This window comes from Heloderma suspectum, chromosome 4 (assembly GCF_057233095.1).
Source record: "Heloderma suspectum isolate Gila_16-S chromosome 4, 16-S_ref, whole genome shotgun sequence".
NCBI lineage: Eukaryota > Metazoa > Chordata > Lepidosauria > Squamata > Helodermatidae > Heloderma > Heloderma suspectum.
In genome coordinates, this window is record NC_139461.1 from 231,536,707 (window position 1) to 231,592,762 (window position 56,056).

Sequence of the window (56,056 nt, forward strand, 5' to 3'; positions counted from 1 at the left end):
TTGAGATTGTACCCCAGTACTGCTTTTCCCACCCTTTTGTTGACTATGAGTGCTACTCCATTTCTTCTAAGGGATTCTTGCCCACAGTAGTAGATATGATGGTCACCTGAATTAAATTCGCCCATGCCTGTCCATGTGAGTTCGCTGATTCCCAAGATGTCGATGTTCAATCTTGCCATCTCATGTTTGACCACCTCCAGCTTACCTTGATTCATTGATCTTACATTCCAGGTTCCTAAACAATATTGTTCTTTACAGCTTCAGACTTTTTTTTCACCACCAGACACATCCATAGCTGAGTGTCCTTTCGGCTTTGGCCCAGCCACTTCACTCTTTCTGCCGCTACTTGGGAATTCCCTCTGCTCTTCCCCAGTAGTATATTGGACACCTTCCAACCTGAGGGGCTCATCTTCCGGCGACATATCTTTTAGCCTTGTGATACGTTCCATGGAGTTTTCTTGGCAAGAATCCTGGAGTGGGTTGCCATTTCCTTCTCCAGTGGACCACATTTTGTCAGAACTCTCTGCCATGACCTGTCTGTCTTGGGTGGCCCTGCACGGCATAGCTTATGGCTTCACTGAGTTATGCAAGCCCCTTCGCCACAACAAGGCAGTGATCCATGAAAGGGCAAAGTGCTGGTATTGACATTCAAAAGCCCTTAGCGGCTTGAGGCCAAGTTAACTGAAGGATCGCCTCCTCCCATATGTGCCTGCCCGGACCTAAGATCATCCTCAGCAGTCCTTCTCTGGGAGCCCCTGCCAAAGGAAGTGAGGTGGGTGGCTATCAGGAGGAGGGCCTTTTCTGCTGTGGCACCTTGGCTGTGGAATGAGCTCACTAGAGAGGTTCTCCTGGCACCTACATTGTACTCCTTCCGGTGCCAGGTGAAGACCTTTCTATTCTCCCAGTATTTTAGCATTTTACCTTCCTAGTCTTTTAGCTTTGCTGTTTTAAATCTGTGTTTTAAATCTCTGCATTGCTGCTAGGTTTTATTCTGGTTGTGGTATTATATTGTGGTTTTAATGCTTTCATATTTTATATTGTTTTATCCTGCGCTTTTTGGTTTTAATTTTTGTGAACTGCCCAGAGAGCTTTGGCTATTGGGTGGTATAGAAAATAAATAAATAAATAAATAAATAAACAAACGAGTAAATAAATAACTAAAATGCCTCTCCTAAAACTTAATTACTGGAAGTAAGATCTTTAAGCTAAAATATGCTGGGGCTTTGGGTATCTTTGGCCCTCCCACTTTGCCTTTGGTCCCACCCACCACTGGAAGGCAGCCCCAGAGAGCTTCTTCAAAATGGAATTTAGCCCTTGGGCTAAAAGAGGTTCATCACCTCTGATCTAGAGAAGAAATTACATCTCTTTATCCAAGATAAAGCTCTTACCTTAAGATTATATTAAATCTATGTAGACTAATGAAATAGCTAATCAGGGATCAAGCTGAACAGTTACGATGTAAGTAAACATCAAGATCCAAACAAAGCATAAAACCTACTGCTATATCGAATATGTTTTCATAGAGTAGGAGGAAACAGAGCAATAAATCACCATCAGTTGTCAAATAGAGAAGCAATTCCAAGTTATTTGTAGGGCAAAACTGAAAAATAAAATCCCTAGCACAGCATGATAAAAATGAGGAATCCCCTGTTACCTACAAGCCAGTCTATTAGTAAATTCATAACACAGTAATGAATAACACAGTTTGTTTCATACCCAAACACAGTAATAGCAAATACCTATTAGAAATCTACTTTATTAGAATCACAGCACCAGAGGGGGCTTTGTATGGCATCCCATCCAGCCCCCTGCTTGTTGCAAGAAATTCAGAGCTATAATTGTGAACTGCCCAGAAAGCCTCTGCTATTGGGCAGTATAAAAATGTAATAATAAATAAAAATAAACAAACATCCCCAACAGATCTCTTTCCAGCCTCTACTTGAAGTTAAAATGGTAGTAGAGTCTTTAAGACAGGGGTGGGGAACCTCTTTCAGCGCAAGGGCTGAAGCCCTTGGGGGCTACGTTCCAGTGATGGGTGGGGCCAAGGCAAAAGAGGTGTGGCCAAATTACCAAACATTACCAGCATATTTTAGCTTCAAGTTCTCACTGCCAGTAATTGAGCTTTAGGAGAGGCATTTCAGCATTTCAGAATGGGAGAAGAAACTGCACAAAAACCAGGAAATCACCAAATAAATGGTGATTAGGGAAGGGGGCGGGCCCAAGGAAAGGGGGTGTGGCCATCTGGGGAACCCCAGAGGCTGGATTGGGACCCCCAGAATAGTCAGATTTGGCCTCTGCACTTGAGTTTCCCCACTCCTGTGTTAAAAGATAGTAAATAAATTGCCCAACCGGCATTGACCGCACCCAGAAAAAGTAAGCTGGAGTTCTTGGATTTAAGTCACATTAGTTCCACTAACTCCAGGTAGTTCAAATTCATCTCCTTAACTGTATTGGTTTGGGTTGCTGACTAAAGCAATGAAAATATTTAGGCTGCAATCTTATACACCCTTATTTGGGAGTAAGTGAACTCAAATTACTTCTGAGTAGACATGTACAGGATTGCATTGTAGGTCTGAGATGGGTAAGATATATATTGAAATTTAGAAAAAAATATATGCAAATGTATTTATGCATTTAAATCACAAATACACCTCACTACATTTTCAGCTCAACAATACACTTTTTAAATGTAATGAAGGCTTTGCAGCTGGGAAATCATGTGCTTTTTTACTTCCCATGTAGCTAATAAATGCAAAATGCTGGTCCTCAGGGATCAATCATATAGATGAAGTTGAGCAAACAGTTGAAATCACTTGGAAGAACAGCCTGACACTGCTCATGAGTACTGGCACAGAAGGTGTAGAAATCACCATACTTTAACATCCACAGCACATTTTTAAGGCATCACAGTTCTAAGGACTTCTAGTCTAGCCACTGGGATGCCTTGCAGGTGCTTCTTCCCATCCCTTTAATGTTGTGCCAGACTCCTCTGTCCAAGACATTTATCACAGCATGTTCTGCTCTGAGATAATCTGCCAAGCTGATCAGTAACAACCTAGCACAGACAGCAGGGACCAAATGCTGCTGCTGCTCACCAGGGCCAGAATTCATCTCTAACCCACATCGCTAACAGTCCTGGGGGGATAGTTCAATGGCAGAGCATATATTTTGCATGCAGAAGGTCTGAGGCTCAATCCCATCTCCAGTTAAAAGGATCCGGTCGGGTCTCCTGGGTGGATGGTCGGGTCTCCTGGGTGGATGGTGATGTAAAAGACCCCTCTGCCTGAAACCCCCAAGAGATGCTGACAGTCAGAGTTGACTGGGGTGGCCAAGTGTCCTGTTTTACAGAGGTCTGTCCTCTATTTGAAGGGCTGTCAGAGGACAGTCCTATTTGAAGGTGTCCTCTAGTTGAAGAGCTGCCCAGCCCAAGTCTGGTTTCAAAGATAAGAAACCATAAAAAGGGAGAGCCTTGAAGTTGCTGATCAGCAGTTAGCACCTGGACAGTGGGCTGAGCAGGCACCCAGGTCACCTGGTCACAGACTTCCCCACTATGGTGAGAGTATTGTATTTCTATTTAAATGATAGTAATTCTTTCTAAATTTGTATCTATTACAACGTTATGCACATCGGTGTCTTCTTTTGTCCTCTCCTTTTTTCTGATTTTCTCTTTTATGTTGATGCAGAAGTGGCCTCCCTAAAGTAGTCATAAATAGACAATAGTGTGTTAAATGGATCAGTATAAAACATCTTCCTCTGTTCCTCCTTGAACACCATTCTGTGAACTTTCTGGCTTATAGGAGGCACGGAGGCCTCTGCCTTGGCTTCTTGGGAGCAACTGCCATTGTTACTCCTCATTTTCAGATGGGGTGCGTGTGAAGATGAAAGAGGTTGCCCAGGGGATCCACAGTTCAGTGGGGCTTTGAAGAGAGTACTCAGTGGGTACTCTCAGCTCCAAGACAAAATACATTATCTAGTGGTCCACTTTTGCCTTCCAAAGTCATCATGCCAATGCCTAATAGCCTTGGAATGAGCTTTTATCTTTCTAAGCAAACATTTAAAGGGAGAGAGCACCCTGGTTTGCACAAGTACAGGGTGGCTGTGTGCCAGCCTGGTTTGCAAAATTACCCTCGCTGGTGCGGCTTCTCGTGTCACCTGAACTCGGCGAGGATGGCTTGTTGGGGTGGGTAGCGAACCACCCCACAACTCTGCAACAGCCCATGGGTTATGCAAATGTGGCCAGGATGTGACCGGCACATGCGGGGTGATTAACAAGCCACAGTGGCTTGTTAACCACCCTGCAGTCATGAGAACCGGCCCAGAGTGTGTGGTGGCACTGTAACAGATTGATTGTGGCATAAGCTTTCGTGGACCACATCCCACATCAGATATCTCTGAAAAAGCAGGCTGTTGTCCATAAAACGTCATGAAAAATCGTCTAGTAGTGCAAGATTCCTTTTGCATTTGCTGCAGCAGAACAACACAGTTTACAGCTTTGGCATCTCCTTAAGCAATGTTTATTCTTTCCCCTAGGGGGCAGCAGTATGCATGCACAACAACTCAGCTGTTGTGGTACATCACATCACATGATACATGTATGAACAGCACAAATGAAGGTTGGTGTGCACTCGACTATGATGAGCAATTTTCCCCTTGCGCCCTTTGTAGATGCGTTCTCATGGCAAATGAGCCTGTTTTGCTGTGAGCAGAAGCTGAAATGTTCCGAGACGAGTTAACTTCTTCTCACTCTGTCTGACTAGGTTGTTTCCCAGACTTGAACAGGTGTATCTGAGATTCACCAGATCAAGAGAGAATTCAATGGCTTTAAGGACAGACTCCATTCAGTGATAGATTTGCAAATGTCCACCAAGTGTTTAGGGCTTCAAGAATTAATGTATGGGTAGTGGTCCTTGAAACCTCCCTCAAGCCAGACAACAAAATATGGTATTAAATAATATATATATATTTATTGCTCAAACAATCTAAGAGAATAAGGGAGCAATCCTATGGCTGTTAGTCAGTGGCTAGACGGCCATAGGATATGTGGTTTTCCGGGAACCAAACTCGGAGGCCGTGCTCGGAGGTCAGTTCCCAGAGAACTGACCTTCCCTCCCTTCCGCGCCGCCTCGTAGGCAGCGTGGAACAGCCCTGTGCTTCGCGCTTGGAAGAGGAGCACGGAGCAGCCCAAATGGGGCATTCTGGGGGGGGGTGTTGTGGGGGGGGAAGGCGGGAATGCTGGTACAACACATCCTATGTGTTGTCCGGCAGCCTCCTTCCCCGCTCCGCCTTCTCATGGCTAGGCAGCCAAAATTGGCTGTCTAGCCGCAAATGCAGGGTGGCTGAAGTGTGGAGAGGATGATCCCCTCCGCGCTTCTCCTGCCCTGCATTGGATAGGCAGTCACCTCGAGTTTGGAGGCAGCCGCCTATCCCCATATGATTGTGCCCTAACAAGCTTTAGCTAAGATGAGGCAGATTGCAAAGATTCCTAAATACATACCAGTTGTAATCACTGAGTATAGTGAAAATAATAGCAAGCATATTTTCAACATAGTAAAGCCTAGGTCCCTCTCAATCTAATAGTCAATATCAAAGTTTCATATTTACCTAAATGGAAGGCATGGTGGGCAAAGCCAGCCTAAACATGTATGGATTGGCAGGTTTCTCGTTCTCCCAGGATATCTCTCCCAAACAAATCAAACCCTGGTCTTTTATGACCCCCATGAAGTCGATGATCTCATCCTTAGTTTCAGACCCGGTCTTACCACCAGCACTGACACCAGCAACACCTAGTCAAAGGTATCCCTGCTGAACTAGCGGTGTGCTGCTTCCAGTACCTGAGTGACCCACTTGTGGCAGAATTCCTTCAATTCCAAGAATACATTCTATTACTCATAGTTATCTCATCACACACACACATGGGACTAGTCACGTCTGATCAGTTCCACGCAGTGCAATGCATATTCCACTACAGTTTGATGGCCCTGCATATCTCAGCTGATTTGAACCAGGGGTAGGTGTAGCTGGGTACGTTTCCACCTGGAGAAGGAAAGATTAAGGGAAGACATGATAGCAGACTTCAAACATCTGAAAAGCTGTCATGAGGATGATGGAGCAGAGTTGTTCTCTGTTGCTCCAGAGGACAGAGCTAGAACCAATGGGTGGAAGTTGCAGGGAAGCAGAGTTCAGGTAAACAGTGAAGGCTGGTGGCTCTGATGTCAGTGCGGTGGTGAATCCACTCCAGGTTTCAGTCAGAACTCTAAAGGAGCTGTCCAAGGTGCTGAACCTATTTTGGGGGTAGGGTTAAGGACCTTGGATAGCACCTTTGGAGTTGTGACTGGTTCTGACTGAAACCAAGAATGGATTCACAGCCTCACTGACATCAGAGCCACCAGCCTCCGCTGCCCATGCTAGAGCATTATTCCTGCAGCGAGGTGGTGGGTCTGCTTCCTTAGTATGTGCTATGGGCATAATATGAGAACGTTAGGAAGAACGTCAGTATGATCTAGTTCATGACATCGGCAAGCAGCAGGATTCACATCATTCACAAGACCTAAGCCACCATCAGAACAAAATGCATGTGATGCAGGGGATCCATGATTGGGTCTCTTGATTTTTTTTAATTGACCAAAGCAGGGGAGGGGGGAGGGGGATGCTGATTTTGACCAGACCAGCAGCTGTGTTGGACTGGGAGCCCAGAGATCCGGGTTCTAGTCCCCACTCGGCCATGGAAGCTCACTGGGTGACTTTGGGCCAGTCACAGACTCGCAGCCCAACCTACCTCACAGGGTTGTTGTGAGGATAAAAGGGAGAGGAGGAGGAGAATGTAAGCCACCTTGGGTTCCTTGCAAGAGGAAAAAAGGCGGGATATAAATGCAATAAAATAAATAAATAAATAAGACTGAACTCCTTCCCCCAGTGCTGTTTCCCTAATCTAAATCCCCATTCAAACTCCTGTTAGACTTGTAGCAAAACAAAGGTACCTGACAGAGCAATCCTATACATGTCTACCCCAAAGTAAACCCCACTGAGTTCCCAGGTAAGTGTGTGTAGGGTGACAATGTCAGTCATCTATTGTGCTGGTAATTTCTTTGCCTAGTGGGGCCAGTAGCAGTTGGGGTGTAGTGGCAATTTAGGACTTTTCTAGGTGAGGCTTTTAGCCTGCCACAGTACTGTGGATTCTGCTTCCGGGTTCTTTGTGGGATTAAGATCAGATACACATTTTTCCAGGTTTTTTCCTTTTCTGCCTTTCTATATGTTCTACTTCTACATAACTTCTAGGTGGTGCTGTGGTATAGCAGAATTGCACAACAACAATAGCATTTCATTCTGCCATTCCCCCAAATACCAGGCCTTCCCTGATCACCCCCCTTCCCCGGCTGTGAAAATGCTTGGAAAGCACAGGAGAGGCCCTGGAGGATGACAACATCATGTAAAGCACCCGTAAACTACCGTGAGTGAGGAATCACAAGCGCACAATAAATGCCTCATGTAGAAAAAGTCTTAGACAGGGGAAACATATAACCTCTGCCTGAGTGCCATGCTACGTTGATAGAAACCAGAACCCCTTGCTGCTCCTTTAAAGTGCGTGTATGTTTAGGTCAGGCGATCTGATCACAAATCTCTGGTGCCTTGTGTGTTTCAGTCCTGGCAGACAGTGGGGTCATCAGGGCAGGACCTAGGGGCAGAGGTCAAGGGCCCACTTGGAAGATTGAGCAAAAGGCTCCCCAAATATAGCTGGGCTGGCTTATGACATTTTGAAGCAACACACATTGTCATCTACAGAGGCCTTCCTCCATAAGACCATTACGTCCAGAGTCTAAAATTACCTAAATGCACTACTGCTGATAAAACCATGTTTCCTGGCTACAAAATGCTGTGGTTTCAGTGGTAGAAACAAGTGATGCCTCAGCAGCAGAAGTGTTACCTGGAGAAAAAATATCTGGATCCTTTGAAACAAATGAGTAATGACAGATCATTTATTTCATAATTAACTGGGAGGGCTCTCAAAGGCAGGAGCACCATTTCAGAGAGTTAAAAGATTCTCAGCAAGGTTTAAAGGTCCATGTTTGGATATAGTCAAGAGTAGGGCTGTGCATGGACCCCCTGATCTGACTCGGAGGCCGCTTTGGGGCTTCTGAGGTGGGGCCGATTTGGCTTGGTGGGGCCGATTTGATTCAGCCCCCCACCAACTCTCCTTGGCCTACAAAGCCAAAGCAGGATTCGGATATCCAAATCCTGCTTTGCCCCCCTTGAACACTCCACCCAGCCCCCAGATCCTTACTTGGGCCCTTGTTCCATGGGGGTTGGGGCACTACCACTGGGGAACCACTGCTAGAGGAGCCGCTGCCGGGGGGGGGGGGAGAGCTGCCACTGGCACTGCCAGGGGACCTGCCTCTGGAGCTACGGGGGGGGGGGGAGCCGCCTCTGCTGCTGCCACCAGCTCCGATACCTTCTGGACACCAGAAATAAAGTGAGTTGCCATTTTAAAAATGGCTCCCCCCTCCAGAACAACAAGATGGCTGCCGGTGTGTGTCCAGAGGGCCCAGCTGGGGGCTGGGCTTCAGGATCACTCTGAAGCACACTGAAGAGCTTCAGAGTGACCCCCTTCACTTTGGGCCACTTCATGCCCCAACACATCTGCTTTGCCTTGGAGGTGGCCTGAAGCAGCCCGAAGCACCCCGCTTCAACTCAGAGCTCAGCTTGGGCTTCGGTCTGAAGCAGTGCACAGCTCTAGAAGGTAGGTAGCAACACCAGCCAACCCACCCATCTGGTGGGCATGTTCTTTACTATTATGCCAGTTATTATGAATGATGTGAAGAGATTATGCCCTGTTTGGAGATCCCAGAAAAGGAAAGCAAGGCTCCTATTTAGGCAGGATTGATTCTTCCTTCAGCTCCCTGCTTCAGCCTCCTTCAGCCTCCCATGCTGCTCCTAAAGGTTCCCTAGCCCTCCAGAGCACCTTTCAGGAGGCACAGCAGGCTGCAGGAGAAGGAGAAATCATGAAGGCCACCTCCCCTGCCCCAGTTTAGCTTGAGTGGAACTCCATTCAACTCACTTACTTTAAGGTAGCCATGCATAGGATTGCACTGTTAGCCATTCTGGAGGAATAATCATGTGTGGTCTGAAATACTGAGGGCTTCTTTACACCAGGCTTTTATCCTGCACCTTTACTGGGGCTTCAGCTTCCGAATTCTTTGCGGGTTTAAGATCAGAACCTTTACATGTGGTTACGTGTGCTTTTGGGGGAGAATTTCCTTTCTCTGAAAATTCTGTTTTGTTATACAGCTACTAGATGGTGCTGTGATACAGTGAGATTCCAGAAATTCACCAGCTATTGCAGCACTTCAAAGCATGATTAGAATTTATTGCCTCATTTTCCCCATTAACAAAAAAGCTGAGCTAAAGGTTATAAAGCAAGGGAGATGCCCTGGAGGTTGACACATCAAGTAAAGGACCTGCAAACTTCCGTGAGTGACCAATCACAAGTGCATGATAAAAGACTCAAGTAGAGGAGCCCAGATGTATAGAAAAGCTCCTTTTAAATGGTGTATCTGGGAGACAAAATCGACATTACTTTAAATCCATATCCAGTAGCTGCACCTTTCCCACCTAATTTCTACTTTAGAGTAGACTTTTAAAAGCCTACTCTAAAAGCCAGATCTTAAAAGGCACCCCCCCCATATTAGGGTCCTGATCTGGATCAGGCCCTTTGCACCTACTCTAGAGTGAAAATGGGAAAAAGACATTGCTGCTAGATATGGATTTAAAGTTAAGTATGCTTTGACCCTGATTAAAGGCTCAGTGACTAAAGTGAATAAGGTTCCACAGCTACTTGAGGCATTCTGGTTTTTCGTCCAGCTGCTCTCATAGTTAGGGAAGTTTTCCTAATGTTTAACTGAAATCTATCTTCCTTTACCTTAAACTTCACTAGCTGATCGCCTCCTGTCCCAAGCAGAGAACGTCCCTCTCTTCTTTCCGGCAGCCTTTTAAATATTTGAAGATGGTTATCAAATCTCTCTCTTTGGGCTCCTTAACATGGAACTTTTATCCTGCAATTGAGATTGCTCCTTCACGGAAGTTTGCGGGCTCTTTACATGACGCCGTCACCCTGCTGTGACCCTCCAAGGCATCTCCTGCACTAAATGCCCTTTGTTCCGTTTTTAAATAGATTGCAGATAATGAGCTATCAAATCAGCCTGTTGTGTTCCGCTTCAGTTCCCTCTGTGAAAAGAGTAAAAGCGGCAAGAAGAGGAGCGAGATCAATGAAAGATAATGGAAGGCCCAGATACCGGGAGAAAAGGGAGCGCGTGCAAAGGAAGTCAGTGGCGATCCTGCATTTAAAATGGAAGCAGAAAGCCCCGTTTTAAATGCAGGATTTTAGGCTGGTGTAGAGATGCCCTAACTCTGCCCCAAATGCCCCAAAGTAGACCAAGGGGAAGGTGAAAAAGATATTTTCTTGGCAATTGTGAAAAAAACAAAAAATGCCTGTCTGCTGTTTGGAGTGATGGAATGGAGGGGACTTATAGTACAATCCTATGCATGTTTACTCAGAAGTAAGTCCCCCTATTTCCAGTGGGGCTTGCCTTGCTGCAGTCAAACCAAGCATCTTCACTCTGGCAAATAAGACAAGACTCAAACCTTGTCAGAGCCAACCTTTTACCTGGCCCCTTACTAGGAGGGAAAGCCATGTGCAAAGTTTTCCTCCTTACTTAGAGGTAGCCTCACTCCTGGAACACCAGTCACCATGGCCATCCAGTGGTGGCACTGTGCAGCAATGGAGGAATCTTGCACCTAGTCTTCACTGATTCGATGATGGAGTGCTGACCTGCAGGGCACTGGACCCTGGGAGGATATTTTGTAATGGACAAGGGCTGGGATTCAAATCCCCACTCAGCTATGAAGCTCACTAGGTGACCTTGGGCCAGTCATCAACTCTCAGCCTGACCTACTTCACAGGGCTGTTGTGAGAAAAAAAATGGAGGGGAACCATGTACCTTGCCTTGATCTCCTTGGAGGAAAGGTGGGTATAAATATAATAAATATAATACATAAATAAATAAATATCCCCCATCCCTGGTCCTGGAAATGTCTAATATTTTGCATTTGTCATCGGATTTTTAATGCATTATAGTCCAGGTCTCAGGGTTGTTGCTTTTTTAGTTCACTGTATGTCCAATTTCAATCTTCAAACATTTTTCCAATGCCTTCTAGTTTTATGTCATCTTCAAATTTGATTCCACGTTCACTATACCCAGACCAAATTAATTAACACATGTTGAACAGGATTTCTCCAGAGCATTTTCCAGTTTTCCACGGAGGAGTATAACATGCTAGCATGACTCCTACCCTCAAGATTCAAGGGGAATCCCTCTGCCTCCCCCCAACTTTTGGAGTAAGCTTTCTGTGTTCTTCTGTCTGCATTTAGCAATAAATGTACTTGAAAAAATCTGTTGGACAGCCGTTGAAGGCGTTGTGTTTCAAGTCTCAATCGTGAGATCTTTCATTGCCTTCTTTAGAGATTTATTTGGTTTTGTCTTTCTTCCTTACTTATGTATTGAGTACAGAAGCCATTGTGTTAGTACTTAGTTTCAGCCTCTTCTTGCCAATAAATAACAATCTTTTCTTTTCTTTTCTTTTCTTTTCTTGGATTCTTTCCAAACCATCAAGGAGGTGCCAGAAGGTCAAATTGCAGTTCTGTGATCTGCACAACAACATAGCGCATGGGCACAGAGGAAACGGGTAAAATAATTGTGTCCCTTCTCAGATTGTGCTGGAAGTGCTTGATTTGCATAGCTGCTTCTGACTGGCAACCTTCCAATTAATGAGTTTGATAATCTACCAGGTTTATTACCTAGGAGGCAGGCATGGTCAAATACACCTTGAGTCCTCAGATTTCACCTTTTGCCTTCCTGCTTTCTTTGGAGAAGGAGCAAATCCACCCTGCTGCTTACAGCAAAGAATTCAGGGTGGTGATCAGCAGAGCCACATCCTTGCACCATTAACATGAATGCTCTTCTGGCTGCTACCTTTTGCCTCTTGGTTACTTTTGGACCTGTGAACTGCCAAAGAGGTAATACATTTTATTTGTCTACTTTGGGTGATTGTTGATTTTACCCTTCTATTAGGATATGTGTGCCAGTTGATTTTTACCTGATTTGTTTTAGTAAATACCATTTATTTTGCTTATGCAGTCTACACCTAAATACCATCTTTCCTGGTTTATGTCCTATATCTGTTTGTTTGTTTTTAAATGCAAAAATTATGACTTTACAAAGCTAAAATTCCCAAGTTTCCTTAATGATAGGGGAAGGGGATGGGTTTCCAGACAAGGCTTTTATTGCACGATTGCCCTGCCTCATTCATGGAACTTTATGAAGGGTGGATACAGGTGTCATCAACCTTCACTCATAACCCTTCTGTGTTTTCCCACCACTTTCCCCATCTTTTTTCTTAATGCAGAAAATCTGTTAAGGAAGAAAAGATGGAATTGCAGCACAACGCCTTCTGATTGGTAGCATTAGGAACCCTCTGTCTGAAAGCACCACTGGATAAGCTCCTTTCACCGGCCAACGTTGTTCCCTTTTCCAAACAAATTTTAAAATCAAAATAAAAAAATCCCATTCAATGGGCTTCCCATTCAATGTTATTCACTAATATTAACCTCTTCTCATCTCTTACACATTCACCCTACCTTGTTTGCACCCATGCCCTTTTTATGACTTCTCCACCCACCCACCCACTTGGAGAGAAAGAGAATGTGCAGTGCAAAGTTATTTTCCCTTCCTTTCCCACTAAATCATTACAGCCCAACTTTACTCAATTGGGATCTGGAAAAGTTATTAGGACACCACCCCTAACTTCCAGGCTGGCATGAGCTTAGGTTCCTCTGCCTGGCTGTGGTTTCCCTGTTGCCTTGTCCTGCTGTGAACTAAGGAAATAACCCCAGAGCAGTCAGACAGCATATGTCCCAGACTCCCAGGACATGGTCTGAGGGCATGTGGTGTAGCCACCTGCTGAAGCTAAACAAGTTTGGGTCTGTTCTGTGCCTGGATGGGAGACACCATCCTAGGTACCCAATGTATGCCTCCTTGAGTTCCATGAAGGAAAGAAGAAAGGTGCAGTATAAATGCAGTATATAAAATAAACATATGAGCACCACCTTCTAATCCATGGTTGAGTCAGCTGTGAGCAAAGGAGCACCAATACAATGTCATATATGCAAAACAGGAACAATTAAAAAAAACAACACAGTAGAAAATGAGATGTTGCAATATAATGCTGCATGACGACTTTCTGAAAACATCATGTCCCTATCCATGTGATAATGATGGGGATTTCCAAATGACACTGATACTTCTAAAGAACAATTAAGCAACTAGAAATAAATCATGTGCCAAAAAGCTGCCAGTGCACTGAGCCAGGCTGAAGTCCCTGTGGAGGATGTGTCCAGAACAGACAGCAGGTTCCCATGCTGGTTGTGTGATTCAGCACAAAACTGGAAATGCAGGAAGCTTTACTGAAACCAGGAGTTACAAGACTGCACAGGTTTTTGCTCAATAACACTTCCACCATCTATTATTGGACAGAACAATGCCATCCATGCTGGCCCCGGCAGGGCCCGCTGTCTTCTTTGACTAGGAAGGTTCAGCAGAGCTTCTGGCTGGCTTGGAGCACTAAATCAAAACCATGACATCTGACCTTGCTCCCCTTTGCCTTGTAAATCCTGTTTTGATGGAGAACTAGGGTTACTGTCTGGGTGCACTAATCAAGAGAAAAACCGACGAGCGCAGTTTCTCCCTGTCTATTTCTCCCCTGGTCCTTTTGTTTCCTCTGTCTAAAGTAGCTGAGCAAACACTGCAGGCATAGGGAATGGGAGGACAAAGGGAATGAGGGACGAATGAGTGCCTTTAAGCCAGTTTAAGCCCTCCAGATGTGTTGGACTGTACCTTCTATCCTCCCCAGCCCACATGACTTATGGAGATGGAATGAGGGGTAAGTCTTGCCTGCTGAGTTTTGGGCTGTTGCACAGCTGCTAAAGGCATAGGAGCCATTCCAGAAAAGGAAAGGAAAAAGAAAAATGTCATAATGGTAGCTGGATCACCACAATTGGGCAGCGCAGTTCGGGTGGCTATGTCGTGACCCAGAAACCTGTCCTGGCATTTGAACAGCCCTGCAGGTGCCAAACAGGATGCAAGACTGTGTGACAAATGCAACAGGGGAAGCTGTGTCCATATTCTTCTTTGTATCTCTGGTGCTGTTAACAGGCCAGGGCACCCAATTCTCTGGGTCATGAGCCAGCGCTGGTCTCACGGTGAAGCAATGCGAAATAAGTGTGTTATGCAGCATATTCCAATGCAATTGCTGTTTTCCAACGTAATTGTTTCCCACTCCTCCCCCTTCTCTCTCTCTAAAAGAGGAGAAAGGGTGTAAGGTTGGGTTGGCAACTTTTTTTCCTGGCAGGTCTCCCTTATCTCTAACACTGGAGGAAATTGAACAGGTGAAGCTTTTCCTATGACTTCATCATTATGTTGGGTAGAGTAGAGCTTCACCCACCATGTTTCATCCCATCATGCAGCTGCTAAAGGCAGCTTTTGAGAACCTGCCCCTGTAGCTGGATCTCAGAAGAACCAGCATCCTTTTAAGAACAGCCTTCTCCAGCCTGGCTGTGCTAGCTGAGGATTATGGAAGTTGGAGTCCAACACATCTGGAGGGCAGCAGGTTGGGGAAGGCTGGATGTGTTTCAATTACAGTTGATAGCATCTAGCTCCATGCCATCAAAAGCTTTACCTGTTGAGTTTCTGTGTATCAGTCTTCTGATAAAGGGAGAGGGACAGGAAAAGGGCAGACTTGCTTTTGTATGTGGGAGGGACTGAGGTGGGCTGGTTGTCAATCCTAATAAAGGTCCTGCCAGGAAAAAAAATGTTAATGATCTTTGCGGAGAATGTCATTTTGAGTTCAGGTACAAAAATGTCTAAAGCAAATGCTGTTGTGAGCTGGTAAGGCTAAGCAAATTCTTTTTGGTTTTGCTAAAAGGAGAGGCACAAAAAGATCTCTCTCTGTCTCCTGGGATAAACTAATCATCTTATAGTTAGTATAATATAGTTCTTATATAATCTAGTACAGTTTTCCACAACCTGGTGCCCTCCAAATGTTTTGGACTACAGCTCCCAGCATTCTTGACCATTGGCCATAGCTGGGGCTGATGGGAGTTGAAATCTGAAACATCTGGAGAACACCAGATTAAGGAAAGCTGATGTAGTGGAAAAAGAGAACTTGCCTTAGAGTAAAAGAGAGGAGTTCCAGAAAGTTCCCTGCTCTTTATTCTGGCTGGGTCATCATGAGCCAATTGTCAGCTGCTCAAAAGCATTCTTAAAATGTCTCTTCACCCTCCACAAAGATTTTTAATCTGGATCAGCAGCAAACCCTACGATTTCAGCAGTTGGTCTGCTCTCGTTGTTTAAGCCTGCCTTGTACATAATACCTCATTTGTTTTTTATTTGGCACAGGCCCAGTAAAGTGTATGCAAGGCCCATTCCCTTGGCTGGATCATCATTCCTCTGATAAACTTCAGTGGGGTACCTAGGAGTACGGGCTAGTCTGCCAACATGCTGTGGAGCTGATTCTGTGGAGCTGTGAGACCTGAAAAGCAGTTTTAACCGAAGTGAATAAATGACATCCTTATGGCCATTTATATTTTAAACCTAGGATAGTCAGATGCAAAATTAAACAGGGATTCTGTGCCTTTAACAGTAGTGTAGAAGAGAGAATTTCAACAGGTGTTGCTTGTATTCTGTCTTCCACACAACTATTAAAGGTGCAGAAGCCCTGTCCTCTTGTGCACCAGACCACTATATATAAACAGATTTGGAAGTGGTGAAGACAATGCCCATAAGAAGCTCTATATAATACATGCATACATGAGGGCATCACATGAAGCTAGTGCTCAGTGAGTGGGTGTCATGGGCAAGTTGCTTACCGTATAATTGGCACCAGTACAGTATCTGATACATCTGGCTTGCAACAGCCACTAAAATTAACATGAGTTGTGGCCATTTATTAAAAGAGATGGGAGCGTATGCTCACATTTTGAGAACCTGCAAGGTTTTATTTACAATTCTGAGTTTTCGTTAAAACAAATCTAGTCCTCATGGTTGTGAAAATAAACTTAAAAACCAGTGGCATAGTTCATAAACTAACATTTAGAAAGCTAAAGCTTAATTTTAAGCCATTTGGGAAAGAGGAGGAAAAAGTGATCTAACCCTTGCAGTGTAATTCTATGTACAATTACTCAGAAGTACATCCCTAATAAGTGTATTCCTAATAAGTGTTTAGGACTGCAGCCTTACAGCCCAATCCTATGCATGCCAACATAAAAGAAAATCCTATGGAGTTCAATGGGGCCTACTCCCAGGAAGCTGGTTATAGGATTGCAGCCAAAGTTTATCACATGAAGCCCAGTCCTGTACATGCTTATTTGTTCCTGTAGTATTGGACTAAATTCCAGAAGTCAATATCAGAATATCAGAAGTCAGTTGCAAAATGGTCATCAGCTGTGGTTTGGTATCTGTCATATTCATTTCCCACAAATCAAGTATAAATATTGCAGCAACATATTTATTTTCCTTTTATTGGAATTTTCCTTTTGGTTTAGAGCCGCTGGTGTGATATTTATGCTACTACTTGTAGGAACCTATTTTTGTATATGGTATAATAGTCCTTCTGGCTTGAAATACAGTTATGTGAAATTCTACACGTTCACTTCCTACTCTACTCCCTTCTCCCACTGTCATCAAGAACTTGTTCCTAAAAATATGTTATTTCCTTAACCTTCTTTATGGGTGCATTCACTCTTAAATCTATGTGTTAATGTATAACTCTTTAAGCTTGGGATGAATGTAACCGGTAACTAGGGACAGTGGAAAAATCTGGCTTCATGTGGTTGTTTGAAGAAGAGTTTGGACTCCTTCTATTGAAATGCTTCCAAACAGCACAAACCTATACATGTCTACTCAGAATTGCATTCAGTGAGACTTATCCCCAAATAAATGGGTACAGGATCGCAGTCATAGTAGTTACATGGTCCTACTGTTTGAAGTGTTATAAAAAAAATCTGGTGCAATCTAGGATGGCCAACTTTTAAATCTTGGCCATACTAACCCTGATCCAGTGTCTTATACAGCATCTCGACTCAGAGAAATTTAGTAAGTAAATTTCAGGAACAGTGGTCCACATTATTCTAGAAACTGTAACCAATCCATTTCTAATGGGGGGTGGGAAATCACTTATGGTATATCTTTTTGCATCTGGCCACTTTGGCTCCCAGATGGTGGGAGGCAGATGCTGGGAGGTGGGAGCAAGGTGCTGGAGAAGAGAGCTGTGAGCCAAGCATCCTGCCCTGTGCCCCATCAGCTAGCCTGCTGCCTTCAGGTGTGGTGGAAGATGCTGTCCTATCACCACGGGCGAAGTAAGGTTCCACTGCCAGTCCAATCAGCTTTGTGCATGGAATGGGAAGGGGGCGCCATCTTGTTCTTTGCTTCTGGCCACAAAATGACAGGCCGAATAGCAACTTGTGGGAGGGGGAGATTTGGGCAGGATTGTGGTGCAGAAGGAAAGGGTTAACCTCCTCCCCAAGTGCTTTGCTATTGATAAATGCATTCATGCATTTTCTGTTGTGTCTCTTTTGACACTTATGTGCCACTTCAGGGTTTCTTATTTAACCGAGTGAACATAAACTCAGCATTAGAGCTTCGTGGGTTTATTTCAAGTTGTCGGCTATTATTAAGGCACGGCTCCTGTTCCACTAACACTAACAGTGGCATGATAAGGGGAAAAGCTGTACATAAGAAGAGTCCTGCTGGATCAGACCAAGGGTCCATCTAGTCCAGCATTCTGTTCACCCAGTGGCCAACCAGCTATTGATGGGAAACCCACAACAGGACATGAGTGCAACAGCACCCTCTTGCCCATGTTCCCCAGCAGCTGGTGTACATAGGCTTACTGCCTCTGACACTGGAGGCAGCATAGAGCCATCAGGACTAGTAGCCTTGTAGCAGCTGAAGCTTTTCCTGTAGTCTTGCTGGGGAAAGCTTCACTCTTCTGCTGGTCATGCAGCTGTGAGAGGTATAGGAGGAGTCCTGCCAAAAGTTGGCAGCCCTACCTCTGCTTCACTTTGGATGCATTTTTTCAAAACATGTTCCTTGTACTCCAAGCACCTCTGGCACGGTACACACTTTCCTTTCCTGTTCTCTACTTGTTGCACTTTATCTGGATGTTAATGGATAATCTATTGGAATTGCTTGATTTGAGAGGCTCTGAATTCACATGGGGTGGTAGGGGATGAGCCAGATAGTCTTTGCGTTCATTCCAACCCTGTAATTCAATCAGAGCTGGCTCTATGATTTTTGGGAGGGCCTTGGGCATGGCACCCTCAGTGGGGGGCCCAACCTGGAAGACAATGAAAACTGAGAATTCTCTTAGATTGCACCTGATCTTTTTGAGTACTTTGTGCAGAATGCAAATGGTAGCACCATTACAGGAATGAGCCCTCTGCTGGTCTTGGGGCCCTGGCAAGTGCCCGACCTTGCCACCCTCTGGAGCCAGCCAGAATTCTACAAAGGATTAACAAATGCCAAGGAAACAGAGCTCCTGAACCATTAATAGTTGTGCACAAGAAGGACTTTTGAGAGCCACAGGGATGAGAACCCCCCCTTGCACCTGTTGAAAGCCCATCTGCACAATTACTGAAGATAAACAATTATTGAAGTTACTGACTTCCTTTGCTTCTGGGCATTCTTGGCTTCTAGTTCGTGGCTTTTCTGAATTGGATCATGCCTGCTCTCCTTTGACTAGACTAGGGGTGGGAGACATGTAGCCCTCAGATGCTGGTGGAGTACAACTCCCATCATCTCTTGTTAGCATAGCCAGTAGTGAAGGATGATGGGAGCTGCAGTCTGCCAACATCTGGAGGGCCACATGTTCCCCATCCCTGCACTAGGCTAACGCTTGGACAAGCATTTGCATCCTTTTTGTAGTGCATGACCTGGTTGACACAACATGACAAGCCAGAGGACAGGCTGAATATGGACTGAGTGTGGGTTGTCACTGAGCTGTAGGTTGTTGTTGAATCATGGGCTGTTGTGTTGTGTGAACCCAGCCATGCTAAGAAACCATGGTTTGTTAACCACGAACAACCCACAATTTACAACCCAACAACAAATCACAGGTTCTCTTTATGGGTTCTTCATGGTTAACAAACACAACAATCCACAAGTCAAAAACAACCCACACTCAACCTGTACTCAGGCTTATCATGTTGTGTGAATTCAGCCACTGTGTGTGCATCAGAGGGCAGAAGAATGTTCTTCTAATTTCTAAAGGAAGGCAGGATGCAAAATGGCAGGAGAGAACTTTGGACTGGCTTGCATCAGTTGCTCTAGTCCAGCATTAACTGAGACAAAACAACTGCCTTCACGTTGCCCTTTTTAGAGCTTTGAACCTCTTTACATCTAGAATTCCACAGATGTTTCTGGACAACTGAGAAACCTGGGAGGGGTGTGTGGGTTGGTTGGAAGAAGCTCAGTTACCAGCCTGTATTTTCCTTCAGAATCATGAGACAACTTAAGCCCCTTCCCACATAATCAGCAAATGTGTATTGTGGGAAATTAGAGCCATGAGTGTTGTCGCTGCTCCAGATCTTAATACCCTCAGCCAAAGTACTGAAAAGAGCCCCTGCTGCCTTCTGCAGTGTTTCTCTGATTGCACAAATAACACGTCCATGCATAAAGCTTATGCATAGGTAAGATCTATGCATCAGACCATCAAATGACTGTGTGGCAGTCAGGAGTGGAGACAGTCGGTACATTGCCAATGTTCTGTGCACATTCATCAGACATGTGAAATGGACTTTGAAAAGCATGTTGGACAATTTAGGAGATAAAGGGGATGTTTTTCTTTGTTGTGTTTGTTGTGTTTACAATAAATTATTGGGTAGAAAAAACTAAACAGGTGCAGCAAACAAGAGAGAAAGAGTTACGGATATTCCTGCCCTATTAACAGAGATAGAAAATGGAGGCACGCAGAGGTAAAAAAAAAATTTAGACTTACAAGTGATTGTTGACATCGGGTTTATTTATTTTATTTATTGCATTTATATCCTGCCTTTTTTCCTCTTGCAAGGAACCCAAGGCGGCTTACATTATCCTTCTCTCCATTTTATCCCCACAACAACAACCCTGTGAGGTAGATTGGGCTGAGAGTCTGTGACTGGCCCAAAGTCACTCAGTGATCTTCCATGGCCAAGTGGGGACTGGAACCCAGATCTCCTGATTCTCAGTCCAACACTCTCACCACTACACCACACTGGCTCCAGACATCCTGATTACTTACCTGTGAATAAGTGTAATTGAACTTGCATAGGATTGCATTGTTAGTTGAATTTGGATCCCATTGAAATCAAACTTAATGCACAATCCTATGCATGTTTAGACAGAAACAGCATTAAAAGGTTTCTTTTTCCTATTCTCTGTAGTAGTCTTGAACATTTCAATTTTATTTTATTTTAGATTTCTATCCTACTTCACTTCCCAGATTTTTTTTTAATATAAATTTTGAAAAGGGTAAGAGGGTGATGAGCAATTAAATAGTAGCATTCAAGGACATTTACTTGGATGAACAATCAAAATTCAATAATTCCGAAGTTGGGATGCTCCTGAAATGATTAAAAAAAATAGTTTGCTAAGTTTTGTTTCTGTCAAGCAGTTAAGGCTGAGAACATAGCTCAGGTCTGTTGTGCTAAGTCACCATAATCCTCTTCAGAACATCCTAACAATTAGCAACCAATTGCAGCATCAGGTGAACACAGACTTATTTTCTTTCCCAGTGAGGAAAAGAACACTGGGTGTTTTCTGTTCCAGGAAAGAGGCATAGAGAGGGGCAGCATAACATGGCTGGTTGGGGGCAGTTAGCCATAAACTTGTGAAGGGACCAACCACCCTTCTAGAGAAGAAACTCTGTGTCAGAGCTGGCATGGCTGTGCCTACTATAGCATCTAAGGCAAAGCATTTGCTTTGGAAGCAAATTCAAGAGGAGGCGTCACTTTCTTGCCTCCAATCTCTCAATTTGTTCAGGTGAAAATATTTCCACAGCTGGCATTGAAGGTCGGCCTCTGTGGAGAAACACATGTTGCCATGCTCCAGACATCGAACAGGGTTAGTTTTTTTCTTTTCTTTTTTTACTACTCCTTTCCCTTTAACATTAAAAGGAGTCTGTCTCACACTGCCTAGTTAGCATAATTACCCTCGCTGGGCATGGATTGTTGTGACATGTGAACCTGGCAAGAGTGGGTGGCTGGGGTGGTTTACAAACCACCCAGCAACCCTAGAACAAGTCATGGGTGTCAGGGTGGTTTGTAAACCACCTCAGCCACCCACCGTTGCTGGGTTTGGGTGTCATGAGAACCCACACATGTAATTAAGCTAATTATGTGGCTCGCGACTGGCACGTGCAGGGAGGGAAAATAAGCCACTGTGGCTTATTTTCCCTCTGTGATCATGCAAACCCAGTCTTTGACTGTTTTCTGAGAGTTCTCTGCAAGTTTATAATGGTGGCTTATGCATGCTGATGTGCCATGTTAATTTACCTTATCACATTGCCCCTGGGAATGGCATGTCCATGTAGTAAAGCCTTTGAACCCCCCCCCCAAATACGTCCCAAACAAGAGAGGTTTTATGCCTCAGTGTGGGCCAACATCCACATAAATGTTACAAGAGCATTGACCCAAATACAGAAGCAACATCCCCAAATAAACGGCTGCAGGGTCATGTAGCTTGGTCATGTGTTTCACAGCAATCAATCAGAATGAAGGATTTTATTTTTATTTTTTATTACATTTATATCCCACTTCTTTCCTCTTGTGAGGAACCGAAGGTGGCTTATATGGCCCTCCTCCTCTCCATTTTATCTTCACAACAATCCTGTGAGGTAGGTTAGGCTGACAGTCAGTGACTGGGTCAAAGTCACCCAGTGTGTTTCATGGCTGAGTGGGGACTAGAAGCTGGATCTCTTGGGTCCCAGTCCAACACTCTAGCCACTACACCACACTGGTTTGCATTTACATTAAAGAGTTTTTGCATGTGACCCTATAAAGCAGGGGTGGGCTGCATGTGGCCCCTCTCCTCTGGTACAGCCCCCCCTGGCCCTTGCCAATGCCCAATGCCGCTGCTGTGCTTCCAAAATTCACAGCAGAAAAAAAAGCATCAGTTTCCTGGCGAATTTCAGTGGCATACTACTGCAGTGGCTTAAAAAGGACACATTTACACTGCAGAGGGTTAAAAAGGATGAATTTAGCTTGATTTCAAGCTAAATGTGTCCTTTTTAATCCTCCATAGCAGTTTGTCACCAAAAATTGCTGGCAAACTGCTGAGGGAGGGGGCTGCCACCCTCACCAAATTTGGCAGCACATCACCAGCAGGAGTGTGATCTGTGAGAGGGTCTGGGGGTGGGGGTAGGGTGAAAAGTTGCCTGCGGACCTCCAAAAGTTGCCCACCTCTGCTAGCAAGAATCTGGCTTTGTCTGATCTGCTGAATGTTGACCATGGACATGCAGGATTTCATTTTATATTCTGACCTGGAGAATGTCTGAGGGAAATGGCAATTGATAATTATGAACTTCAGCAACATCGCCAAGAAAAATCAATGAACAGAAGCTCTTGATTCCCAACTATTTATCCTTAATTAATTCCTTATCACATAATTGATCGGAAACAAAACAATTCTTGATTATAGTGGTATTATTTCATGGGTATTCTTCTTGTCTGTGGGTGCGAACCTCTTTAAGGTGCGATAAAACACAGAAAGGGAATTTCTTTATGGTGGGTGGATCATAGATCTTAATCTTCTTGATTTATGAATGTGCACAGCTGTTGAGATACTCCTCCTATTTAACATTCATTAAGCACCAGCACTAACCTTGTCACTTCACAGAAATTGAGCCCTCTCAGGAAAAATAATAGTTTACAGTCTTGGTGGACACTGTGTTGCAATTAATACAGAAATAATTAGCCTACCGATATTAAGATCCTTAATAGTAACCTTGACTTAACCCCTTTTTCTTGACAGCTCATGGGAAGCTTCAGCCATGGATGCAGGGCATCATTGCACTCACTGTCTTCTTGGTTTTGACAGTGATTGCCTTGGTCATCAATAGGTTATGGTGCCAGGATAAAGAGTAAGTGTTGACTTTCCTTTCCTCCACCTCTGTGTGCAACAGTGGTTGCAGGTGTGGTAAGAGGATGCAGACATCCTGTATACGGGTTACTCGAGGGCCAGACTAGATGTGATGGAAGGAGATCTCTGACCGAATTCCCCCCCGCCCCCCCAAAACTTTTTAAAAGATAAAAGTATTTGCAGGGCCCTCCAAATTGGATTGGGACTGAAGTGAACATACGAACGTAAGAAGAGCCATGCTGGATCAGATCAAGGGTCCATCTGGATCACTCGGTTTGGGTGTTTTCCCACTGACTTGCATGGGAAAATGCAAATGGCCATAACTTTTTCAGTTTTCATGATAAATACATGAAACTGTATTCAGTTTCTGGGGCCTCTCTGTCAACATGGAGGGAAACCCACCTGCCAAATTTCAGACAGTTTGGCCCAGTACATTTTGTGTTCGGTGCAGCTGAAATTTGATTTTTTTCCACAAAAACTCTCAAAGGAAAGAGCTATACCCCTCAGGCCTGCACTGCCTCCTCCTCCCACCTGCTCGGCTGTCGATGGCTGTGTTTCCACAACAGTGGAAGGAGAAGCTAATGGAGGAGTACTGGATTTTTTTTTTTTTTTTTTAAGGAATCAGCTTTGCTGCAATGTGGTCCGTGAAGGGCTCCACGAGCAGCAAAAATCGCTTCACAGAACATACTTCCTGGTGGGGGTGAGGGTTGGAGTGAACGTCACCTGACTGGCGGGGGCTGCTCAACCAATAAGAGAGGCTTCCCCCCTCCCCCCTTTCCCTTGAAAGTCCAGCTGCACCTGTATTTCAGGAGTGAGCCTCCTTGAGCACACTGGGAGTTACTTCCGAGTAGACACACATATGCTTGTGCTAGGAAAGAGAGCAGTAAATACAAAGATGGAAACCAGCCCCATTTTAACCTGCAGGATCTCTTTAATGAAGGGTCAAAGTTAAAGGCAGTAAATCAAAGAAAGGAGAATCAGAACCGCAAGATGTGCCTTGTTAATTGAGGGGGTAAATCGCTGGTGGAAACACCCCCAAGGGCTGCTAGCTGTCTTCTGCTGAGGAGGAGGAGACACAGCTAGCAAGCGGCTGGGGCTTGCACCATGCTGCTGGGTGGCTGTCCTTGACAGCCGACCAGGTAGGAGGAGGAGGTGTGTCGCACACCCTCCGCCGCAACCTGTCTCCTGGTCACGAGGAGGAGACAGCTAGTGAGCAGTGGGGACGTGAGCTGAACCTCCTCCTCCTGCTGCCTGGGCGATTCACAGCACTTTTTGTGTATAAGTCTTGCTAAAAACGTGGCGATCATGGTGGAGGCAGAGGGACCGGTGAGAGGAGCTGGGGGCAGGGCATCCGGAGAACCCAGATGGGGGTGGATTTTCATATCCTAAGTAACACCACCAGAATGGTCTGTCTCTGAAATGCAGCTGTTTTTCTCCGGTTATTCAGTCTTCCCCACTCCTCCACCCCTGTCACTTATTGGAGATTCCTGAGTTACATTCAGCCCTGATTTGGCAACTAGAGTTTTCATTTGCCACTTCCTCCTCCTCAACCCCTCGCTGAACTTTCTCAAGTTGATATTTTTGGCGCCAGGCTGTCTGAGCTGCTCAGAACGAATCATTGAGTTGGAAGAGATGCTTCCTATACAAGCCGCTTCGCTTTGGGGCACCTTGTTGCTATTCTGCTCCACCTCGGATCACGCGGAGGCACCTCCAAAGCAGCCCGCTTCGACTCGTTATTCGGGCTTCAGACCGAGGTGGTGTACAGCCCTATAATGCGTGATTTTGTTTATGGTTGTTTATTCCACACTGGGAATGCTTCTGGGCATGTAGGTGCAGAAACGAACACATGCCATAATAAGGATTATGAATTCTAAAATTCAGAAACGAACAAATATGTGGCATTCAAGTGTAGGATCCATGTGTTTGAATTGTACACCAAAACCATCCTTCTGGTCTCCTAGCACTCCTTCTAAATGTTTCTACAGTGATTCCTTTGGAGAGAAAGACAGAAACATGAGAGGCAACAAGAAGGAGCTGATCATTTCCAATGGTACAGAAGGAAGCTATTCAGCAACTGCAGCAGATTTCAGGTTAGGGTCATTTTCTAATTGATTTTTTTTTAATAGAATATAATTAATCCTATATATGTAGACTCAGAAGTAAGTCCCATTGTGCTGAATGGGGCTTACTCCCAGGAATGGGCATATAGGATTGAGGCCCAAGCCTGTCCCACATGCATATTATAAAATACTTGATGAGAAGGTGGATCTCCAAGCCAGACTTTGACAACCCTTCCTTGATTTGTATTGCCTTTTTTACTTTGAGTGATTTCTTGCCAATTGACAGGACATCATAACATAACCATGTAATAAATAACCAGTTACATTTGGCTATGCTTCATTAAAGAAAGCCATTTCTTTCACATTTTAAATTTGGTCATGTTGTCTAGAAAACATCCTTGAGAAGTTTCACATCTGACGTTTACAGAAGTGGAAGAGATTTATTTTTAATCCATACATGACCCATGGGAGAGAATAAGAGCTGAAATATTATCACTTGTAGTCCGATGGATGATTCCTCTTGAAAATTACATTTGTCATGTGTAGGGATCTATGGATTTTGTAAAATCCATTCTGTCTGCGTTTCGTGGATTGTCAGGTGCCTTTCATTCTGTTATCCACCTATTGGCAGGATCAGATTTTTTTGTTTTGTTTCTGAATTTGCGCAAATCCACATTTGCTCAAATGCACACAGGTGAAAATGTGCACATTCCCCCCAAATGTGCATTTTCATTCTTTAGCCCATGGGGGAAACGTACATGTTTGGTCGTTGTTTTTTTTTTGGGGGGGCATATTTTTCTACAATGAAATTTGCACAAAAAATTAGGAAAGTTAGGAAATCAGTCTGCAAGTCCGTGGAATTTCCTGATAGAGGGAGAGCTACAGAATCCATGGGTCAGATTCATGAAAATTCAAAGTAATTTGGTTCCATTGCAGATTTCTCCAACATTCCTAGTCGTATGACTAGACCACATGCATGAGCTATTACGTGCCTAGATCGGTGGCTGAATGAACATGCAAATTATCCATTAGTACTGGGCTGCCAGACTCAGAGCAGAGGTAGGACCAAACTCCTTATCTAGTAAATGTCCAGATGCCACACCCATTCTTTATGGGCATTAGCTTTGATGGGAGAAGGGGAAAGATTAGAACTATGAATACCAGTTGCTGTGGAACAAGAGCAGGAGTAAACTATTGCTCTCTTGTCCTGCTTCTGGGCTTCCCAGAGGCATCTACTGGAAACAGCATGCTGGACTAAGATGCCTTTGGCCTGATCTAGCCCAGCCATTGTGTTCTCATCAAGCCCCAACTTGCACCTTGCTGTCAAAATCCTTTCATGGTGCAAAGCCATTGATCCTAATTACCACCCTCCCATCCACCCCAGTTCTGAGCACCTACCCACACTCACAATTCTTCTGCACCTAAACTCCATTCCCATGTGTCACTGCTTCTCCTTTTCTCACATGACAGAACCATTTCGTCCAATCTGCAAGTTTTGCAGGGAGGGGTGTCACAGAAATCTGCAACAGATTCAAATGAGTTCTGATTTCTATGAATCCAACCTGTAGATTCCACAGCAGACTGGCTTTTTCTGAGTCATGCAGATTCCATGGATTTGTGAATCAGTTTTTTACTGGTGGGGGGCAGGGGGCAGATTTGTACTAATGCAAATTCATTTCATTTCATTTATTATATTTCTATACTGCTCCATAGCTGAAGCTTTCTGGGCAGTTCACAAAAATTAAAAACCATTAAAATACATTATATAAAACCATTCATGTAATAACATAGAACAAATCACACACACAAAAAGAACATATATAAACAAAAACAATCAGCCAGAGACAATCAAGGGACTCATTATACACTGCCAAATGCCTGACAGAAGAGGGCAGTTTTAACCTGGCACTGAAAAGATGATAATGTTGGCGCCAGGTGGGCCTTATCAGGGAGATTATTCGATAAATGGGGAGCTGCCTCTCCCTTGTTGCTGCCCTCTGAGAAATTAGTGCAAGTAGATTAAAAAAAACAAACATCTGATTGGACGATAGACCCAAAGACGCCTGACAATCCACAAAACGCAGATGGAATGGATTTAACAAAATCCATGCATCCCTATTTTCAGGTGTAGTTAAGGGTTCTGCTAACCACATCAGGACTTCAGAGTTCCTTATAAGGGCCATGAGCTTTATGTTCAATAGCCTTGCATTGCCATGATTGCTTCTAGAAGAGGACAACCTTACCACATCTGTGCATCAGATTCCAATTTCATGAAACAGATCTTTCAGACCTCACGAAGTCAGTTTTTACTTGGCTCTGACCTGAAAACCAGTGCAGCCTTATGATTATGAGTGTTGGGACCAGAAAGACTTCCCTGCTCAGCCACAGAGCTCCCCAGGCGATCTTGAGCTAGTCAGTGAGCTGGTTTGCATGTAATGATAACCTATAGGTTGTTGGGCACGAGCAGATGAGCGCACTGCCTTTGGGACACTAGTTGTTTCTGCTTTCAAATAACAACCTACAATTGGCCTGTTCATAGGTTTTTGGAATGATGTCTGAACCTGGACACACTGAGTTGTTCAGGGGTTAAACAACTGGGTTCGGACTTCACACAACCTACAAACAGGATGATCATAGGTTGATAAATGAAAGCAGAAGCGACAAGCATGCCAGAGAGAGCACACTTGCTTCCTCCTGCTAGATTTCAGCAATTTGTGGATTAAATGATCCTCAGATTGCCCTTACATGCAAACCTGGTCAGTATCTATCAGTGTAACCTTCCACGCAAGGTTAGGATTCAAAGGGAAGTGGGAAAAGAACCATGTACTATATTGTCCTAAGCTCCTCAGAGGTAGGGTGGGATGCAATGTGATAAATCAACAATGCTTACTGTTTTCCCTAATATTTCAGGTGTGAAGAAGGCCCCCATGTCTATGAAAACAATGTCGAGGTTGAGTGTGGGAACACAACTGAGTGTCATGTTGAAAACCACGTTGACGTTCTTACCACTTGCATGTAGCAGCAGCATCCCTGGTATCACTCACTTCTCAATCTTTTTTTAATCCGCCAAAAATATTATAGACTAAATACGTGATGAGACCAGCTTTGCACTTCTGTTTTTGTACATGGATTTAATCAATTTGTTACAAGACATTGACTGATGGCTGACAGAAGCCAAAGTTTCTATTCTCACAGTGTTAAATGTTTCGCATACTGGGTTTCTTTTTTGTTATGAGCCAAGTTCTGAAGCCAACTACACATATCTCTTTGGTAGAATAAATAGGCACATGATATTCTTTCTTACATTTTATTTTTCAGAAAGGGGGCTAACCAACAGAGGCTTGTATTAAATGTTATTCTTACTTAAGTCCCATTTACTTCAATGAAACTACTCTGAGTAGGACTAACATTGGCTACAACCCCATATCTTTACAGAACCTGTCTGTTGGCCTCATTCCATAGTCACTCATCATTCCTTCTTAGTGTCTTTTGCAAAACTGCTGTACATGACCCACAAGTACACTTGCAATTCTTCCATAGCCCACTGCCACCTTCCACTTCAACATCTGGGTATTTCTTGGCTAGAAATTACTCTTCCTTCATGCTAAAAGTTTTCCTTCTGACAGAGCGTAAGGAAGCAGTTGCATAGGAACACTAAATAGGAGTGTTGGAGAAATGCACAACCGATCAAATGAGTTTGGATTTCTATGAATCCAACCTGTGGATTTGGCAGTGGACTGGCTTTTTCCAAGTCTTGCGGATTCCGCAATCTTGCCGACCAGTTTTTTACATGGGGTGGGGGCGGATTTGTGCAAATGTGCACTTGTGCTGATGGACATCAGCACAAGTGTGCATTAGCACAAGTCTGCACTTGCACTAATGTGCATTGGTGCTAATGTGCACTTGTGCAAGTGGAACAAAATTTTTGTACATCCCTAAAAAAAATCCAGTGCCATCAGTGAGCGGACAACAGAGTGAAAGATGCCTGACATCTGTGAAACACAGACGGAACGGACTGAACAAAATCCATATAGCCCTAATAGTAAGTCGGTGTTATCAGCTCATTGCTGCATGCAAAGGTGAAGGCATGGTGATCCTCCATGAGGTGGCTTCCATTTTATTCTTGCTCTGCTATGGAATTGATGCAGGGACACACCTGTTACAAGGGTTCAGAAAAGGCCAATGTGGATCTGATTTCTAACCCTTATACATGAGTTATCAGCTTTTCTTTCCATATTTGCATCAAATGAGCTGAAGGATTCATTATCTACAGTAGGGGTGGTCAGATGGTAGATCACCAGATGTTTTAGACTTCCACTCCCATAAGCCCCTGCCACCATGGCCAGTGGTCAGGAATGCTGGGAGCTGAAGTCCAAAACATCTGGATGGCTACCTTCTGCCCACTCCTGATCTACAAGTATATCTGGTTGGTTGTTACTTATTGAATAAAGAAAATCACTATTCTTAATGAATGCAGGAAAATCCTGATATAATTTGCCAATATAAAAATGGATTACTATGTGCATTTTTAATACTTCATAATCAATAAAGCAATTTATTTTTAATTGTAGTGTGGGTATTTCAATTACATCAAGTTGTGGATGTTGACTGCCCAGATATGGGCAGAGTTCTTCATATTAGAGGAAGTTACAGGATTTATTGCACCCCTCCTTTCCCACTGATTCCCATCCAGCTGCAGACATTTCTTCTTCCCTAAAATTGCTACATTCCTCTCCTCCAACACCCTTGCCTCTACCAGATCCTTGATCTCTGGGTTCACCCAGGGTTCATCCAATGGTGGTGACCCTATACCTTGAGACTCAACAGAGTATGCTTCTGGTGGACATTGCCTTTTCCTCCTCAACTGTTTTCATCCAGTGTGTTGCTGGGAGAGACGGTGGAGACAGAAATGATGAAAATGTTCTAATATGCTCCTACATGTACACTAGAGAAATTTTCACTCATGTTGTTAAAAGTGCCATGAAAGCCTCTCTCATCCTAATTTTATGCATCTATAAATGAAGTTAAGGCAAGCTAAAAACGAGAAGGAAAAACACTTTAGGCAAAAATATATTGTATTTGAATTAATGTTGATTTGGATTAATTCAAACATGCACTTGAATTAAAGATCTGAAAACTAATTAAAAAGCTGGTTTTGATGTAATGAGTAAAAACACACTTTGTTTCTTTCAGTCCTACTTTATTCATGCTTTGACATAGTCAGGAGCCTCACCATCTATATGGTAACTGAAAGCATCTTATAAACTATACTTTGGTCACAAATGCACCACACTTTTGAAAATATGCTCCATGTTATAGGAATACATTTGCAAAATCCTTCCTCAATCCAGTAACTTCTTTTTTATGTGTGTGCAGCACAGCTGTGTTCCAGCATAGTAGACCTCTGCATATTCAGACCACTTTTGATGTGCTGGGGGCCACTGTTCCCCCGCCAACCCTTGCCTCTCCCTTTCTTCTCCTCTTCATGCATGTTGAAAGCTTTGAAAACCAGACAGGGTGGACGTGTAAGAAAATGTAGGTATACAGCTGTTGTTTTTGATAGGAGGGTGAATCAGATCAGATTCCCTCATCTTCTGTGTATGCTTGGTGGCAAATGACCTTTCCCCAAATCATTTGCATTTGGACTAGGTGTTTTTTTTACTAGGCTGCTCATTAATGAGAACTCACCTTATTTCATTGTGAGAGGTTCAGTCTGAATCATGCTTTAGTCAACTTATACACTTGAGGCCAAAGTAGATGCAATACAGTTTCTTTATCGGAACGCCCAACATATTTTTCTAAACCAAAAATCAGCTGCACCTCTGTCCCCCAATTCACACTGGGGCCACAGTACAGAGGGAGTGAGACACCCTTAGCCCCCATACTAATTTCCAAGTCCAAATTCCCCCCCCCCACCCTGAAGTTTCTATTAGCTGCAGAGGGGGAAACCTGCAGACAGAACTTCATTTGTGTGAGTGAGGGTGTCTCTACATTAAGCAAAACCCCCGCAAAACCCCACATCCTTTCCAGAGCATTCTGCTTTCGGTTTCTTTGCAGGATTAGGAAGGGCTTCTTATACGGCAGACAAGTGGTTTGAACTGAGGGAGTGCCTTCTTGCTTCCCTGGCATGTGTGCAAAGCGCGGGGGGGGGGGAGTCTTGTTTTCATAGCTTAACTTCTGCTGTACTGTTTTCTCTCAGCCCCCAGGAAACCTCTGACTTACTTCTGAGTAGACATAAAATGTAAGATTGTGCTGTAAGTCTGCAGGCCTTGGCAGACTTATGTAGGAGTAAGCTGCATTGAACTCAATGGGACTTAATTCTCAGTAGACATAAGATTGCCCTGTAAGGCTGCAACCCTTGGCACACTTACCTGGGACTAAGCCCCACTGAACTTAATAGGGTGCTCTAAAACAACAGAAGACGTTGCTTCTGAGCTTGGTGGGGTGGGGGATCAGATGTGTCTCTATGGCTTCCAAAATGCATTCCAGTTGCTGAGCCATTTTGTGTTTGGCAAAGGAAATCCTTTCCCCTCTTTCAACGTTTCTCCAAGCTTACAAAGCATGGAGAGATTCTATTGAGCACAGCAAAAGGATGTTGACTAGAAAAAGTGCTTACTTCTGAGTAAACACATGTAGGTTCTGGCTGTTAGGCTGCAAACCTCTCTCAAATTTCACTATGCTGGAATAAGGGCATTCTGAAATTGCAGAAGTGATGCATTTTTTTTAAATGTAAAGGCAAGAAACAGAACTGACATACATCTTGTCAATTTCAACTACTGCCTTTCCTTCTCCTTTTGAAGAAACAGCATTTGGAAACAATGAATAAAACAAGCCCCTCTTCAAATGTCTGGAGAAGGGGAGTTCAGAATGTAATGACATTCTGGGTTTTTCTAGCCTGGTTGTGAAACTGACCAGAAACATCAAGGGGCAAGCTTAAAACAGGATTGGGCAAATCTGTTAGTTGCGCGTTCTCCTGCATTCATTCATTCATTCATTCATTCTTTTTTTCTTTTTTTTTAATCTCAAGTTCTTTCTCTCCAGAATATGAGGAACTTTGCAAATGTTGGCAAATTCTTATGAAAAACAAGCTGAAATGAAATTTGCACCCATCTACACCAACCAGATTCAGTAACTACAGCTATTCCCAGCACGGAGACAACCATGATTTATTTATTTATTATTTATTTACAGTATTTGTATACCACTCCATATCTAAAACAGATTTCAGAGTGGTGAACACAAAAGATAAAACAGTAAAAGAATAAAAAGATTAAAACACCATATTAAAATTATGCTTAAAAAAAGAGAGATGTACCTGCCTGTCATAGTGTTGAAAGATGAGGAGTCTGTCAGAAAAAAAGAGGTGGCAACTCTAGGTTCAGATCCAGACCTTTAAGAGCAAAGCCCTTGCCCTGGATGGATGAATTTGTCAATTTCAGTTTCCTGACACATTTTTTTAAAAAACCAAGTTCTTTTTGTTCCAAATATGGAGAACTTCCTGAATGTCAGTAAATTGTTAACAAAAACTAACTGAAACAAAATTCCCACCCATTCTTAGTTTGAAATTGATCAAAAAAATCAAGCAGTGAGTTTACTGGCAGGGCTATTGAAACTGACCAGAAAAAGTCAGAAATTAGAGCCCCATCCTAGCCATGCTTACCCAGAAGCAAGGCTGCATCCACTTAATTTTAAAAAAACAAATACTTATACACACACAAAACCAGAGTGCTAAAATGGTGTTGAGAAACACTCCCTTGAAAATGGTGTGAGAAAGGGTGTTTGGCGACTGCGAGAGTTCTGGAAAGGAGAGGGGGACAATACTGTCCACTCTGCTATGTCTGTTGCAATCCTTGCATGGACAGAACATAGAATCATAGAATAGTAGGGTTGGAAGGGGCCTACAAGGCCATCGAGTCCAACCCCCTGCTCAATGCAGGAATCCAAGTCAGAGTATCCCTGACAGAGGGCTGTCCAGCCTCATCTTCAATGCCTCCAGTGTGGGAGAGCCCACCACCTCCCTAGGTAATTGGTTCCATTGTTGTATTGCTGTAACAGTCAGGACGTTTTTCCTGATGTTCAGCTGGAATCCGGCTTCCTGTAACTTGAGCCCATTCTTCCGTGTCCTGCACTCTGGGATGATCGAGAAGAATCATAGGGTTGGAAGGGGCCTATAAGACCATCGAGTCCAACCCCCTGCTCAGTGCAGGAAGCCTGGTTCCCAGGAGGTCTCCCATCCAAGTACTAACCAGGGCTGAGCCTACAAGTGCTAGACTCACTGAAGTGTGGACCATCTTCCACTTTTAGCTTACTGTAGAACAGCGATGATTGGCAGAGCAAGGAGCCCTTCGTCTGGAAGCACCAAAGTGCATTGTCTCATACTGCCATGAAAAGGCCACTTTGTCATATCCCTGGAGACTCTTTGTAATCCAACCAAATAGAGTGGAAGGAGATCAAAATTATGAGCTTGTCTAGATGAGGATTTTATTGTACACTCATCCTTCCTCACTCAAAGTTGTTAATGGGTGCTTTAGATGATGTTGTCACCATCCAGTTCACTTCCAGTTTTTAAAAGCAATTTTGCAGGGGTTTTGGAGGTGGGAAAATCCAGTATTTTTTGCGAAACTACAAAGCACTAGTTCCTATTCTGCTATACCACACCGCCAACTATAGGTTATGTAGCAAAATGTCGGGAAGGGCAGGAAAGGAAAATAATCCATGTAGAGCTCCGATCTTAATTCTGCAATGAAACTGGAAGTACTAACAGCAGGTTAAACAGTCTCATGTAGAAAAGCTCTACATGAAGGAAAATAAAAAGAACATCCGCCAACCCCCAGTACATCCAGGAACTTTAAAAGAGTGGAAGTGCTGCCCTCTAGAGCTCAGAAGTGTGACTGGAATAATAATAGCACTGATAACATAAACTCAAACAAAAAAAAGTCAGTAAGAGGAAGGGGAGGCAGACTAGGCTGACAAGCTGAGGGAACAGTGGGAGGTCATTGCCTGAAATTCTCATATATTGATGTGAACTAAGGAGCTAGTTCTTTGGTTTCAGGTTATTGCGCTCTCTCGCGCTCTCTCTGTCTCTCTCTCACGCGCACACACACACACACTTCTCCCTTTCCTTTTCTATCTCCCATGTAGAGCTTTCATTCCCAACTGAGACTCGATCACTGTGTTTTTCAGAAAATGGAAGTAAATGTTGTAATATCATTTTAAGAATGTTCAGAGCGGATCACACAAGACTGATATATTTACCTGGGCATTTGTAAGAACTTGGCCCATAAGAATTTGGGAGGCACCTGCAGTCAGTGAATGGCATTAATTAGCAACTGCCTATTGTTTTTCTTTTTCATGCATTTATTGTGGGACTTGCCTGTATGTTATATCACATAGGGTTAGTTAACACATGCAGGGAAATCACTTGATTGATAATTCATAGTCGAAAATGTGAACTGATCCCACTGAAGAGCATTGTTTTTAAAGTGATGAGGGATGATATAAATGTTCTGTGGTATTTGATTCTCGACAGCTCTTTTGCACTTGTAAATTCTCCCTTGGTGTTTGCTTCTGTGCCTGTAGCAGCTGCAGGACCCTCAGAAATTAAATCCTTTGGGGGAAAACATATTTAGGGGTGTGTGTTTTTAAAGGCCTCTCTGATATACACATCCTTCCCCAATGCACTCTTTTAAAAGAAGGAACAAAGAGATATACAACTGTTTTCCAGAAACAAAGTTATCCCCCTTCCATTACTTTGGAAAGACATTTCACAAATGGTGCAAGCACACGGGTGTGAATTTGGCCCTTAGAACGGAATAATGCCATCTGGGAATATCTTCCTTCACTACAAGGGGTTGTGCATAGGACATTCCTCTATTTGAAGGGCTGTCAGAGAACAGTCCTCTGTTTTTGAAGGCATCTTTTATTGGAAGGGTTGTCCAGTCCAAGTCTTATTCAAAGACAAAGAAACTTAGGAAGGGAGAGCAGCGGACCTGAAGTTGCCCATCTACAGTTAGTACCTGGACAACAGACTGAGAAGTCACACAGGTCACCAGGTCACAGTCTTCCACAAAATGATAAGATGTATTGTATTTCTATTTTAGATTATAGTAATTCTTTCTAAATTTGTGTCTGTACATAATATCAATACCTGCAAATTTTATGTATTTCTATTTTAGATTATAGTAATTCTTTCTAAATTTGTGTCTGTACATAATATCAATATCTGCAAATTTTATGTATTTCTATTTTAGATTATAGTAATTCTTTCTAAATTTGTGTCTGTACATAATATCAATATCTGCAAATTTTATGTATTTCTATTTTAGATTATAGTAATTCTTTCTAAATTTGTGTCTGTACATAATATCAATATCTGCAAATTTTATGCAGATCTGTACTATCTTTTGTCATCACCGTCATCATCATCATCTTCTGCTGCTGCTGCTGCTTTTTGGTGAACAGTTTCCTCTTCTTTGCTCATGTGTATGTGTGTGTGTGTTGGGGGGTGGGGATTCATGTGTATGTGTATGTGTGTGTGTGTTGGGGGGTGGGGATTCCAGCTCTGGCAAAAAGCTGCGCTTACTGCTGATCTAGATAGATTCCTTTTCCTCATGTGTAATGACCGAGGGATTTGTTTTTGCTTCCAGCTCAATCTATCCAGTGCTGCTTTCTTGCTGCACTAGGGAGAAACTGTGTTTACCTGCAAACTGATGGGGGGGGGGGGAATGGAAGGATCACAAATATACATGCAGTGACATATGTGAGATGAAAGTCATTTCTCTGAATGTTACTCAATCATTTAAAATCTTCAATGATAAGATGGTGTATTTGTTGTTAAAACCAAAAGGGTTTAGAAGTATCCAGTGCTGTCACAGTGCTAGGATACACCAACACTAGCATCACACCATCTGCTCGAGTGCTGAGACAGCATTGGATATTGTCCATTGATAACAACTTCACGTGTAGCCAAAACGACAAGCTCAAAGACACATGTGATCGTGTGTTATGGTGAGCATCCTCGCCATAACACACAATCACATTTTTGTCTACAATTCTTGATGAAATTGCACTGCTTTTACTGTGAACAGGGCTACCATTTAGTAACATTTTGGCCTCTTCCAGATAGGATCAAAAATGGCTTTTGATGAGTGGTTTCAAACCTTGATATGATTATAAGCTGAGGAAAGTTGTTAGATCTTATCTTCCCAGAAAGTTGCATTCTAGCGTGTGGCATGGAAGGTCTCCCATGATCCGATTCCCTAGATTCATAAGGTATCTTTTTTCATTTGTTTGTTTCAGTCTTCCAGAACTAATATAAAATTATTTCTGGTGGTGGCAGTGATAAATCATGCAGACTGGAGACTGATCAGCTAGGAAGATGGTGGCAAAAATAATTGTTTAAAATGAGGGGCAGCAAGCCACACTGCCCTGTTCTTGTGTAAGAAATCACCCAGCCTACCGCACATTTCCAATATTCATTATCAGGAAAAGAAAATGTATTGATTGAGCATCTTCAGAAACCTTTCTGAAACCATTGCAAGAAACATTTGTTCTTAGTCTCTGTCTGCAATTGAGTGCAAAATAATTTTTTACCTTGACTTTAAATCTGTGAATTTCCCATACATTAAAAACAGTTAATTCACATTTTCGATTAAAAAAAAAATGAAATTCAGGTGGCACAAAACCTGCTTTCCCCTTAAAATGTCATGGTTTATAACCCAAATGATACAACTTGGCACCCAAATTCACCACCTCATCATTTTCGTTGTAGAGTACCAATGCTGAAATTAAGATATGGGAACTTTTCAAATTTGAGGCACATAAATTTGAATCAACAGTTAAATTTCAAATCCATTTCAAATCAAAATAAATGCATATAAACACTAGTCTACATCCAGATTTAGTATGTCTTCAGTGCCTCATTCTGTTTTCCCATGAAATTTTATTTTATGTTGAAATTAAGTTAAAAATAAAGGCAACAAAAAAGAACATACAAAATAATATAACAAGATTGCTAAAGAAATAATGAAACTCACTCATTACAATTCTTTGTTTATGACTGGTATGCTTGTTGAATAGCAAGAGTATGCAGAAGCTCACTATCCAACACAAGAATGACAATATAAGTTATATAGCATATATAAGGTGTGTGTGCATTAATCATAACAAATACAGGCAACTGTACTTGGTTGGAATTTGATCAAAAGACTGAACGGCTTCTAGATAGGAAATAAATGGAAAACATGGTGCCATAAAATTAGGATTCCTTGCTTGCTGCACTTCCTGAGTACATTTATACATAATGGTAGCCTCCCAAATTTTTACCCACCCACAGCTATTTAGTTGCAGTAGGCAACTGGATCATCTTTTTTTGGTTGCTTTGCCCAGGGATTGGGGATGAACTGAATTTTCTGGCAATGTCAAAAGACTAGTAGTCTACTGAAGAGTGGAACAAGTCGGTTGTTGAAGTAACAATGGCTTTCACCTAGCAATCATGAAAGGCCCAACTGTCTCCCAGGAGGCTAGAATGAATGGTAAAACCCATTTCAGTTTTTATGTTGAAATAAATAAATATTGTTGTGCTTGTGTGTGGTTGCCCCTTTGTCAGAAAGCCTCTATGCTATAGAAGTATGAAATGATAATTTTCATTGCAGAGGGAGCAGGCAAGTCTCTCAGTGCCCAGCTGGGATCTGGGCAAGGATCTGGGCAGCAGCAGCAGCAGTGCATGTGAACGACACAAGGTGGCATGAAAGTTTTCCTAGTCTCTGTTCATGCAAATGAAAGAAATTAAAATGCCATCCTTTGTGGTTTGTACACCCAAAAGCACTCAAACAAACATCCCCTGAGCCTCTCCTTATCACTTTATTACACCTGCTAGAATGAATAGATTAAAAGGCAGTGGAGGGAGTGAAGGCACACGAATCCTGCAGAAAGACTGGGTTTGGGGATTGTTAATTATTCTCTGGGGTCTCTAATCTTTAACTGGCAAACAGCATCACTAACTGTCTTAAACCTCCTCCTGGAAGACACTGATAATAAACCATCTGCATGAAGGAACCCAATTATCTAGCCCTCCGCAGCCGTCTCTGACATGGCTGTAGCAGGAGATAATAAATGCACAGTATGTAATAATGACACGTCATTTACGATTATCTCACCGATACATGACCTTTTAGCTCTATTGTTTGCACTTCTAAAAAGAGAGAGAAAGAGAGAATATTTGGTGCTGAGCACTCTCTCACACACAACTGTCTTCCTCACTCCTGTGATGTAACCTTGTCAAAAATGCAAACTGGAACCTATCGGGTTGTTTCCCTGGATTTATGGGCCCATCCCTTCAGACCTCCTTAATAAATGGCTGTTTGAATTGCAGCCATCGTTACCATGGTGATGCAAGGAGAAGGCGAAAAGGTACAGAAATAGCATCATGCTGAAGGCAGCCATTTGGGCCTAGCCCTTGAATTATTAGATATCTATGTCCAGCGCTGACCACCTCAGTCTGTCTCACCCGTTCCGATTCCATGAAAAGGAGATTTAACTTGTTCCTTGGTTGACGAGGAGGCAGGCCTTTAATGGCACTTCTGGGACCAGAAGCTCGATCTGACAGTTGTCTTGGCCTCATATTTTATTATTAATTATTTGATTAATTACTAGATTTATGCACTGCTTATCATAGCTAAAAACTATCTAAGCAGTTTACAAAGAATGATCGAAATACTTTGAAATACTTCATAATAAAGGCAAGAAAACGTTATAGAAAGCCTTTATAAAAAGATTAAGTATTCAACACCGTAGTCAACAAACATGCCACCATTGGCGCCTCCCAGATACGAAGGGGTGGAGCACTCTGTAAGCTGCCAAAACCACAGAATAGGCCCGCGTCTGGGTTACCGCCAGCTGGCAATCTGCAGGTCGTGACAGAATCAGCAGAGCTCCCTCCAACGACCTTCGTGATTGCACAGGTTTATATTGGGGAAGGCCTGGTAGGTAACCTGGTTCCAAGCTATTCAGGGCTATATGCCAGCAGCAGGATCTTGAACTTGGCTTGGGAGCTGATAAGTAGCCAGTGTAGAAGATATGCTGGAAATGGTGTTGTGTCAGCAGCTGTTTTTTAAGCTATACGTCAAGGAGGAAGTCTGCTTGCAAGAGATCTCCAGGACCTAACCCCAAAACAGTCTTTCCAAAAAGCTACACTGTGACCTTCAGTTAATGCCTCTTTCTCTGAGGTAGTCATGTTATTTACAATTGATTAGCAACAAAATGTAAATCAGGCCTCGCCTGAAATCTAACTGGATTTAAAAAAAGGAAGTTTCAACATTATTCATTTTGTCATTAGGATTGGAATGGAAAACAGCACATTGCTGAAATTTGCTGAAATCCTTACCAAAGAAGAGTCCCCTGCAGTACAACCCTATACATGTTTACTCAGGAGAAAGTCACATCAAGCTCAAGAGGGTTTTGAAAGTGTGTTTAGGATTGCAGCCTTAATTGAACTTAATTGAATCCTATGTGTTTACAGACATGTGCATTATGGAGGTGTCACAAACCTGCTCGGGTTTGAGCACTGCCTTTGAACACAGAGTCTTCTGGGTTCTAAGATCTTACCTTCTGGATTTTACCACAGAGCTGTTTCACTGCCACCAGTAGGGAGCCCTAAAGTAGGAAGCCCCTTTGCAGAAAGCACTTAGGAGGGTGTATTCTGCATGCCACTCTATGACCCCCATGCTTCAGGTCTGGAATCTTCACAGTCTAGCCCAATAGCCGCTCCTCTTCGGACCAGAAAGCATACCCAAGCTTCTAGGGCAGCCTTCCCCAGCCTGGTGCCCTCCAGATATTTTGGACATTAACTCCCATCAGCCCCAGCCAGCGTGGCCAATGATCAGGAATGCTGGGAGTTGGCATCCAAAACATCCAGAAGGGACCAGGTTGGGGAAGCCTGATCTAGGTGAATGAGGGTATGACCAAGATTCCAGAGCTATGCTAGTTTAGAGCATTTAAACCCCTAAGAGTACGTTTATTGGTCAATAGGGAATTATGCACTCACAGATACAGACAAGTTGGGAAACAAACAGAAAGAATCTACAGTAAGTCCAAGTGGGGACATCAGGTTTGAAGCTAACCCTTCCATGTGTTTTATTAATTATTACTAAAGGCCAGGAAAAGATGAACTATCAGGACAGAGAGATTCCTAATGACCACCATTTACCTGGGCACTTACCAATCCGTTAGGAAGTGTATTATTTTCCAGAGGGGTAGCTGTGTTCATCTGGTGCAGCAAAATCAACGACGAGTCATGTGGCATGTTAAAGATGGACAGATTTCATATGGCAATGTGTGTGTAAGAGCTGCCAACCACATCTGATTTCTGGAAGGTGAGTCATCAGCCTGCTTTCTTAGCAATTGGGGGGCTGGGGGAGTACCTTGCTGCAGGGAAGAAGGGACAGCTGCTGGGAACAGATGTATTTTAAAGAGGTGTGGGGCTACATGTGTACCCCAGCACTGGAGAAGGAGAATTATAGAAGCTGACAATAAAGAAAATAATAATAATATGAAAATGGTTATATTATTTATTTATTACATTTCTATACTGCCCAATAGCCAAAGCGCTCTAAATGGTTAAATGGCTAAAGGTACAATCCTGTGCATGTTTCAACAGAAAAAAAAAAATGCTACAACCCCCAGCATTCCCCAGTCAGCCACGCTGGCTGGGGAATGCTGGGAGTTGTAGGATTTTTTCCTTTCTAAACATGCATAAGTTTGCGCCTTAAGTATCATTGCAGAAAGGAATGAGACATGTTGATGCTTACCAGGAATGACTTTAATTCATAATTTAGAAAGCTGCACAAGCATTCTTGCTGGATATATGAGGCAACTCACATGGCCAGCAGTTCTAGGCATACTATGAAAACCATCAACCCTAATTTTTCTCATGACCTCTCTCAGAAAACAGGTCTGAGCTTTCATAGATATGAAGCAATATAAATGCTTCATGCTTTTTTTCTTATAAAAAAACTCTCTCTTTCTTGCCTTACACTTTTGAGTAATTCTACATGAGGTTTAAACTGGACTGTACATAGGAGTTGCTACAAAATCAACCCCCAGATTCTTTTAGACAGAAAAGGGCAACATGTGTGTGCCCATCATACGGATCAACCTGAATTATGGTATACTGTGTGCAAGGAGCAGAAGGGGATATCTTTGTGTGTGCATAGATAATGCATGGAGCAGTACCAGATGTATCCCTGTAAAGAACTGCATGTCAGACCTCCAGGGTGCCATCTTCTTTTTTCCAAAGCAGCTCTGCAAGAATACATCTTCGGCAGCATTCAATAATGGGATCAGTTGCCCAGGTCTCTGACGATGGAGTCCTTTGAAAAACACACCCCATCTTCTCAGCCCCATTCTGCCTTGCTGCGGGAGTTGGGTACCATGAGAATGAGCAAGGATGGGAGGGATAGCTAAGGGGCAACGCTTGCAATTGGTCACTCAGTCACGAGGGAAACCATCACCATATCATCTGTGAGTTCAGTATGTTGGAGACTGATGTGGCAAATCTGAAACTGGGGACAGTGGTAAGAGAATTGCTTTTCAAAGCACAGGATACAAGGAGGGAAACAAACTTACAGGGTTGATATACGCACTCTTCTCAGTTTGTATGATCTGAGAGCTCTAGATATGCAGGCAGTTGTGTGAGGACAGAATAGTGATAAGTTGACTCTCACTTGGAGAAATAAGCAGTGTGGCATATCATCGTATTGAGAAAGCTAAAGAGAAAACTTTGAAAAAACGAACACAGCGGTATATACAGTGTCTGATTGCTTCTGTATTTGCTTTTCTCCAGGCGTGCAGAGTGCTGCCTTATACTGAGCTTTACACACATCCATCTATCCTGATATCATTTACACCAGCCTTCTGAACCTGGTGCCCTTCAGCTGTGTTGGACTACAACCCCCATCATTCCCAGCCAGTGTGGTCCATTTTGGATGTGGATGATGGGACTTGTGGTCCAACGCAGCAGGAGGGTTCCAGGTTTGGAAAGGCTGAACTACAGGGGGTGGCGGTGGCTATTCAGGGTTTCATCTTTCCCAGCCCTACCTGGGGATGTCAGACCTCGAACCTGGCACCTTTTGCTTGCAAAGCAGGTGCTCTACCAGTGAGTTATGACCCTTCCAAAGTATTTTGAATCCTACTGAACACAGGCCAGCTTATGAAAAGGGACAGAGGGTCTAAAGGTTGACCATTTTCTTAATGCACTGCAAAGTCCCCCTTCATGGATCACTGCCTTGTTGTGGCGAAGGGGCTTGCGTAACTCAGTGCAGCCATAAGCTATGCTGTGCAGGGCCACCCAAGACGGACAGGTCATGGTGGAGAGTTCTGACAAAATGTGGTCCACTGGAGAAGGAAATGGAAACCCACTCCAGTATTCTTGCCAAGAAAACCCCATGGAATGTATCACAAGGCTAAAAGATATGATGCCGGAAGATGAGCCCCTCAGGTCGGAAGGTGTCCAATATAGTACTGGGGAAGAGCAGAGGGTATTTCCAAGTAGCGCCAGAAAGAGTGAAGCAGCTGGGCCAAAGCCGAAAGGACACTCAGCTGTGGATGTGTCTGGTGGTGAAAAGAAAGTCCGATGCTGTAAAGAACAATATTGTTTAGGAACCTGGAATGTAAGGTCAATGAATCAAGGTAAGCTGGAGGTGGTCAAACATGAGATGGCAAGATTGAACATCGACATCTTGGGAATCAGCGAACTAAAATGGACAGGCATGGGTGAATTTAATTCAGGTGACCATTATATCTACTACTGTGGGCAAGAATCCCTTAGAAGAAATGGAGTAGCACTCATAGTCAATAAAAGGGTGAGAAAAGCAGTACTGGGGTACAATCTCAAAAACGATAGAATGATCTCAGTACGAAACCAAGGCAAACCATTCAACATCACAGTAATTCGAGTCTATACCCCAACCACTGAGGCCAAAGAAACTGAGTTGATCAGTTCTATGAAGACCTACAACACCTCCTAGAACTAACACCAAAAAAAGATGTCCTCTTCATCATAGGGGATTGGAATGCTAAAGTAGGAAGTCAAGAAATCATCGGGATAACAGGCAAGCATGGCCTTGGTGTACAAAATGAAGCAGGACAAAGGCTAATGAACAATGCAAAGAAATTGAGGAAAACAACAGAATGGGAAAGACTAGAGATCTTTTCAAGAAAATCAGAGATCTCAAGGGAACGTTTTGTGCAAAGATGGGCATGATAAAGGACAAAGAAGGCAGGGACCTAACAGAAGCAGATGAGATTAAGAAGAGGTGGAAAGAATACACAGAAGAACTATACAGGAAAGATCTGAATGTCCCTGATAGCCATGATAGTGCGCTCACTGAACTTGAGCCGGACATCCTCGAGAGTGAAGTCAAGTGGGCCTTAGGAAGCATTAGTAACAACAAAGCTAGCGGAGATGACAGTCTTCCAGCTGAGCTATTTAAAATCCTAAAAGATGATGCTGTTAAAGTGCTGCATTCAATATGCCAACAAATTTGGAACACTCAACAATGGCCGCAAGCCTGGAAAAGGTCAGTTTACATTCCAATTCCAAAGAAGGGCAATGCCAAAGAGTGTTCAAACTACCGCACAATTGTGCTCATTTCACATGCCAGCAAGGTGATGCTCAAAATCCTACAAGGTAGGCTTCAGCAGTAGGCGAACCGAGAACTACCGGAAGTACAAGCTGGGTTTCGAAGAGGCAGAGGAACTAGAGATCAAATCGCCAACATTCGCTGGATCATGGAGAAAGCACGAGAATTCCAGAAAAACATCTATTTCTGCTTCATTGACTATGCTAAAGCCTTTGATTGTGTGGATCACAACCAACTGTGGCAAATTCTTAAAGAGATGGGAGTACCAGACCACCTTACCTGTCTCCTGAGAAATCTGTATGAGAGTCAAGAAGCAACAGTAAGAACAGGACATGGAACAACAGAGTGGTTCAAAATTGGGAAAGGAGTACGACAAGGCTGCATATTGTCGCCCTGCTTATTTAACTTATATGCGGAGTACATCATGAGAAACGCCGGGTTGGATGAATCACAGGTCGGAATTAAGATTGCCGGGAGAATTATTGACAACCTCAGATACGCAGATGATACCACCCTAATGGCAGAAAGCGAAGAAGATCTAAAGAGCCTCTTGTTGAGGGTGAAAGTGGAGAGTGCAAAAGCTGGTTTGAAACTCAACATTAAAAAAACGAAGATCATGGCATCTGTCCCCATCACTTCCTTGCATATAGAAGGGGAAGAAACGGAAGCAGTGACAGATTTCATTTTCTTGGGCTCCAAGATCACCACAGACGGTGACTGTAGCCATGAAATTAAAAGACGCTTGCTCCTTGGGAGGAAAGCTATGGCAAACTTAGACAGCATAGTAAGAAGCAGAGACATCACTTTGCCATCAAAGGTCCACATAATCAAAGCTATGGTTTTCCCAGTAGTAACGTATGGCTGTGAGAGCTGGACTATAAGGAAGGCTGAGCGCCAAAGAATTGATCCTTGCGAACTGTGGTGCTGCAGAAGACTCTTACGAGTCCCCTGGACTGCAAGGAGATCAGATCAGTCAATCCTAAAGGAAATCAACCCTGAGTGCTCATTGGAAGGACAGATACTGAAGCTGAAGCTCAAATATTTTGGCCACCAAATGTGAAGAAAAAAGTCACTGGAAAAGTCACTGATGCTGGGAAAGATTGAAGGCAAAAGGAGAAGGGGACGACAGAGGATGAGATGGCTAGATAGCATCACTGATGCAATGAATATGAACTTGAGCACACTCCGGGAGAGAGCGGAGGATAGGAAGACCTGGCGTGCTGTGGTCCATGGGGTCACGAAGAGTCGGACATGACTTAACGACTGAACAACAACAACTGCAAAGTCAGTCAGTACACATTTACTTATGATGACTTGGTTTGTTGACCTGGTCATGTAAATATTCAGATGTTTGTCCAGCGAGGATTTCTTCATATATCATCAAAGATCTTCTGAAAGTGCGTGGGATCAGGAAACTAGTAAACTATGATCTGGACATGGATTCTGAGCATTTGCATAGGGTCTAACCTTAATATTATAGCTGTGTACTGTAGTTGCTAAGTGTGCATTGTAAGTGGGAAACAATTTGCTTCCAATCTCACTTCAGCCATAAGATTGCTAGGTAGATGTAAGTAAGCTACCAGGAACCATAGCTCAGTGGTAGAGCACATATTTTGAATGTAGAAGGCTCCCTAGGTTAAATCCTATCCCCCTGATTTCCTTTTTACAGTGGCATTTAAAGAAAATGACCTGAATGAAATTTCAGCAACTCTGCCCACATGGCACTTATTAGCTCTTCCGTCTTACCTCTTGAATAGCTACCATCAGTAGTCCAGTATTTGTATAGCTTTAGTATAACGTTCTAGATCAAACATTATACTGAGAATGAGAATGGGCAATTGGATATTATATTTTTACCCTGCAGAAGATTCTGGAGTTTAATTGAAGGGTAGAAAATATATGCCTAAAGTAAATATATTTCTGGCTAGTGCGTATTTTACCATCTGTCCACTTGGATTTTTAGCCATAAGAAAGACTCAAGCAATTGTACTTTCTAAATCCCTTTGCTGCCACCTTGTGTTTTGATTTAACATCTCCCAAATTTACACACACACCTTTCTCCCCTTTAACCTAGCGTATGTTCACATAGAGCTTTTGGAATGCCTTGTTGTGAACACTTTATTTCATAATTACCTGCGGCTTGATGGTAGTGGCGATATGTGGGGAGAAAAGTTTAGCTTTACACCATTATAGAGTGTGAGAAAAGCTTTACAACAGGGGTCCCCAACATGGCGCCTGTGGGTGCAGGTGCAACTGTGAGGCCTTTAATGATGCCCTTGTGGTGATTTCTATGTATACAAGGCATGTCTGCAAATTTCCTGGCTGCTTTTTTTTTTTTTTTTTAAGTCTATGGGCTTGGTTGCTCTATATTTAAGTCTATGGACCTCCACTTGCAGTTTTGACATGCCCCCTTGCTCTCTGAAAGTAATAGGTTATGAACCAACATCCTTGTGTATCATATTTATCATATTTGTGTATCATATTTATCATATGACATGTGTATCATATTTATTCACTGATAATAGATATTTATCAACATGAATTGTGGGTTAATATAACTGATCAGTTTCAACAAGTGTTTCCAATAGCAAAGGGGACTCAGAGGCTGTGAAAGTGGTCAGACCAAATCTGGATACTAACAAATGTTGCAATGGCAAGTATTGCCATTCACCCAAAGCAGACAAATCAAATTTGTCTCGCAAAGCCAAGAAAGACAAAAACTCATTGTCAACACCCAGTACTTGATCCAAGGTAAAAAAAATAATCTTATCCATCCAAGTGTGCAACAAAAACATTTTCTTTCCAATTTTTAAATCTGGATTTCCCCATAAAGTCAATTTAGGATGCAATCCTATGGCTGCTAGTCAGCAGCTAGACAGCCATAGGATAGGTTGGTTCCCGGGAACTGACCTTGGAACTCACACTACAAGGTTGGTTCCGTAAGAACCGACCTCCACCCCCTCCTGTGCTGCCTCATAGGCATCGTGGATCAGCCCCGCGTTCTGCGCTCATAAGAGCAGAGCAGCAAAAATGGGGTGTTCTGGGGGGTAGGCCAGGACAGGGAGGGCAGAACTGCCTCTCCAACTCTTCCCATGTGTCATCTGGTGTCTCCCCCCCACCACCCCAACTTCTCGCAACTAGACAGCAAAAATTGGCTGTCTAGCCGTGAATGCGGGGTGGCTGTGGTGCAGAGGAGAAGATCCCCTCTGTGCTACTCCTGCCCTACATTGGATAGGCGGCCACCTCTGAGTTCAGAGGTGGCCGCCTATCCCAATAGGATTGCGCCCTTAGCGTGGGAAAATGGATGCAACTGTAACTGATGCGATATTATATGCCACATCACATGCCTCCAACCACCAGAATTTTTGGAGGAACCCTATCCATTCTAATGTGCTGAGAATGAGAATCTAGTGCCATCCATTTAGAGAGAGGCTCCAGACAGGAAGATTCCAAAACCGACCAAGGTGGAAAATCAAATCGAAGTGGAAAAGACCAACATTTAGTACAGGTCAACAAATAGGCCCGATGATATATAGCAAGATCTGGAAAGCCAAACCCACCTTCTTTAATTGGGAGTTGCATCCTTTTCAAAGATATTCATGGTGGGAAGGACCCCCCACCCCCAAATTATGAAACAAAGGATTGAGTTTTTGGAAATATTTGCATGTGCAAAGTTAAGGATTTTGCCGTGTGCTTGCTCACATGCCTGCATTGTTTTTGTCTGTTGTGCGTGCTAGATTTCTGAGCTCACTGGCTGCCCCACCCAGCCCTGTTTGTTTGTTTTGTGGCACCCAGTGATGAAGGCCTTTTATGGGGGAGGGGAGGGCACCACAGCCTTTCCCTGCTTACTTGCCCACCTGACTCATTTCTGTTGGAGATGGCTGCCAGGATTGGCACTTCATGCAAGGGGAGGTGGTGTGGTGAAGCTAGGGTGTTTCATCTCTCTCTTCCCTCAATTTAGTTTGTAGCCACCCCACCACCCCAATTTTCTTGGCCCTCCTCTGCCCCTTCTTAAGTCTGTTTTCCAGTGGCAGAGAGGCATCCCTGTTTCAGTTCTATCCTTCCACCATTGCATTTTTGGAGACTCCTCAGTGGCAGATTTCTCTCTGTTTGGGTGTGTATGTGCTCACATGTATATTAGTGTGTCTCTCTGTGTTGACTGAAGTTGGTTTTAGCCCATGAAAGCTTATGCCAGTTGGTATTAAGATGTTACTTGCCTTTTTTTTATGGTGCCTCACAAGCCTTATTGTTGTTTTAAAAGCTGAGTTTCCCAGTAGGATTAAAAACTGGCACTCTCTTACTCATGATTTCTACATGTGATCTCCTCCAAACCACATTAACATCACAGATCTGCAATGTGATTTCAGGCTGGTTTGAGGGAGATCCCATATAAAAATCATGATGATTCATGCCTAGTGATGGCATGGATGCCCGTCGGGGTCCCTCCCCACCTGGACCCCCAGACCATGCCTGCCAAGCCCCTAGCCTCGTCCACCCACGCTTGCACACTCCTGGACGCTCCCTGCACTCACCTAGACCCATCCGCAAGTGCCAGCCATTTTGCTTAGGGTTTTTTTTAACGGAAAAAATGAGCTAATTAAAAATGTGCATATTTAAATATGTGCACATTCGGGCTGGGAAAGCTTGATGTATGCAATATTAGAGGCATGCCCCAGCTGAGTGCAGGTGGCTTGCTGAGCTTGTGGGGGCTTGAGCGTGGGTCTGGGGCCCCCAGAGTGGGGGCGGTGCTTCAGTGGGCACTCACTGATACTGGGCGGGGGTGGAGTCACCCATTCCTATCCATGCCTCTGATCCTTCTATGCATGCTATGGTTGTGCTGTCAAATTAAGATGTTTGTATTTCTACGGCAGGAATGTTTGGATGTTTGTATTTCTGTTTTATTTATTTGTTAGTAGATTATTTCATATTTGAACTATTTTGCAGTCTTGTTGTCTTTCTGACCAGACACCCCCCAGTGGCCATTTTGTGAGTAGCCATGACTACACGGTGGCCATTTTGTCAGTAGTGCTCATGGCACTTTGTCAGGATTCCAAATGTGCCCACAGGCTGAAAAAGGTTGGGGAGCCCTGCTTTACACCATCATATGGTGTGAGAATGCAGTCATTATATTGCTTTCAGAGTGACCTGAAGAGAAGTAAAAATTTGCCATGGAAAGGGAATTAAACAAAAAGTAGTACTAACAAGGTGAGGTCAGCTGGACCTCTATCCCTTTAAGCTGGCTGGTGTCGGGAGGTCACTCCTACTGCCTTCTGAAATCCTCAGGTAGCCAGAATCAACACGCAGACAATAGGGCTCTTTTCCAAGGCTTTATTCCCATTCAACCTAATGATGCTTAGAGATGCTAATTGCTTGATCCTACAAATAAGACTTAAGAGAGCTGCCTACTCGGGGGTTCTAGTGTTAGAAATCAGTTGATCTCCGTTTGGAGGGGAAAGCAGGAAACCGCTGTACTTATGAACTAGGAGGAGAGAGTCCTCCCCTTTCCCATGGGGCATCGGGGCGCCGCTGTTGCCGTCGCGCCAAACGGGCTGAGCGCCGCCTCTCAGCGCCCGCCATCTCGTGCTTGACGCTGCGCCGGCACCTAGCATCCAGAAACTGCTGTTGCGCCTCCCTCTTCCTGCCAGGGTCAATATCACTCTCAGGAATGTGTACCGGGGGGGGGGGGCTCTCCCGCTGGCTGCTCCTCTGAAACACGCGCGGGTTGCGGGTTCCTCTCCCATGGTTTCTAACTCTTCCTCAGAATCAGAACTGCTTTGGGGCTCTCTGGGCTCCGATCTAACCCTGACAGCTGGGGCAGACAGGGGTTCTACAGCTTGACACACCTGCCATTGCCTGAGATCCCATATGCATATGTAATCCTGCCATTTGCTAACACTGGTCACAGATTAGTTCAAATATTCTATCCTGTATTCAAGTGGAAAACAAATCAGACAGATCAAATATTCAAAGAGGGGCTTTACCACAAATTTGTGAAACAAAATAACTTGCCACATGTATTAAGCAACAATACAATTCCAGTTTATTTCGTACCCCTCCAAGAGAGTACACTGTATACAAACAGAAAGGTTGTGGGTGGAATCCACCAGAGGAACAAAACAAAAATGTAAAAAAAGCTTTAGAAGTTCTCAACCCATATGCGCTCTTCTCCCACAGAGATGCTGAAGAGGGCTCGTTTTGCCGGTGCTGCAGCTTGGGCCTGTAATCTGTAAAATTAGGGACAAGAATCAGCAAGTAAATCCCAGACCGCAGGCCTTCTCCCTTGTGCGGCGTTTCCTCTGCTGCTGGCTGGGCTGATGGAGGTATTTTGCCCCCGTCCCTACACATGTTGACATGGAAGCAACTTCAACAGGGTTACACATACATGAGGGCTCCAAATGTCCTACTAAAGCCCACCTGCATTACCTGAAATCATGTCCCTCCCCCAAGTTTGGCCACAGCATGAAGAACTTCATCAGGAGGGTTTTAAACTGAATCCTATGGGGGAGGGAGACGTAAAGTTGGGGGTAACAATGGATGAAGGCTCATGCACCGTAATGGAGAGAACAGCTCTAATAGCGTCCAATAATAGTCTTCAGAAACATGTAGGAAGATAGTCAGACTACAAAGCACATGGTCTTCGATGTCTATATACTAATGCCCAGAGTATGGGAAATGAACTTGAACTCAGAACGAACTTGAACTCTTAATACAGGAAGGAAATTATGACTTGATAGTTGTAACTGAAACTTGGTGGGATGACTCCCATGACTGGAATACAGTAACTGAAGGATATAACTTGTTCAAAAAGAACAGAAGGAACAGAAAGGGAGGTGGAGTTGCACTATATGTGAAAAATACATCTCTCTGCACTGAAATACAGGAGGATGAGCTTGGTAGCCCCATTGAGAGCATCTGGGTTAAAATAAATGGAGCAAAGAATAAAAGGAACCTGGTGGTCAGAGTCTACTACCGGCCACCCAATCAAGGAGAAGATGAGGATGAAACTTTTGAAAAGCAAATAGCCAATGTTTCAAGGAAGCATGATGTAGTAGTAATGGGGGACTTCAATTTCTTTGATATTTGTTGGGAGATAAATTCTGCAAAACTTGGTCCCTCCAAGAAATTCCTGACTTGTGTGGTGGATAACTTCCTCCTACAGAAAGTAGAGGAAAGAATTAGAGGATCGGCTATCCTTGACTTGATCCTAACCAACAGAGATGACTTAGGCCCGATCTACATTGTGCTTGCTAGCGCAAGGAAGTCAGTAGAAATTCAATCGCATTACACATGATTATTCACACTCACTCCATTTCCCGTTTCAGTACTTCCTTGAAACCGTAACCTTGATTCATACTGCTCAATAGGAGAGTCTTCAATATGGTAGAAGTGGGTGGATCGGGGAGGGGGAGCAGTCTCTTTTTACTGGTTCTCCCAATTCCCAGCCCACTCCCCCTCCTTCCTTGTTCTACAGTCCTCAACATTAACTGTTTCAGCACCTGGCCCCGTTGATTTTTCTTTCCTGCCAGCTTAACTCCCCAAAACTTCAATGCTTCAGAGGGACTGCTCCTTCCATGTGCTGTATTTTTTTTTTTTTTTGCATGATATGAAGATCAGAATCCGTACACGGCTGGCTGTCAGTCTTCCCTATTTTCTGTGTGTGTGTGTGTGTGTGTGTGCATGCACGCGCGTCTTCTTGTGTGTGTGTGTGCATGCATGTGCCTGTGTACGCGGGACCCAGTGTAGCCTTTCTGGAATGAAACTGGACAATATTGCTTCTGGTTTGGGTTACCCTGACCGAGGTGGCCGAGAAGGTGCAGTTCCTCAAATTCCATATCCTTTCATGGGCATTCCAGAAAGGTTGTTTGTTGGGAGGTTGCCTGCAGAGAGGGAAAACACCCATTGATAGCAGTCTTGCTTTCAATCTAATACACACCTACCTGAGAGTAACTCTCATTGAAATCAATAGGACTTACTTTTGAGTAGACATGCACAGGCTTAAGCTGTAAATTCCACAAGGTTTCTCCAAGATCCCACTGAACACAGCAAGGCTTAGTTCTGAGTAAACACATTGGCTGTAAGCACATTGAGTAAACACATTGGGAAGAAAATAAAACAAAGATCCATGAAATTAAAAAGGGATCCTCATTATTTCATATGATTTTTAAAGGGAAGACCCCCCAAACCACCATGTGTGCAGCCACAGCCCCACAGCAGGGATCTGAGGCAGGGATCCCCAGTGATCCTCTTGATTTTTCACAGCATTTGAGGTGAAGCAGCAGATCTGGGATTCTCAGTGTGCATACTAAGACAAAGATGAGTTCTGTGCTTTGATGGGGGAGGGTGGCGGGGGGGGGGAGGTCTCCTTTTTCGGGTGGGAAAGGCAGTCTCTGTCACCTCCAAATCAGAAAGAATCCTTGAAGGGAATTTGCTTTCAATGGCATTTCCCTCCCTCCTTGTAAAGACACAGGCACAGGCAAATGCAGCTCCTGGAGTTAGCAAACAGCATTTGCAAAACATGGACCGGATTAAAGCTGCCTAACAAGCCACAAAACAGAGACAGGATGGATTTAAACACATCTGCAGATCCAGTCCTTTTTTTTTTTTAGTAGTACAGTAGCATTTGGATCACAAAGGATCAAGGAAATATTGATTGAGATCCCAGGATGGTTTTCAAGCTAAACCCTTTTTTTCCCTGTCAGCTTGAATCTTCGAAACTTTGAAACTTTGGGGAGACTGTGTCAAGGGCTCCTTGGAGGCCTCTTTCAGTCTAATCCAGTAGCCAAGTCCAGACACAGACAAAGGGATTCTTTTCAAAGCTTTATTCCTCTTTTACAACTTAACAACTCTACTGTTAGCAACTAGCTATGAGTAGGGATGTCAGAGAATTCCGCCACGGATCTTGGGGAGGCCGAATTCCATCGCATTCAGCCCCCCGTAATCGGTGGCGGAACGGTCTGCCACCCCCCCCCCCAGGATGAGACTTACCTGGGGCGGATCTTCCTGGTGGAGGCGGCTCCGGTGGCAGTTTGACGGCGGCGGGGGCAGTGGCAGCTGCGGCAGCCGGTCTTCCGACTGGCTGCCGCCGCCACCATTTCCAGTTAAAAAAAAAGACATGATAGGCTACGTAAAGATTTATGTAGCCTATCAAGGCTAGGTTTAAAAAAAAAAGTGATAGGCTACGTAAATGTTTACGTAGCCTATCACAGCTGACTTAAAAACAACAACGCGCATACGCAAATGGCGGCGGCCACGGCCGCCACCATTTGCGTTCCTTATTTTGGCACGTCTTAGTCTACGTCAAGATTTACATAGACTAAGACGGCGAAAATAAGGGGAACGCAAATAGCGTAGTGCCCGAAAATAAGGGGAATGCAAATAGCGTAGCGCCCGCTACGCTATTTGTGTTCCCCTTATTTTCGCTGTCTTAGTCTACATAAATCTTGACATAGACTAAGACGTGCCAAAATAAGGAACGCAAATGGTGGCGGCCGTGGCCGCCGCCATTTGCGTATGCGCGTTGCTGTTGTTGTTTTTAAGTCAGCTGTGATAGGCTACGTAAACATTTACGTAGCCTATCATGTTTTTTTTTAGCCTTGATAGGCTACGTAAATCTTTACGTAGCCTATCACATCTTTTTTTTTTTTTTAAACTGGAAATGGCGGCGGCGGCAGCCAGTCAGAAGACCGGCCGCCGCCGCCGTTGAACCGCCGCCGTTGAACCGCCGCCGGAGCCGCCGCCGCCAGGAAGATCCGCCCCAGGTAAGTCTCATCCCGGGGGGGGGTGGCAGACCATTCCGCCACCGATTTCGGGGGGCCGAATGCACTGGCATTCGGCCTCCCGATGATCCATGGTGGAATTCTCTGACATCCCTACTCATAGCTAGTTGCTAACAGTAGAGTTGTTAAGTTGTAAAAGAGGAATAAAGCTTTGAAAAGAATCCCTTTGTCTGTGTCTGGACTTGGCTACTGGATTAGACTGAAAGAGGCCTCCAAGGAGCCCTTGACACAGTCTCCCCAAAGCTTCAAAGTTTCGAAGATTCAAGCTGACAGGGAAAAAAAGGGTTTAGCTTGAAAACCATCCTGGGATCTCAATCAATATTTCCTTGATCCTTTGTGATCCAAATGCTACTGTACTGCTAAAACAAAAAGGACTGGATTTGCGGATGTGTTTAAATCCATCCTGTCTCTGTTTTGTGGCTTGTTAGGCAGCTTTAATCCGGTCCATGTTTTGCAAATGCCATTTGCTAACTCCAGGAGCTGCATTTGCCTGTGCCTGAGCCTGTGCCTTTTCAAGGAGGGAGGAAATGCCATTGAAAGCAAATTCCCTTGACATAGACTAAGTAAAGTAAATCTTGACATAGACTAAGACGTGCCAAAATAAGGAACGCAAATGGCAGTGGCCGTGGCCGCCGCCATTTGCGTACGTGCGTTGTTGTTGTTGTTTTTTAATCAGCCGTGATAGGCTACGTAAACATTTACGTAGCCTATCATGGCTGACTGCAGGGACGCAAACAGCGGCGGCTATGGCCGCCGCCATTTGCGTCCCTGCTAGCCAGCGGCTGGATGTCCGGCTGCTTGCGGAGCCGGCCGGCGGCTCCGCAGAATCCCTGCAGAGGACAGCCGGCCAGCCAGGATTCCGGGGGGGAGGAACAGAGCGCCTCCCCCCTGTCCAGGATTCCGGGGGGAAGGATGGAGCACCTCCCCCCCACCATCAACATAATCCACGAAAGGTAAGTGACTTTCGTACATCCCTAGCTATGAGCAGCAGAGTACCTATGCCCTAAGTTGGAACAGTTGGTTTCCATTTGAAGGAGAATCACTGACAGACCCTGTACTTATGGGCTAGGGAGAGTCCCTCCCCTTTTCCCTTGGATCCTCTGGGCGCAACTGTTGTTTGCGCGCCAACTGGGCACTATGCCTCCTTTCCGCGCCCTCCATTTGGCGCCGCTCCTTGCATCGGCGTCACGCGTCCAGCAAGTCTTCTCCCCGCGCTCTCTCACTCCCGGGACCGCTATCTATGCCAGGAATGCTGGTGGGAGTAATCTCTGCCAGCTGTTGGCCCTGGGAAGGATGAGCGTGCTCCTCTCCCAGGAGCAGCTGCTCTTCCTCAGAATCAGAACTACTCTGGGATTCTATGGGCTCAGTGTCCACCCTGACAGACTGCTCCTTTCGTGTGCTGCATTTTTGGCATGATATGAAGATCAGAATCTGTACATGGCTGTATTTTAAGCTGTCATCGTCCCTTTTCCCTGTGTGTGCATGTGTGTGTGTGTTTCTGTGTGTGTGCATATGTCTGTGCAAGCAGAACCCCGTGCTGCCTGCCTGGAATGAAGTTAGATTGTCCCTAGACACTCTCTGATTCTTTGACGATCCGAAGAGAATAGAGTACTATAAAAAAAAAATTAGCTCGGAGAGGAGAGAGAACTATGGGTTAATACCACAGTGAGCTGTAGATGCTAGAAGCTGCTCGAAGAGCAGATGGAAGCATTGAGAGCTGTGATTGGCCAGTAGGGAAATACGAGGACAGGTGTGGGAGGGGAATTACATGCCCATATATGGTAATGAAAATGGAAAAGCAGAGCACATGAAAGAAATTGAGTCGGAAATACCGGAATATCAGGATATTGAAAGCGGTAGCAGGGAAGCAGGAAATTGCGGTTCCAATATGAGACAGAGACAGCGTAATGTGAAAGGAGGGGATTGAAACCTCATGGAAGCATAGAAAACCATAAGTCTAGATCAGCCCTGGGTGGCTAAAGTAGCAGTTACAGGAACTCTGGGGGAAAGTGACCATGTTATACTTGAGTTCTTGGTTCTAAAGGAAGCAAAAGCCGAGTGTAGCCAAACCCATACCCTGGATTTTAGGAAAGCCCATTTTAATCAACTCAGAACAATGATATGTAAGGGCCCATGACAAGTGACTCTAATGAGAAAAGGAGTCCAAGATAGGTGGGAGTTTTTTTAAAAAGGAAATTCTCAAGGCACAATTACAAACAATTCCAACAAGAAAAAAAGGTGGAAGACAACAGAAGAAGCCAATGTGGCTTCACAATAATCTTAGAGATGACCTGAAAACAAAGGAGGACACATATAGGAAGTGGAAGGAAGGCCAAGCAACAAAGGAAGAGTACAGGCAGGTA

At 44.0% G+C, this 56,056-nt stretch overlaps 1 protein-coding gene across 7 annotated transcripts; it reads left to right on the forward strand.

Annotated features, from left to right (window-relative positions):
* Positions 1-3,468: 3,468 nt before the first annotated feature.
* Positions 3,469-35,625, forward strand: PDZK1IP1 (PDZK1 interacting protein 1). Of its 7 annotated transcripts, XM_084852571.1 has the most exons (6): positions 3,488-3,553; positions 4,531-4,613; positions 11,665-11,736; positions 23,112-23,220; positions 25,205-25,309; positions 28,190-35,625. In XM_084852571.1, the coding sequence occupies exons 3-6, from the start codon at positions 11,718-11,720 to the stop codon at positions 28,296-28,298; spliced, it is 342 nt and encodes a 113-aa protein (XP_084708697.1). In that variant the 5' UTR covers positions 3,488-3,553; positions 4,531-4,613; positions 11,665-11,717; the 3' UTR covers positions 28,299-35,625. The 7 variants fall into 7 exon arrangements, with proteins under 7 accessions (XP_084708695.1, XP_084708697.1, XP_084708698.1 ...); XM_084852569.1 differs by lacking the exon at positions 11,665-11,736 and having other exon boundaries at positions 3,469-3,553; XM_084852572.1 differs by lacking the exon at positions 4,531-4,613 and having other exon boundaries at positions 3,496-3,553.
* The last annotated feature ends 20,431 nt before the right edge of the window (positions 35,626-56,056 follow it).

What these genes read in the sequence shown, in the direction of transcription:
- PDZK1IP1 (XM_084852565.1), top strand. Translation starts at nt 12,001, where the DNA reads ATGAATGCTCTTCTGGCTGCTACCTTTTGCCTCTTGGTTACTTTTGGA. An exon ending in ACCTGTGAACTGCCAAAGAG is followed by an intron (nt 12,068 to 23,111) that starts GTAATACATTTT and finishes TTTTCTTGACAG; the next exon opens with CTCATGGGAAGCTTCAGCCA. An exon ending in GCAACTGCAGCAGATTTCAG is followed by an intron (nt 25,310 to 28,189) that starts GTTAGGGTCATT and finishes CTAATATTTCAG; the next exon opens with GTGTGAAGAAGGCCCCCATG.